Below are 72,089 nucleotides of genomic sequence, written 5' to 3'. Positions count from 1 at the left end.
AGTTATACAACAATAATTATTTAATAAACTAGAACATAATAAAATTACAACATTATCACTTACCTTTGAAAGAAAACTTTACTTAAAAATAAATTTAACCTACCAAAATAATTTCTGTTAAAAAAGGAAAACTTAGAGTTTACAAATATATATTAAAAGTTTAAAATACAATAATGCAACTTGTAACTCAAAGGTAATAACATAATTTTATCTACTTAGAAAACCAACTATGCAATTGCTTTTGTAATACCTTATCATTTGAAAACATGGTGAAGGGCATAACAGTAATAATTCCTATTCTAATAGGTTACAAAATTACCCAATATATATATATAACTATTTAAGTCAGCAAACATGAGAAACAAATGAATTGAAGTGCGGCGGCGTGAACTTACAACTGAAACCGAGATATGCGTGGAGGGGCAAGGTGCGATGGGCTAGGCTGGAGGAACTGTGGTGGCGCAGCTGGAGTGCATAGAAGGGCGTGCTGCGGCGAGGCTGCCACGCTGGGCGGCAAAAGCTAGAGAGGCAGAGAGAGAGATGAGCTGGAGGAAGGGAGCTCGGCATGAGGTTGGAAGAGGTAGCTCACCGTGGGGGATAAAGCGGCGTGCGGCGGACTAGGGGGTGACGGAAAGCTTTTCGCTAGCGATTTCTGTGTAACCCTGCCGTGGCTGGTGGTACCGAGAAGGAGTTGAGTGACTGTAAAGGGGTGGCTCTTTTTCAGGTGTGGGAAAACAGGGGAAAAAATGGCTAGGTTTACAGTGGAAGGTGGCGCGCGGTGGTGTTGACAGTGCTGGTTTTCGTGAGGTGGGGTGGTGGCGCACGGCCAGGTGGGCTTTGGTGATGCTAGTGCTCAGTTTGCATGATGGTACGGGAAAAGCCTGCAACATGTTTGGGCGTCGTTGCTCTGATTCTGGTCTGATGGTTCACGGCAACCGTGGCCACGTCGTGTTGCTGCCATTGGATCGTGCATGAGTTCCTCGTGTGATGCAAGTGATTCTCTCCAAGTTTGGTTTTCTAGCCGGCAGTGAGGGGTGGCACTCGTAGAGATTCACTGAGAAGAAAAGAGAGGGAGAGGGAAAGGGAGAGAGAGAGTTTGAGAGGATGGAAAAAAGAAATAGAAATGCACTGCAAGTAGAAGACAATAAAAATAGGTGGGAGAGACTCGAGTGCTGGACGGAAATGAAAAATAAAAGGAGAGAACTCAAAAAGGGGAAGGAAGTTCAAACTTCAAACTGCCTAGATCACGTGGAGATAATGGAGATTGGGTGGAGAAATCTTCGGAAGTACAGAAACTAAAATTGAAAAACGGTTTAGAAGATAAAATGAGATAAGCTCATTGCAAACAACGTCGTGGGGTAGGAGAGGTTAGTCAGTTGTGTGAAAACAAGAGAGAAAAAAAAACAAGAGACTCCAATGGAATGGCCTTGGGTTTAATTGGTCCAGGTGCTACACAAACCTTATTAATTAAGTGTTTAACTTCCTCTCATGACACGATTCATAAGTAAGAATTTAATTCTATCTTCCTCTTCCCTCTCATAACTGTATCATGGATAAGAATTTAACTCCCTTTCACAACTAGATCGTGGGTAAGAGTTTAATCTCTCAAGTTTATTACTTCGTATAATAAGATAGTTCATTTGACAAATTATGAAAATACCATTTTGCTCTTGCATTATCTTTTTTTTTATTATTATTATCTGTAACACCCCACTTCCCGAAAAGACATTTTAGAATTTTCAGGGAGCCAGTATGGTACTACTAACTTGAACTTAAAAACTTTTCTTTTTAACAACGTGCCAGATGCGAAAGATTTCCATAAATAAACCAAACTTAATAAATACTTGAAATCCAAAAAAGAGTCTGCGGAAACACTTACAAAAAATACAGAAGTCTCATGTGCTTATCAAAATAATTTATTTAAACCTTAAACCATAAAACTAATCATAGCATAATTTGTCTAGGCTTATGCCTTATCTCTCGTGGTCTAGTCCTGTCCTGCAGTCTTATCCTCATATATGTCATCACCTGGGGTGGTTAAAAAACTTAAAAATATACAAAAAATGAGTTGAATTCTCAATCAGTAACATATCATACAGTAAACATAATAAACATAAGGTTTCTTAGCAAACGTGGATACTCATAATACATACATAAATAACATGAACATGAACTTATCATTCACTTATCATAGGCTGTTACTCACTATTGACCCCCGTGAGTTAGGGTTAGCGAATCTAAATAGATTCTGATTCCGCCTGTGGTCGTGAGTGGTGGAATCCATACGTAAGGAAGACATACTGAATGCACTACCAACATGTACGACCTGACAATGTAATATGCCCATAACATAGGTACCATCTTCATATCATAACATAGGCCGTTACATATATTATCGTAATCATACTTGCATACTTGTTATTTCATAGATTTCAAAAGAAATCGCATACATACTTGTCATATTATAGATTTAAAAAGAAATCACATACATACTTGCCATATCATATAATAGATTTCAAATGAAATCGCATTCCTTCATAAATGTAGTAATACATGTTTCTCACATAAATTCATGACTTTTCATAAGTATTTTAATGCATAATACTCACATAAAATCATGACTCTTTTATAAATAATTTTAATCCATAATTCTCACATAAAATCATGACCATTCATAAATAATTTTATGCATAACTCTCACATAAAATCATGCATGACTTTCCATAATTATTTTAATGCATAAATTATCACATGAGATCAAGAATTTTCATAAACCCTCACATAAAATCATGACTTTCATAAAAGACTTTAATGCTCAAATCTTCACATAAAATCATGATTTAGGTACGTAAAAAGGAGCTTCCAATGGAGGGCATACATGCATAATATTTTTATAAAAGACATGCCATTTATTGTACATATGTATAAGGGTATGATCATGCTACTTACCTTGTAGTGCTAATCCCAAATTTTCGGGGCATGGCCGATTACCTATAGAATACACGTAACTTAAGTTAATTTGTACTTAAACAAGTACCTCGTAATTAAACCTGAAATTCCAACTTAATCTATATTTCCATAAACTTTGGTCCGTCATAACTCTAAAATCACATTGACTTCATAATATTGAAATCAGTTCTGTATATCTAGAATTTATATGCCCAACTTAAAATACAACTTTATCACCATGATACATGTCAAAAACATCCTCAAGCCTAGCCCTCTATTAACCTAAGAATACACTAGCCGTATGGCTTGGGGCCCAAGGGCTTGTTATGAATCAAAGGGTCTGGAGATAAAAACACACGAAACAAAAATAATGAAGGAAATACTGTGCATAAAGAAAACAGAGGGCTCGGGAGAGAGAAAGATGTGTGATACTCATTAAGAGGAAGAAGTTGCACGACACAGCGGCTGGGAGTCAAGGCGGCTCAACTGGGTCCCTCTGGGTAGAAGGGTAGTGTGACACTGAGAAAGGGAGCGAGAGGGAGAGAAACAGAGAACACAATGTGCAAAAAAGGACGGAGAAGCAATGGGATCGTTCGGCGATAGCTCACCATAAGGTACAAGGCGGGTCTGAGGTGATGGTGGCATTGGGGTAGCACGACTGAGCTGTGGTCATGACGTGGGTGGCTGGCTTGTGGTTCATGGTGGGGAAGAATACTTCCTCTGTTTCGGTGCTGTAAAACAGAGTATTTTGTTGGTAGTTTTTCAACTGTTGGGCGACAGTGGTATAGGATTGTTGACAGTTTCTGCAAGGTGGTGGTTGTGACTTGTTGGGTGGCTATTCTGGTGGCTGGTTATGTAGAACGGAGGCTATCTTAATATGGTTTGCAGCGGTGTGGATTTACATTTGATGAGGTGGTGGGCGGTATCGTATGGCAAATGGACAAATCGCTCACGCAGGTCTGGGTAGTGGGCTGGTGGTTTCGGGCGTACGTGGTCTCTCGGTGGTGCTAGGTAGAGGCTAGGGTGCAACTGGCTAGTGTTTGGACGTACTATGTGGTGGATTCCAACAAGGTGGTGGTCTGATATGGAGAGAAATTGCTACAGAGTTTCTGTTTTTGAAGTGGGGCTTGCTGTGAATGTGAGTTTTCCTTCTCTGCTAATGTGTATTGTGTGTATTATTAGAGGGTCTCGAGGTAGTTTTTTGGTAGGGGGAAGTGAGGTATCGTAGATCATAGAAGGGTGGATATAGTTTGGAGTTGAGAGGCATACGTGCATGTGCATGTGAGTGGATAAATAAATTAGAGACGTGCATAACCTGGAGTTTATAGAGGAAATCAGTTAGAGATTTTATTATGAATGTCAATAGTGTTTGGAGTCTAACACTAAGGAGTTTGGAGTTTTAAACAAAATGATAATAATAATGGAGCCTTAACTCTAGGTTCAATTCAAAATAATATATCCGATAAATCTTTTATGGGCTTTAACTCATTTATTGAACCTAATAAAATTATCCATCATTTATCCCTAATAATATAAGATTGGATTGTTACATTATCTATCCTCCAATCTTGTTGAAGTTATTCATAATACCAACATTTTCTTTTCTTGGCCAAAATCATTCAATTTTTCTTGTCTTGTAACATATTTAACAACGACAACCTAACACTCTATTATCAACTCATTAATTTCCCATATGTACCAATTGTATTATTAAAAGTAGTTGTCCAATACTAATAAATGAATATGAAACCAAAAACTTAAAATTAATTAGAATCCAACAAAATTAAAAAACTGAACCAACATCATCAGTCCACCCAATATATTGTCAACCCAACCACTAGATTTCAAATTACAATGGAGAGCTGATTCTCTATTCCTTTACAATTTATAAACTAAACAAGTGATTTGAAAGAAAATGCTAAAGATGATAGGGCTCACCATCAAGTAGGAAGTGTAAGCCAACAAAATTGAACCATAACAAGAAGGGGTAGCCTATCATTGTTTGAGATTTATTGGCATCAAAACCATCTCATTTCATATAAATAATTATTCATCTTCTTCTCCTCCTCCTCCTCCTCTTCTTCCTCCTCACTCTCTCTCTCTGGGAAGATTATCTTCTGCAAGGCAATGCCCTATATGCTAGTTACTACACCATTGATTAGGAGGAATGAACCAACAAGATAGAGTCGAGAGAGGAAGCTTGGAAAAGGGGGTTGGGGCATTTGGTTTGGAGAATCTAATATTTTCTTGGACACTTACATTCTAAAGATGTGATATTTGATAATTAGATATCCAAGAGCCTAACAGAATCTTAAAAGATTCTTGGAAATACAAAACTGTCTTTCATATTTGGGTTAGAGAACATCTTCGTATAGTCCTCTTTAGGGGCCTGAACGTGAACGAAATGGATCTTTTTGTAATTTTTCCTACAATTTTTGTTAAATGACATAAATGCCATTGAGTCCAATATCCCTTTCTCTAGCAATTCTCTTTTGTTCATCTCCCTCCTTCTCTTCAACAAAACTCTCTCCAGTGTCTCTCTTGTCTAGCACTGTCTGCCAATCTTCAATCTCTGTCCTCCACCACCGTTGGTCACCTCCACCACCGTCGGCCTCCTCCACCATTGGCTTCCTCTTGTATCACTCGGCAAGCAACAAGTTTCGTATTTCTTCTCGACTCTATTCGATTCGAGCTCTATCTGCTAGAGTCGACGTGATCTTTTCCACCACCACCGTCGGTTGCCAACCACGTAAAACCTTTAAAACTTCATTGTTTTGTTAATTTTTTTTTTCATTTCTTTTATTTGGCAGATAAATATATATATATATATATATATATATATAGGATATAATGAACATTCTTTGGTAAATTTATATGGGCATTGTCATTTTATACGGACACAAAAGTGGTTGGGTGAAGTGAATCCAAGTGAGGTGAACCTTCATTTTTTTTGTTTATCTTTTTTACATTTCTTTTGGTTCAATAGATTTATTTATATATATAGGATATAATGAATATTATTTGGTAAATTTATATGGATATTGTGATTTCATACAGACACAAAAGTTGTTTGGTGAAGCTTGAATCCAACTCTGGTGAACCTTCATTTTTCTGTTATTTATTTATTTTTTATTTTTTGCATTTCGTTTGGTTCGGCATATTTATATATATAGGATAAGGCACGGTAAATGTATATGGTCATTGGTGTATAATACAGACACAAAAGTGGTAGGATGAAGCGTGAATCCAAGTGTTTTATTCCCATGACATGATTAACAATCTCATTTCAATACTTACGCATATGAAATTAGATAGATATTTTGTAAATTTTGTTTTCAATACCTACTTGTCTCTCTAGTCCAACATTCTTTCTATGGCCATCAAATCTCACATTAGTTTTTCTCCTCTTTATTATTACAAAGAGACTGTGTGTGAAAGAACTTGAACCCACGAATCTTTTTGTTATGAATAGGGGTGTAAATTCAGACTGAAAAACCGGTCCGGACCGGACCGGTTCTTAGAATGTGAAAACCGGCCTGTTCCGGTCCGGTTCCGGTTTTAGGATTTTTCGGATTGGACCGGACTGTTTGATAAAAATTATATATATAAAATAATATTTGTATTATTGTATATATAAGTTTTATACAAAATATTATAGATATTAATATATATAAGTTTTATATATTATGTATAATCATAAATTTTTATGTGAATTTTTTATATATAATATATATATTTATATATGAAATAATTTATTATTATAATTTATAAATTATTACATAAAATGTTAATAATAAATCACTAAAATTTTATAACTAATACTAATACATAACTTATAACTATAACAATAGTCTAATATTAATATTATTATATAGTCTAATATATTAATAAAAGTATAAAATAGTTTTTTTTAAATCAAATTTTTTTTTATATATAAACAAATTTTTAATGACAAAATATGAAACTTACAATTTAAAAAACTGGAAAATCGGACCGGACTGGACCGGAAACCGGTAAAACCGGAAGTACCAGTTTAGGAGGCTAACCGGTGCGTAATCGGTTTTGAAAAATACAAAACTGGTACATACCGGTTCGATCCTAGATTTTGTCCAAAACCGGACCGAACCGGACCGGTTACACCCCTTGTTATGAACAAGATGGAAAGAAATAGCAAGAGTAATCAAATGAACGAGGTGGCTGAACCCACCTCATCTACTAGAGGATCGTTGTTTTTTTCTTAAAGCAGTACTTATCCAAATATCCCAAATGTGTGAGAGAGAAACACGTAGATGAGTAGGTATTAGAGCCACGCTGAGGAATGCTAATGAGGAGATATTAGAGCCAACGCCAAGGAATGGTGATGAGGAGGTTTTAAAGCCAACGCTGGGCTCTAATGCTGATAAGGAGGTGTTAGAGTCAACACCAAGGAATGATGATGAGGAGGTATCAGAGCCAATGACTGGGATGTCTTTTAAAATTGAGTAGGAACTCATTGAGTACTATAAGAAATATGAGATTTGCATAATGACACAACAAGATAAAATGGATCATGATGGGAGTGTTAGATATGTAATACTTGGTTGTGCTCGTGGTGGCAAGGAATCATACAACCAACCTCGCTAAACCACGCCCAACAATGAAGACTGATTGTAAGGTGAAGATTAATACAATCTTGGTTGGTAAGATGTTACACATAAGTATTGTTAAGAATGTACACAACCATGACCTAAGTCCAAGAAAAACAAGATTCTTTAGATGTAATCAAGATATTGATGATTCTGTCAAGAGGTAGCTAGACATTAATGAAACGACAGGCATAGGTATGGCTAAAAGCTTCATCGCTAAAAGTAGAGGCCCACATCCCACTACCCCGCCCTCGCATGGTGGGGCACGCAACCTCGTCCCCCCATGAGGGGGAGGGGCCCCTGCCCTGCAAGGAGGAATCCTTGTGGGGGGCGTGGACAGGCTGGCCCTAGCGGCTCCACCCCACCCCAATCCCCACCCCGTATACATTAAAATATTTTATATAAACATAAATAAATAAATATTTATAAATGTATATTAGTAGTTTTACTATATATAAATATAATAATATGTATTAAGTATAGTTTTACTTAGTATTTTGTGTAAATTGTAGTGTAGTAGGTGTGACGTTTATATAGGAGGCCAAGGCAATACAAGTGTGTCGCTTAAGCAATATGAGACTCTTCGGGTGGCCTATTACGAAGCATCTCTATTTAAAAAAAAAAAAAGAAATTAATATTTTTTAAATATCATATATTTGAAAATGATACTTGCAGTGTGCAAGTCCTGCACACTTTTTTTTTTTTTTTAAATGGATAAATTTGGGATCCATATAATTTATTTCTTAATGATGAACCTCACTTTGTTTTAAGAGTAATGCGCGAGACTTACACATTTTAAGATTGTATCTATCGACCATTACTCTTTATATTTACCTTCAGGCTAGGATTATCCTTAAAGTATCTAGCAATACTCTTTATATTTACTCTTTATACACACTTAAATCGGATTTCACACATTAATATCTTAAATTAAAAATTAAAAATTAAAAATTAAAAAATGGCTATCAAACCACCCCATTTGAGGTGGCATGCCGCCATCTTAGGTCCTACAGCCGAAATGGCTACAGACCAACCCAACTCTAGGATGTCAGAGATCCATCCTGGTTGGGGTGGCGCCAATCTACATTTTCTTTTTGGTTGCTTCACTCATCTATTAGTATTCAATAACTTAACACTATGCCTATATATATTATGAAGACATTTTAATCTAATTTAGGGGTCACTTCCTCTATGACTTGAACTTGTGATGTGATTTTTGCTATGATACCAATTGTTAACACTTTTTAAGTATTTGATCAAATACACTGAGGATCGCTCACTTTGAGGGAATAAGAAAGCTGAAGTTTCTAGATCGCTCACTTACATATTGATATCCCCAAACTGGGCTTACCTAGACAATAAGAAAATTAAATGCAAATAGTTCAAATGTTACTGGCCAAAGCCCAATCTCTGTTACAATCCAAAGCAACATAAAAGCAACTAATAACATAACATAAAAATAAAAGTTAGCCCATGGCCTATGTCCTTCTCGCCCAAATCTCAGTTCTACCTTGGGCTGTGACATCCTCAAGTATATGTTGCAGCAATCAGTACCTAGGTTTCAATGCTGAACAAGAAAAGTAAGGTTTCTTCTTTTTATATTCTTTACTGTACGGAAATTGTCAATCATATACAATTATTTGAGATTTTGTACTATTCATTATCAAACAAGAGATTAGATTCTAACTAGTCAATCTTGTTGTCCATATGATTAAGTGAAGAGGAAATGAATTGGGTACAGTAAACAAACTTCACAAATATAAATCATATATGTAATATGATAAAAATATGAACACAAAATACTAAGCACCAATAAATGTAATGAGTATGGATAAGAGAGATATAAACTCAATATTTTATGAAGATTGAGTTCTATTACCTACATCTTAGCCTCAAAACATTTAGTTCTATTACCTACGTCTCAGCCTCAAGCTACCCCTTCAAGCTACCTCTCGACCTCAAAACATTTGGGTGGCGGCAATGTAAAGCATATTCTTTAATAACGTAACGTTTTTAATATGATATTATTTCACTAGAGATATTAAATTCACGTAATAAATACTTTTCTTGGATGATTCAATGGATGATCAACATCTTAGACTTCAATATGATCTAGTAGAGTTAAGTAATATTAATACAAGTCTCAAATGTAAAAGTTTTGCAATAGCCTTTTATTAAAAAAAAAAAAAAAAAAAAACCCCACAATGGAAAAGTGTGAAAAAAATCACTTTTTTTTTTTAATGAGACCCACATTTTTATATAAGGATTGTACATTTGAGACTTTTACCTTGCATTACGGTCTAAGAACAGTACACTTGGCATACTGTTCTTGTAGGAAACGAGGCTCATGGTACGGGAGTTCGAAAACTGTAAGTACAAATTTGGCTTTTTAAATTGTTTACCGATTGGTTCTATTGGAAGGAAAGGGGGTTTAGCAATGCTTTGGGGAAGGGATATCGGTTTATATATTATCAATTACTCTAATTCACATATTGATGCTGTGATAAAATGTGATTATGGAAGAAATAGCTGCTGGTTTTTAACAAGAATATATGGCAGTCCAAATTGTAATTTTTGTCACAGAACATGGGATTTGATTAGATCCCTAAGCCGTGATAATGGGAATCCGTTGTTAATACTAAAGGATTTTAATGAGATTCTACACCATCATGAGAAGAGGGGTGGGCGACCTCGCCTCGAGAGGCAAATTACAGCTTTTCGAGTGGTGGTGGAAGAGTGTGGGTTGAGGGATTTGGGGTTTAATGGGTATCCTTTTACATGATGTAATCGCATAGAATGGGTTCAGTGTATCAGTGAGAGGCTAGATAGGGGCCTGGCAAATTCTGATTGGTGGCACCAATTCCCTAATGCACTATTACTCACGGATTGGTGGCATATTCAAATCATGTCCCTATATGGGTTGATGTGGAAGGGGTCAGGGAGTGTTACAAAAGGAGGATAATGTTTCAGTTTGAGGCTATGAGGGTAGGTGAGCTATCATGTGAGGAAATTATCAAAAATACATGGGGAAGATGTGCAAGTCAAACAAAAATGGATGAGGTGATGAAGCTTATAAAGTCGTGTGGTAATCAGTTGGCTGTATGGAATAGACATTCATTTGGTCATGTGCAAAAAATCCTTTATCAAGCAAAACAGAACCTGTTAAGGCTTCATGAAAATGGCCATTTGGGGAACAATAGAGAGGAATCTGAGATAGCAAGGGCTGAGGTACATAAATGGCTTGAAAGGGATGAGGTTATGTGGAGACAAAGATCAAAGGCTTTGTGGCTCAAAGAAGGCAACCGAAACACCGAGTACTTTCACATGAAGGCTTCACAAAGGCGAAAGAAGAATAAGATAGGAAAACTACAAGATGAAAATTGGGTGTGGTAAGAGTTAGAAGGAAGGGATATGCTTGTCATTGACTATTTCAGAAATATGTTCACAACTTCAAGTCTGAGGGGCTCATTGAATTTTCTGGAGTCTCTAGTTGGTAGGGTGGATAACAGTATGAATGAGGAGCTGAGCAAGGTTTATTCTGCTAAAGAGGTGAAGGTAGCTCTACAACAAATGAACCCCACAAAAGCCCCGGGCCCAGATGGTATGTCCCCAGTATTTTTCCAAAAATACTGGAATATGGTGGGTGAGCCCGTGATTTCAGCAGTCTTGGATGCATTAAATACAGGTTCTTTTCCAGCCTCTTTAAATCACACATACGTCACTCTTATCCCAAAAAAGAAGTCCTCTTCAAAAGTTTGTGATTATAAACCTATTAGTCTATGTAATATGGTCTATAAATTGATTGCAAAGGTGCTATCAAACAGATTGAAGTCTGTTACATCCAGTGTTATTGGGGAGAGTCAAAGTGCATTTGTTCCCGGTCGTTTAATAACTGATAATATTTTGATAGCTTATGAGCTAGTCCATTATCTAAAACAAAAAAAGAGAGGGAAAAAGAGATTTATGTCGTTGAAACTAGATATGAATAAGGTCTATGATAGAGTGGAGTGGAGTTTTATAAAATCAGTGATGGAGGTTATGGGTTTTAATCAAAATTTTATTAACATGATTATGGTTTGCATCAGTTCAGTTTCTTTTTCTATGTTGATAAATGGTGATCCAAAAGGGCCTATAGTTCCAAGTAGAGGATTGAGACAAGGGAACCCTTTGTCCCCTTATATGTTTCTTATCTGCATTGAAGGCTTGACTACACTTCTAAAAGAAGCTGGCTAAAAGGGGAGATTTCTAGGCTAAAGATTTATAGGGGTGCTCCAAATATCAATCATATGTTGTTTGCAAAGCTGAGGTAAGGGAGAATAGAAGGGAGCAAGAAGTTCTAGAGAGATATGAAGCAGTGTATGGTCAAAAAATAAATATGGAAAAAAGAGCCTTGGTTTTTAGTGGAAATGTAAGTAGAGAGGCTAAAGAAGAGATAAGATTGCTATGGGGGAATAGTGAAATACAACAGCACAAAAAGTATCTAGGCCTCCCACCTATTGTGGGTAGGTCAAGAAATCGAGCTTTTCATTCCATAAAATAGAAAGTTTGGCAAAAGCTCCAATATTATAAAGCGAAACTGCTATCACAATTGGGGAAGGAAGTGCTACTAAAAGCAGTGTCACTTTCTATTCCAACTTTTTCGATGAGCTGTTTTCTATTGCCATCAAGTCTTTATTTTGAGTTACAGAGTCTTATGTCAAAGTTTTGGTGGGGACAAAGGGGAAATGAGAGGAAAATTCATTGGTTTAGCTGGTCAAAAATGTGTCAGATGAAGTCATGTGGAGGAATGGGGTTTAAAGATCTTGCGGTCTTTAATTTGGTTCTATTGGCTAAACAAGGATAGAGGCTAATGAATAAGGAAAATTCTCTAATTTTCAGATTGTTAAAAGCTAGATATTTTCCACATTCTAGTTTTCAGCAAGCTGGCTAGGGAAATATTCTATCTTACACTTGGAGACGTATATGTGAAGCAAAAAAATGGATGTTTGCAGGTTGTAGATGAAGAATTGGAGATGGAAGAGTGGTAAGAATTTGGAGTGATCAGTGGATACCAGGGCACACTAAGATTGTTTCAGAAGGGGTGTCTAGACCAGAAAATACACAAGAAGAGGTGGTGGCTACACTTATTGATAACCATGCAAGAAAGTGGAATGTAAGTAAGCTTAGAGCTCTCTTCAATCCAAGTGTGGTGACTGACATTCTTAAAGTTGTGATTTCTCCAGGAGTTACAATGGATAGCAAAGTCTGGGCACATGAGAGAAGTGGATCCTTTAGTGTAAGGAGTTGTTACAGATTTATAAAGGCAAGAATGGGTTCTGGTATTGCATAATCATCTATGGCTGGGACACATCAGGTTTTATGTAAATAACTATGGAAGATGAAGTTACCAAGTAAGATAAAGATCTTTGCTTGGCATGCATGTAAAGAGGGGCTTCCTACTACAGAGAATTTGTTAAGATGATATGTTTTAATTCAAAGGAAGTGCTATTTCTGTGGGTTTGAGGTGGAGGATACTCATCATGCTTTGATAAGCTGTGTTTGTCTTCAGGGTGTTTGGAAAGAACTGCTGCCAAATTTGTGACAGATGTTAGAATGAATTTTCATGAGGTTGCTTTGAAGATTTGTGGGGGTGTATTAAAAGAGAAGTTGCCACTGTTTTTTTGTTTGACATGGAGTTTTTGGTATAGAAGAAACAAGATGGTACATGACCAGTTGTTGTTGAATCCAAAGATAGTTGCAGAAAATGTTGTTGCGTTGACAGAAATTTTAAAGAGGTTAGATTAAAATCAAATGTTCAGATGAAGAACCACTATCGGTGGAAGCCCCCTGTAACACCCGGACCCAAAGTTGGTATAGTTGGACTATGGATTTTATTTATTTATTTATTTGAGCTTGATATTTTAGGTTTTTATATTACGGACTTGAGTAGTGATTTTTTTTTTATTTGGAGATCTTGTCTGTTTATTTTTTGGTTTTCTTCTCTTTCCGTCTATATTTTTTTCACACGGCTTATTTTCGTTGCCCACAGCATGCATGCACACACACGGCTTACCCTTCCATCCGCATACACGTCTCTTTTATCTCTAGGGTTTTCGCATTATATTTATAGACACTTGTTATTCCATGCTAGTAAAACTACAGCCGAAACACAAGCTGCCGCACCACTTTGAATCGTAAGATAGCCCTCCATCATCCATACTATTGCCACCAGCAACCTCCATGCCCTACTCAAACGAAACTGACGCAACCCGTGCACTGCATCTCCACGGATCGTGGCTCTTCTGCCGTACACCACAGTCACCATCTTTAACCTGTCTTTCCCTCAGACTCCATGCATGAAGCCGCCAAGGTCATTACAGTGAACCCGTACCCCACACAGTCTCATTGTCCCCTGTTTTAGCCACCCAAAAACAGAGTAAGAAAATCGCCTTGCTCCCTCAGTTGTTCAGCCTCGTTAGACGATGGGGAACCACCCAGCCAACCTCAAATCAGTGGCTAAATACTCTTCGTCAGCCCTGTTCAGCCGTACGTTCATCATCAGCACACCACCCAGCTGCCAGAATATCCACCGAAGCCACTCAGCTCCGATCGGATCCCTAGTGTAGCCTCCTTCCTCGGTGAGCCTCGTCGCTTCCTCTTTCTTTTCACACTTGAAAACTATTTCCGATTTTAGTGAGCTTTCGTCGCATGTATTTGTGGTTCCAGTGACTTGTTGCCCTGCATTTTGAGGTGTTTTGCTCTTACGTAAGGTTAGGGAAGATTAGATCTAAGGTATTACGTTTTCACCCTTGAGTTACAAGCCAAATCACTAGGTGGTTTGTATTTTTATATTTTTTTCCGTTGGGTTGTCTTTTACGAAGGGTTTCTTTTTTTTTATTATTAAAGATATTTCTTATATTATGTTAGTCAAAAATGTTTCTTAAAGTGCTTTAAATTTGTTATTTCTTTCAAAAGAATAATCGATAATATTGTATTTTTACTATGACTTAGTTTATTATATGGTTGCTGTATAATTTAAAATATTTTGGTATAATTATATTATCTAGTATTAGATTTTATAATTACACTTCAATAGTAAATAAGTTAGACTTTTAAATGCTTTTAGTCGAAGTTATTAAATGGACATTGCCAATTTTAGAAAGGGATGATATATTTTGGGCTTTTGAGGGCTTTAGGTTTTCAGGAATTAAAATAGGTTATTTTATAAGCCTCGGCTTAAATACCAAAATACGTGATTGATTGGAAATTTATGGGAATTACATGATTATTTGATAGGTGATGATTGTTAATTGTTCGACATTTTAAGGAAAATTCTGAAAAGCTAAGAAGTTCAGGTAAGCAAAGTTCCTATACTAGACTTTGCATTAAAATAAAATGACCTGAGGTTATTTTTGGAAAATATACATATCTGATTATGAAAAGAAATTTGAACTACCCCGGGTTATAATAGTGGATACAGCCCAACCACGGGTAATAATAGTGGATACGGCCCTGCCACGGGTTATAGTAGTTGTCTCTGTTTTGAGTGCACACCTTGGTGACAGAGTGTTTTATGTTCTGCTTGGCTATCCGCATATGCACAATACTACCACAGGGGTTATACATGGCCTCTGTTCTGATATAATGTTCTGATGATGATGATGATCATTTATGCTATGCCAAAGAATATTTTGAATGAAATTATTTCTAAATCTTCGCTCTGATATTTTGATAACATGTTTTGCTTCAGCACTCTGAAAATGAAAATGTTTTGTTCTGCATTCTGATTTATGTAAATGCTTATGTTTATACACTGATATATGTTCTCTACTTATTGAGTTGTTGATAACTCACCCTTTATCTCCATATATTTTTTAGATAATTTTGATGGTTCAGTTGGAGAACAAGAGTAGAAAGTTTAGCAAGGTGTGATGATCGTAGTGAAATAAGTGTCTGAGGGTACAAATGCTTATTTGAGAGTCGTAGTTAGTAAACTGATTTATTTTTCGGGTATTTGATTTGATGAGTTGAGGATGTTTTCCAGTTTTTGGAGAATTTCTAATTTATGTTATTGGGGATTTCTTTATTCTCGCCATGGAGAAACTTAAATTTTTGGTTTGATTAAGTAGATTAATATTTTATGGGATTTTCTGGATTTTATAGTTGTGTTATTTAAGTTAATTTTAAGTATTAAGAGCTAACTCTCCGGACCTCTGAGAACGGGACGTTACACCCCCTCCAGTATGTGTGCTAAAGCTGAATGTCGATGGTGCCATTTTCAAAGATCAATATAAATCTGGTTTGGCTACAGTTTTGAGGGATGATCAAGGCAATGTCTTAATGGCAGCTAGCAAGGCTGAGAATGAGGTGGAGGAAGCCGAAGCAATTGAGTTAACTACTATATTTAGAGGCCTTCAGTTGTGCATGAGTATGGGAATCTCAAAGCTTTTAGTGGAATCTGATTGTTTGTTGGTGGTGGAGGCTTTAAAGCAAAACAATATGGAGTGATCACTACTTGGGCTATTATACAGAGAAATAAATTCTCTTTCATTCTGGTTTGCTGCATGTCATTTTGTGTATGTGCACAGGGAGGGTAATATGGCTGCACATAGGTTAGTTAGAAATGCAAAAAATGTGGAAAGCATTGAAATGTGGTGGGATAGTATTCCTGATTTTCTTTCTGAAGCCCTATGGCTTGACAAAAGTCTGTAATCTCTTTTAATGAAGTTTTCTTATTAAATAAATAAAAAAAAAATAAAAAAAATAAAAAAAAAAAGAAGAAGAAGAAGATAGATTTACATCTTAATTTAAATAGTCTTAAGAGTTTGAAAATCTCATATTTATAAACGTTGTTCTTATTACGTGCTTTCTAAGTGAAATAAACTCAACCCACTTCACCTATGCATGGGCTCTACATACTTGTTTATTTTTATTCATATGGTTCAAACAAAACAAATATTTCTTTGAGTTCAATAAACAAAAGAAAATAAATAAGATTTAGATCCCATATAGTTATCTGTCCTAAATATTTTCTATAATGACGAGGAAAATCAACAATGCATCCCCATATATAGCTTTAACGGGAGACAGTTAAACCATCTTTTGTCCCCAAAATTAAACAATACATCCGAAAATATACTGAAAAAAATACGTTTAGATGTTGAGATGAATATTTGAGTTGACTTGTGAATAATATTATTTTGTGGGTATCATTGAGATGAGTTTAACTTTTTAGGTTTAGATGTATGAAGTGGGTTGAGATGAGTTTAACAGTTTTATGAGAAGTTGAAAAAATAGTGGGTCACATCAATGATTAGTTTCAGATGGGTAGAATTTGGTTCAACAACCAAACATAGTAGTTTCATTTGAAGTTTTAAGAAAGTTTACTTGTCTTACTTTCAAAACCATCACATTATTTTAGTTTAAGGATGTCTTGATCTTTTGTCAATTAACCTTGTAAAATAAATTTGGGCGTTTGAAGCCAATATATATATGTTAGGAATAAGCCACCAAATTCTGAATATCGACCAGTTATTATAGAAGTTATACAGTTTAGATGGAATATTAGTTTTGAGGCTTCAATATGCTCATGGTAAGGTGGAAGTTCAAAGCTTTTAGAATGATGTTGACAAGATACGACAATAGATAAATCAGCTCCAAGTGTTTTAGTGTATTAAATAATTGTCATATACACATCGTTTATCCAACGTCGTTGTGTCTACTTGTGTTCCAACTTTTCTTTCATATACAAATGAAACGTTGCGGTGAGACCATTTTGGATTGATTTGACAGGGGAAAGCCCCAAGCACATGATATCCCTTAATTTATGATTTGACCCAGATAAATATAGATCAATATAATCATAAAGAGACGAGTGTACGTGTAACAAGAAACTCCAAAATGGCAAATGAAAATAAACAAATTAGATAGTTTTATAGATCTAAATCAAGAAATTCTCTCGAGCACGATGATGAGCAAGTCCTCCTCTAGTGTTACGATAGATTAGTATGCAATTCAAGGAGGATTATTATCTCTATATAAACCTCTTGAGTAGGTATGCCGATAACTCATTCAATTCATCAAATCCCAGCTGCAACAATACAAATCATGGGGCTCATCACTAACCAGTGGCAAATCATTTGTTTGGCTTTGATCCTCACTTTGGGAGCTTTGGCTTCTCAAGCTGACGCTCGCACCCTCCAGGATATAGCAATGCATGAGAAGCATGAGCAGTGGATGGCTCGTTATGGGCGTATATATGAGGACACTTACGAGAAAGAGAAGCGTTTCAAAATATTCAAAGAAAATGCGGCATACATAGAATCATTTAATGGTGCAGCAAACAAGCCATACAAGTTAGGAATCAACCAATTTGCAGATCTTACAAATGAAGAGTTCGTAGCCACGCGAAATAGATTCATGGGGCATGAATGCTCGACACAAGCTTCTTCTTTCAAATATGAAAATGTAACTGTGTTGCCTTCTGTAATGGACTGGAGAAAGAAAGGAGCAGTAACACCCATCAAAGACCAAGGCCAATGTGGTAAGTGCCTAGTTTAGAAATGATCTATACTCATTGTAAGATTGTTAACTCTTTCTTGTGATGAAATGTAGGATGTTGCTGGGCATTTTCAGCAGTGGCAGCCATGGAAGGAATTACCAAGCTATCAACTGGTAAATTAATCTCTTTGTCTGAGCAAGAGTTGGTAGACTGTGACATTAAAGGAATTGACCAAGGGTGTGGTGGCGGTTTGATGGATAATGCATTCCAATTCATCGAACATAATCAAGGCCTAACTACAGAAGCCAACTATCCTTACAAGGGTGTTGATGGAACCTGCAACACAAAGGAAGAATCCAACCATGCAGCCAAGATAAATGGCTATGAAGATGTGCCAGCAAATAGCGAAAAAGCACTTCTTAAAGCTGTAGCTAATCAACCAGTTTCTGTTGCCATAGATGCTGAAGGTTCTGATTTCCAATTCTATTCAAGTGGTATTTTTACAGGAGAGTGTGGCACTAGCCTAGACCATGGTGTTACCGCTGTTGGTTACGGGATCACCAATGACGGGACCAAGTATTGGCTAGTGAAGAACTCATGGGGTACAGAATGGGGTGAACAAGGGTACATAAGGATGCAAAGAGATATTGATGCAAAGGAAGGCCTATGTGGTATAGCAATGCAAGCCTCTTATCCAACCGCATAAGTTTAGAAACTAATCACATACAAATACAATGCGCTGCTCATTTTAAATCCTCTCAATTTCTACTGTTCAGAGTCTATATATGTATGTATTCTCTGGTTTGCTTATAGTTTCTACTGTTCAGAGTCTATGAATACTATTGTGGACAACATCTTTTGTTACGTTTATGAAAATCACATCCACTCAATTTCAGAATGCATACTATTGCTTATGTATTCGTGGTGGAGGAATATTATATCACAAAAAAAACATATAGGGGGATTAAAAAAATCGAAAAACCAAGGCTTGGAAGAACCAAACTGTAACGCTCCGGTCCCGGATGGGTCGGAGAGTTACCTCTTAACACTTAAAATCATATCTCATTGTACAAATGTAAACTCCAATTCCTCATTTACTCATAGCCCTCATTGCTTTAAAGCATCTACTCCAAAATAAATAACTAAGATTACGACGAAATCTCAACATAAAAGTCAACTTCCCAAAGTACTAAGTCAACAGAGCAAAACAAAACTATTCAATGAAATTCGCCAATAATAAGTACCCTATTTGTATTTAATAGACTATACTCACAAAGCCTTGCCCATGCTTCCTATTCTTGAACCTTCGCTGAAGTATCCAACATATCTGAAAAAAATATTATGGAGATAAGTGGTGAGTTATCAACAACTCAGTAAGCAGAGGGCATATGCTAGCGTGCAAACATGAGCATTTACAAAGTACAGTATGCAGAACAAAATATTTTATAGAGTTATCATGCAGAACAAAACATGTTTTCAAAAGTAACAGAGCGATGATTTTAAGACAAGTAAAACCAAGAGTACTTTGGCATAACATAACCTGAGTATCATCATCACATCAAACAGAGCATCCCACAGAGCAGAGACCATGTTTCACCCCCGTGGTAGGGTTGTGCTAACCCTAGTGGCCAAACAGGGCAGAGACAGAGGTGAAATCTTTCTTTTATTCTTCTCGGAGACCCGAGTGTGCACACAGGAAAGACCACAATAAAACCAATTTGTTTCCAAAGTGGGTGCACTGAGAGACAGAAAAGTTGGTACCAACCCAAACAGAGCAGAGCATAACAGAGCAGAGACAGAGTCAGAGTCAGATACAAAATCAGTACACCATGCCAAAGGTTCTCAGATGTCATATCAAAATAAAACAGAGTACCAAAACAAAATTAGATCATTCTCACATACTGAAAATAAAAGTCGAAGCATCTTTCTAAATAAATGCACAATTTTTCAGATTCTCAATATGGCTCTTTTTCAGATTTCAGAGACAACATGACAAAATTTAGCTCATGTCTACACAATGCATGTCAAAAAATATTTTCTCTTTTTTCATATAGATTTCATGAGTAATACAAATAAGCGATCGAGGTTGGTTTTTCCCAAGTTCTCACTTCATCACAAAAATATGTAAAGTTTTCAGAAAGTCAACCTCAGTCTCAATAATTCGTGTAAGGTCTAGCATAGGAACCCTGCTTACCTGAACTTCTTAACTTTTCAGAATTTCTCCACAACAGTACTGAACGAAAATCAATCGTCACCTATAAAATAGTCTTGTACTCCCATAAATATCTGAATTTAACACAATTTTTCAATACTTACAACTGAAACGCTAAGTAATCTATTTTCCTAAAAAGCTAAATTTTGCAAAACCCTAAAAAAAATCATAAATTTAATACTTGACTAAAGTATTAAATTCTAACTCATCTACTATTGAAAAATCAAACTATCAAATTTAATACTAAATAACATAATTATACCAAAAATTCCTTTTTAAGTTATACAACAATAATTATTTAATAAACTAGAACATAATAAAATTACAACATTATCACTTACCTTTGAAAGAAAACTTTACTTAAAAATAAATTTAACCTACCAAAATAATTTCTGTAAAAAAAGGAAAACTTAGAGTTTACAAATATATATTAAAAGTTTAAAACACAATAATGCAACTTGAAACTCAAAGGTAATAACATAATTTTATCTACTTAGAAAACCAACTATGCAATTGCTTTTGTAATACCTTATCATTTGAAAACATGGTAAAGGGCATAACAGTAATAATTCCTATTCTAATAGGTTACAAAATTACCCATATATATATATATATATATATATATATATTTATATATATAACTCTTTAACTCAGCAAACATGAGAAACAAATGAATTGAAGTGCGGCGGCGTGAACTTACAACTGAAACCGAGATATGCGTGGAGGGGCAAGGTGCGATGGGCTAGGCTGGAGGAACTGTGGTGGCGCAGCTGGAGTGCAGAGAAGGGCGTGCTGCGGCGAGGCTGCCACGCTGGGCGGCAAAAGCTAGAGAGGCAGAGAGAGAGATGAGCTGGAGGAAGGGAGCTCGGCATGAGGTTGGAAGAGGTAGCTCACCATGGGGGATAAAACCGCGTGCGGTGGACTAGGGGGTGACGGAAAGCTTTTCGCTGGCGATTTCTGTGTAACCCTGCAATGGCTGGTGGTACCGAGAAGGAGTTGAGTGACTGTAAAGGGGTGGCTCTGTTTCAGGTGTGGGAAAACAGGGGAAAAAATGGCTAGGTTTACAGTGGGAAGCTGGCACGCGGTGGTGTTGACAGTGGTGGTTTTCGTGAGGTGGGGTGGTGGCGCACGGCCAGGTGGGCTTTGGTGATGCTAGTGCTCAGTTTGCATGATGGTACGGGAAAAGCCTGCAACATGTTTGGGCGGCATTGCTCTGATTCTGGTCTGCTGGTTCACGACAACCGTGGCCACGTCGTGTTGCTGCCATTGGATCGTGCATGAGTTCCTCGTGTGATGCAAGTGATTCTCTCCAAGTTTGGTTTTCTAGCCGGCAGTGAGGGGTGGCACTCGTAGAGATACACTGAGAAGAAAAGAGAGGGAGAGGGAAAGGGAGAGAGAGAGTTTGAGAGGATGGAAAAAAGAAATAGAAATGCACTGCAAGTAGAAGACAATAAAAATAGGTGGGAGAGTCTCAAGTGCTGGACGGAAATGAAAAATAAAAGGAGAGAACTCAAAAAGGGGAAGGAAGTTCAAACTTCAAACTGCCTAGATCACGTGGAGATAATGGAGATTGGGTGGAGAAATCTTCGGAAGTACAGAAACTAAAATTGAAAAACGGTTTAGAAGATAAAATGAGATAAGCTCATTGCAAACAACGTCGTGGGGTAGGAGAGGTTAGTCAGCTGTGTGAAAACAAGAGAGAGAAAAAAAAAACAAGAGACTCCAATGGAATGGCCTTGGGTTTAATTGGCTCGGGTGCTACACAAACCTTATTAATGTGTTAACTTCCTCTCATGACACGATTCATAAGTAAGAATTTAATTCTATCTTCCTCTTCCCTCTCATAACTGTATCATGGATAAGAATTTAACTCCCTTTCACAACTAGATTGTGGGTAAGAGTTTAATCTCTCAAGTTTATTACTTCGTATAATAAGATAGTTCATTTGACAAATTATGAAAATACCATTTTGCTCTTGCATTATCTTTTTTTTATTATTATTATTATCTGTAACACCCCACTTCCCGAAAAGACATTTTAGAATTTTCAGGGAGCCAGTATGGTACTACTAACTTGAACTTAAAAACTTTTCTTTTTAACAACGTGCCAGATGCGAAAGATTTCCATAAATAAAACAAACTTAATAAATACTTGAAATCCAAAAAATAGTCTGCGGAAACACTTACAAAAAATACAGAAGTCTCATGTGCTTAAAAAATATACAAATATACAAAAAATGAGTTGAATACTCAATCAGTAACATATCATACAGTAAACATAATAAACATAAGGTTTCTTAGCAAACGTGTATACTCATAATACATACATAAATAACATGAATATGAACTTATCCTTCACTTATCATAGGCTGTTACTCATTATTGACCCCCGTGAGTTAGGGTTAGCGAATCTAAATAGATTCTGATTCTGCCTGTGGTCGTGAGTGGTGGAATTCATACGTAAGGAAGACATACTGGATGCACTACCAACATGTACGACCTGACAATGCAATATGCCCATAACATAGGTACCATCTTCATATCATAACATAGGCCGTTACATATATTATCGTAATCATACTTGCATACTTGTTATTTCATAGATTTCAAAAGAAATCGCATACATACTTGTCATATTATAGATTTTCATCGCTAAAAGTGGAGGCCCACATCCCACTACCCCGCCCTGGCATGGTGGGGCACGCAACCTCGTCCCCCCATGAGGGGGAGGGGCCCCAGCCCAGCAATGAGGAATCCTTGTGGGGGGCATGGACAGGCTGGCCCTAGCGGCTCCACCCCACCCCACCCCCCACCCCGTATACATTAAAATATTTTATATAAACATAAATAAATAAATATTTATAAATGTATATTAGTAGTTTTACTATATATAAATATAATAATATGTATTAAGTACAGTTTTACTTAGTATTTCGTGTAAGTTGTAGTGTAGTAGGTGTGACGTTTATATAGGAGGCCAAGGCAATACAAGTGTGTCGCTTAAGCAATATGAGACTCTTGAATTGTCTAGCAAGACAGAATAATTTTTGGGCCTAATCGGCCATAGACATTATTAGAGTGGGCGAGAGGCGGGGTGCATGAGGGTTCCACCCTCTCCCCCCGACACTAGGGCAGGGGACCTTGCTCTTGCATCCTGGGGGTGGGTTGTGGGGGTGAAAAGCCCACCTCCTGCATGGGCGGGGGCGAGGAGTAGGGAAGGGTCGACCCCACCCCCGACCATGCAAGTATCACCCCTAGTATGTTAAAACAACATCCATTTCACGTCTCTCGGGTGGCCTATTACGAAGCATCTCTATTTAAAAAAAAAAGGAAATTAATATTTTTTAAATATCATATATTTGAGAAATGATACTTGCAGTGTGCAAGTCCTGCACACTTTTTTTTTTTTTTAAATGAATAAATTTGGGATCCATATAATTTATTTCTTAATGATGAACCTCACTTTGTTTTAAGAGTAATGCGCGAGACTTGCACATTTTAAGATTGTATCTATCTACCATACTCTTTATATTTACCTTCAGGCTAGGATTATCCTTAAAGTATCTAGCAATACTCTTTATATTTACTCTTTATACACACTTAAATCGGATTTCACACATTAATATCTTAAATTCAAAATTCAAAATTCAAAAATGGCTATCAAACCACCCCATTTGAGGTGGCATGCCGCCATCTTAGGTCCTACTGCCGAAATGGCTACAGACCAACCCAACTCTAGGATGTCAGAGATCCATCCTGGTTGGGGTGGCGCCAATATACATTTTCTTTTTAGTTGCTTCACTCATCTATTAGTATTCAATAACTTAACACTATGCCCATATATATTATGAAGGCATTTTAATCTAATTTAGAGGTCACTCCCTCTGTGACTTGAACTTGTGATGTGATTTTTGCTATGATACCAATTGTTAACACTTTTTAAGTATTTGATCAAATACACAGAGGATCGCTCGCTTTGAGGGAATAAGAAAGCTGAAGTTTCTAGATCGCTCACTTACATATTGATATCCCCAAACTGGGCTTACCTAGACAATAAGAAAATTAAATGCAAATAGTTCAAATGTTACTGGCCAAAGCCCAATCTCTGTTACAATCCAAAGCAACATAAAAGCAACTAATAACATAACATAAAAATAAAAGTTAGCCCATGGCCTATGTCCTTCTCGCCCAAATCTCAGTTCTACCTTGGGCTGTGACATCCTCAAGTATATGTTGCAGCAATCAGTACCTAGGTTTCAATGCTGAACAAGAAAAGTAAGGTTTCTTCTTTTTATATTCTTTACTGTACGGAAATTGTCAATCATATACAATTATTTGAGATTTTGTACTATTCATTATCAAACAAGAGATTAGATTCTAACTAGTCAATCTTGTTGTCCATATGATTAAGTGGAGAGGAAATGAATTGGGTACGGTAAACAAACTTCACAAATATAAATCAAATAAGTAATATGATAAAAATATGAACACAAACTACTAAGCACCAATAAATGTAATGAGTATGGGTAAGAGAGATATAAACTCAATATTTTATGAAGATTCAGTTCTATTACCTACATCTCAGCCTCAAGCTACCCCTTCAAGCTACCTCTCGACCTCAAAACATTTGCGTGGCGGCAATGTAAAGCATATTCTTTAATAACGTAACGTTTTTAATATGATATTATTTCACTAGAGATATTAAATTCACGTAATAAATACTTTTCTTGGATGATTCAATGGATGATCAACATCTTAGACTTCAATATGATCTAGTAGAGTTAAGTAATATTAATACAAGTCTCAAATGTAAAAGTTTTGCAATAGCCTTTTATTAAAAAAAAAAAAAAACCCCACAATGGAAAAGTGTGAAAAAAATCACATTTTTTTTTTTTTTAATGAGACCCACATTTTTATATAAGGATTGTACATTTGAGACTTTTACCTTGCATTACCATCTAAGAACAGTACACTTGGCGTACTGTTCTTGTAGGAAACTAGGTCCATGGTACAGGAGTTCGAAAACTGTAAGTACAAATTTGACTTTTTAAATTGTTTACCGATTGGTTCTATTAGAAGGAAAGGGGGTTTAGCAATGCTTTGGGGAAGGGATATCGGTTTATTTATTATCAATTACTCTAATTCACATATTGATGCAGTGATAAAATGTGATTATGGAAGAAATAGCTGCTGGGTTTTAACAAGAATATATGGCAGTCCAAATTGTAATTTTTGTCACAGAACAAGGGATTTGATTAGATCCCTAAGCCGTAATAATGGGGATCCGTGGTTAATACTAAGGGATTTTAATGAGATTCTACACCATCATGAGAAGAGGGGTGGGCGACCTCGCCTCGAGAGGCAAATTACAGCTTTTCGAGTGGTGGTGAAAGAGTGTGAGTTGAGGGATTTGGGGTTTAATGGGTATCCTTTTACATGATGTAATCGCAGAGAATGGGTTCAGTGTATCAGTGAGAGGCTAGATAGGGGCCTGGCAAATTCTGATTGGTGGCACCAATTCCCTAATGCTACTATTACTCACGGATTGGTGGCATATTCAGATCATGTCCCTATATGGGTTGATGTGGAAGGGGTCAGGGAGTGTTACAAAAGGAGGATAATGTTTCAGTTTGAGGCTATGAGGGTAGGTGAGCTAGCATGTGAGGAAATTATCAAAAATACATGGGGAAGATGTGCAGGTCAAACAAAAATGGATGAGGTGATGAAGCTTATAAAGTCGTGTGGTAATCAGTTGGCTGTATGGAATAGACATTCATTTGATCATGTGCAAAAAATCATTTTTCAAGCAAAACAGAACCTGTTAAGGCTTCATGAAAATGGCCATTTGGGGAACAATAGAGAGGAATCTGAGATAGCATGGGCTGAGGTACATAAATGGCTTGAAAGGGATGAGGTTATGTGGATACAAAGATCAAAGGCTTTGTGGCTCAAAGAAGGCAACCGAAACTCCAAGTACTTTCACATGAAGGCTTCACAAAGGCGAAAGAAGAATAAGATAGGAAAACTCCAAGATGAAAATTGGGTGTGGCAAGAGTTAGAAGGAAGGGATATGCTTGTCATTGACTATTTCAGAAATATGTTCACAACTTCAAGTCTGAGGGGCTCATTGAATTTTTTGGAGTCTCTAGTTGGTAGGGTGGATAACAGTATGAATGAGGAGCTGAGCAAGGTTTATTCTGCTAAAGAGGTGAAGGTAGCTCTACAACAAATGAACCCCACAAAAGCCCCGGGCCCAGATGGTATGTCCCCAGTATTTTTCCAAAAATACTGGAATATGGTGGGTGAGCCCGTGATTTCAGCAATGTTGGATGCATTAAATACAGGTTCTTTTCCAGCCTCTTTAAATCACACATACATCACTCTTATCCCAAAAAAGAAGTCATCTTCAAAGGCTTGTGATTATAAACCTATTAGTCTATGTAATATGGTCTATAAATTGATTGCAAAGGTGCTATCAAACAGATTGAAATCTGTTATGTCCAGGTTATTGGGGAGAGTCAAAGTGCATTTGTTCCCGGTCGTTTAATAACTGATAATATTTTGATAGCTTATGAGCTAGTCCATTATCTAAAACAAAAAAAGAGAGGGAAAAAGAGATTTATGTCGTTGAAACTAGATATGTATAAGGTCTATGATAGAGTGGAATGGAGTTTTATAAAATCAGTGATGGAGGTTATGGGTTTTAATCAAAATTTTATTAACGTGATTATGGTTTGCATTAGTTCAGTTTCTTTTTCTGTGTTGTTAAATGGTGATCCAAAAGGGCCTATAGTTCCAAGTAGAGGATTGAGACAAGGGGACCCTTTGTCCCCTTATATGTTTCTTATCTGCATTGAAGGCTTGACTACACTTCTAAAAGAAGCTGGCTAAAAGGGGAGATTTCTAGGCTAAAGATTTATAGGGGTGCTCCAAATATCAATCATATGTTGTTTGCAAAGCTGAGGTAAGGGAGAATAGAAGGGAGCAAGAAGTTCTAGAGAGATATGAAGCAGTGCATGGTCAAAAAATAAATATGGAAAAAAGAGCCATGGTTTTTAGTGGAAATGTAAGTAGAGAGGTTAGAGAAGAGATAAGATTGCCATGGGGGAATAGTGAAATACAACAGTACGAAAAGTATCTAGGCCTCCCACCTATTGTGGGTAGGTCAAGAAATCGAGCTTTTCATTCCATAAAATAGAAAGTTTGGCGAAAGCTCCAATATTATAAAGCGAAACTACTATCACAATTGGGGAAGGAAGTGCTACTAAAAGCAGTGGCACTTTCTATTCCAATTTATTCGATGAGTTGTTTTCTATTGCCATCAAGTCTTTATTTTGAGTTAGAGAGTCTTATGTCAAAGTTTTGGTGGGGACAAAGGGGAAAGGAGAGGAAAATTCATTGGTTTAGCTGGTCAAAAATGTGTCAGATGAAGTCATGTGGAGGGATGGGGTTTAAAGATCTTGGGGTCTTTAATTTGGTACTATTGGCTAAACAAGGATAGAGGCTAATGAATAAGGAAAATTCTCTAATTTTCAGATTGTTAAAAGCTAGATATTTTCCACATTCTAGTTTTCAACAAGCTGGCTAGGGAAATATTCTATCTTACACTTGGAGAGGTATATGTGAAGCAAAAAAATGGATGTTTGCAGGTTGTAGATGAAGAATTGGAGATGGAAGAGTGGTAAGAATTTGGAGTGATCAGTGGATACCAGGGCACACTAAGATTGTTTCAAAAGGGGTGTCTAGACCAGAAAATACACAAGAAGAGGTGGTGGCCACACTTATTGATAACAATACAAGAAAGTGGAATGTAAGTAAGCTTAGAGCTCTCTTCAATCCAAGTGTAGTGACTAACATTCTTAAAGTTGTGATTTCTCTAGGAGTTACAATGGATAGCAGAGTCTGGGCACATGAGAGAAGTGGATCATTTAGTGTAAGGAGTTGTTACAGATTTATAAACTGGTATTGCAAAATCATCTACGGCTAGGACACATCAGGTTTTATGTAAATAACTATGGAAGATGAAGTTACCAAGTAAGATAAAGATCTTTGCTTGGCATGCGTGTACAGAGGGGCTTCCTACAACAGAGAATTTATTAAGATGACATGTTTTAATTGAAAGGAAGTGCTATTTCTGTGGGTTTGAGGTGGAGGATACTCATCATGCTTTGATAAGCTGTGTTTGTCTTCAGGGTGTTTGGAAAGAACTGCTGCCAAATTTGTGACAGATGTTAGAATGAATTTTCATGACGTTGCTTTGAAGATTTGTGCGAGTGTATTAAAAGAGAAGTTGCCACTGTTTTTTTGTTTGACATGGAGTTTTTGGTATAGAAGAAACAAGATGGTACATGACCAGTTGCTGTTGAATCCAAAGATAGTTGCAGAAAATGTTGTTGCGTTGACAGAAATTTTAAAGAGGCTAGATTAAAACTAAATGTTCAGATGAAGAACCACTATCGGTGGAAGCCCCCTGTAACACCCGGACCCAAAGTTGGTATAGTTGGACTATGGATTTTATTTATTTATTTATTTGAGCTTGATATTTTAGGTTTTTATATTACGGACTTGAGTAGTGATTTTTTTTTTATTTGGAGATCTTGTTCGTTTATTTTTTGGTTTTCTTCTCTTTCCGTCTATATTTTTTTTACACGGCTTATTTTCGTTGCCCACAGCATGCATGCACACACACGGCTTACCCTTCCATCCGCACACACGTCTCTTTTATCTCTAGGGTTTTCGCTTTATATTTATAGACACTTGTTATTCCATGCTAGTAAAACTACTGCCCAAACACAAGCCGCCGCACCACTTTGAATCGTAAGCCAGCCCTCCATCGTCCATACTGCTGCCACCAACAACCTCTGTGCCCTACTCAAACGAAACTGACGCAACCCGTGCACTGCATCTCCACGGATCGTGGCTCTTCCGCCGTACACCACAGTCACCATCTTTAACCTGTCTTTCCCTCAGACTCCCTGCATGAAGCCGCCAATGTCATTACAGTGAACCCGTACCCCACACGGTCTCATTGTCCCCTGTTTTAGCCACCCAAAAACAGAGTAGGAAAATCGCCTCGCTCCCTCAGTTGTTCAGCCTCATTAGACGACGGGGAACCACCCAGCCAACCTCAAACCGGTGGCTAAATACTCTTCGTCAGCCCTGTTCAGCCGTACGTTCATCATCAGCATGCCACCCAACTGCCAGCATATCCACCAAAGCCACTCAGCTCCGATCGGATCCCTGGTGTAGCCTCCTTCCTCGGTGAGCCTCGTCGCTACCTCTTTCTTTTCACACTTGAAAACTGTTTCCGGTTTTAGTGAGCTTCCGTCGCATGTATTTGTGGTTCCAGTGACTTGTTGCCCTGCATTTTGAGGTGTTTTGCTCTTACGTAAGGTTAGGGAAGATTAGATCTAGGGTATTACAGATTTACCCTTGAGTTACAAGCCAAATCACTAGGTGGTTTGTATTTTTATATTTTTTTCTGTTGGGTTGTCTTTTACGAAGGGTTTTTTTTTTTTTTATTAAAGATATTTCTTATATTATGTTAGTCAAAAATGTTTCTTAAAGTGCTTTAAATTTGTTATTTCTTTCAAAAGAATAATCGATAATATTGTATTTTTACTATGACTTAGTTTATTATATGGTTGCTGTATAATTTAAAATATTTTGGTATAATTATATTATCTAGTATTAGATTTTATAATTACACTTCAATAGTAAATAAGTTAGACTTTTAAATGCTTTTAGTCGAAGTTATTAAATGGACATTGCCAATTTTAGAAAGGGATGATATATTTTGGGCTTTTGAGGGTTTTAGGTTTTCAAGAATTAAAATTGGTTATTTTATAAGCCTAGGTTTAAATACCGAAATACGTGATTGATTGGAAATTTATGGGAATTACTTGATTATTTGATAGGTGATGATTGTTAATTGTTCGACATTTTAAGAAAAATTCTGAAAAGCTAAGAAGTTCAAGTAAGCAAAGTTCCTATGCTAGACTTTGCATTAAAATAAAATGAGCTGAGGTTATTTTTGGAAAATATACATATCTGATTATGAAAAGAAATTTGAACTACCCCAGTTATTTGTTCTGCATTACTCATGAGATTCTGTTTAAGAAGAAAATATTTTCTGTCTTGACTGGTGTAGACATGAGTTTATTTTTAACATTCTATTTCTGAACTTTGAAGACAAAGAGCGAATATGAAATTTTTGCATAAATTATGTTGTGATATGATTTTGTTCTGTTCTGAAGATTTTGTTCAATACCCTGTTTGGATAAGATGTGATTTCTGAAAACCTTTGGCATGACTCTCTGATTCTAAATTTGATTTTGTTCCCACTCTGTTCAGTTACGGCCCTGCCAAGGGTGATAATAGTGGCATACAGCCCAACCACGGGTTACAATAGTGGATACGGCCCAACCACAGGTTATAATAGTGGATACGGCCCAACCACGGATAATAATAGTGGATATGGCCCTGCCACGGGTTATAGTAGTTGTCTCTGTTTTGAGTGCACACCTTGGTGACAGAGTGTTTTATGTTCTGCTTGGCCACCCGCAGATGCACAATCCTACCACTAGGGTTATACATGGCCTCTGTTCTGATATGATGATGATGATCATTTATGCTATGCCAAAGAATATTTTGAATGAAATTATTTCTAAATCTTCGCTCTGATATTTTGATAACATGTTTTGCTTCCGCACTATGAAAATGAAAATGTTTTGTTCTGCATTATGATTTCTGTAAATGCTTATGTTTATATACTGATATATGTTCTCTACTTATTGAGTTGTTGATAACTCACCCTTTATCTCCATATATTTTTTAGATAATTTTGATGGTTCAGTTGGAGAACAAGAGTAGAAAGTTTAGCAAGGTGTGATGATCGTAGTGAAATAAGTGTCTGAGGGTACAAATACTTATTTGAGAGTCGTAGTTAGTAAACTGATTTATTTTTCGGGTATTTGATTCGATGAGTTGAATATGTTTTCGAGTTTTTGGAGAATTTCTAATTTATGTTATTGGGGATTTCTTTATTGTCGCCATGGAGAAACTTAAATTTTTTGTTTGATTAAGTAGATTAATATTTTATGGGATTTTCTGGATATTATAGTTGTGTTATTTAAGTTAATTTTAAGTATTAAGAGCTAACTCTCCGGATCTCCGAGAACGGAGCGTTACACCCCCTCCAGTAGGTGTGCTAAAGCTGAATGTCGATGGTGCCATTTTCAAAGATCAATATAAATCTGGTTTGGCTACAGTTTTGAGGGATGATCAAGGCAATGTCTTAATGGCAGCTAGCAAGGTTGAGAATGTGGTGGAGGAAGCCGAAGCAATTGAGTTAACTACTATATTTAGAGGCCTTCAGTTGTGCATGAGTATGGGAATCTCAAAGCTTTTAGTGGAATCTGATTGCTTGTTAGTGGTGGAGGCTTTAAAGCAAAACAATATGGAGTGATCACTACTTGGGCTATTATACAGAGAAATAAATGCTCTTTCATTCTGGTTTGCTGCATGTCATTTTGTGTATGTGCACAGGGAGGGTAATATGGCTGCACATAGGTTAGTTAGAAATGCAAAAAATGTGGAAAGCATTGAAATGTGGTGGGATAGTATTCCTGATTTTCTTTCTGAAGCCCTATGGCTTGACAAAAGTCTGTAATCTCTTTTAATGAAGTTTTCTTATTAAATAATTAAAAAAAATTAAATAAAAATAAATAAATAAAAAAGAAGAAGAAGAAGAAGAATAAGAAGATGGATTTACATCTTAATTTAAATAGTCTTAGAGTTTGAAAATCTCATATTTATAAACGTTGTTCTTATTACGTGCTTTCTAAATGAAATAAACTCAACCCACTTCACCTATGCATGGGCTCTACATACTTGTTTACTTTTATTCATAAGGTTCAAACAAAACAAATATTTCTTTGAGTTCAATAAACAAAAGAAAATAAATAAGATTTAGATCCCATATAGTTATCTGTCCTAAATATATATTTTCGGATGCATTGTTGATTTTCCTCTTCATTATAGAAAATATATTTTCTATAATGAAGAGGAAAATCAACAATGCATCCCCATATATAGCTTTAACGGGAGACAATTAAACCATCTTTTGTCCCCAAAATTAAACAATACATCCGAAAATATACTGAAAAAAATACGTTTAGATGTTGAGATGAATATTTGAGTTGACTTGTGAATAATAATATTTTGTGGGTCTCATTGAGATGAGTTTAACTTTTTAGGTTTAGATGTATGAAGTGGGTTGAGATGAGTTTAACAGTTTTATAAGAAGTTGAAAAAATAGTAGGTCACATCAATGATTAGTTTCAGATGAGTAGAATTTGGTTCAACAACCAAACATAGTAGTTTCATTTGAAGTTTTAAGAAAGTTTACTTGTCTTACTTTCAAAACCATCACATTATTTTAGTTTAAGGATGTCTTGATCTTTTGTCAATTAACCTTGTAAAATAAATTTGGGCGTTTGAAGCCAATATATATATGTTAGGAATAAGCCACCAAATTCTGAATATCGACCAGTTATTATAGAAGTTATACAGTTTAGATGGAATATTAGTTTTGAGGCTTCAATATGCTCATGGTAAGGAGGAAGTTCAAAGCTTTTAGAATGATGTTGACAAGATACGACAATAGATAAATCAGCTCCAAGTGTTTTAGTGTATTAAATAATTGTCATATATACATCGTTTATCCAACGTCGTTGTGTCTACTTGTGTTCCAACTTTTCTTTCATATACAAATGAAACGTTGCGGTGAGACCATTTTGGATTGATTTGACAGGGGAAAGCCCCAAGCACATGATATCCCTTAATTTATGATTTGACCCAGATAAATATAGATCAATATAATCATAAAGAGACGAGTGTACGTGTAACAAGAAACTCCAAAATGGCAAATGAAAATAAACAAATTAGATAGTTTTATAGATCTAAATCAAGAAATTCTCTCGAGCACGATGATGAGCAAGCCCTCCCCTAGTGTTACGATAGATTAGTATGCAATTCAAGGAGGATTATTATCTCTATATAAACCTCTTGGAGTAGGTATGCCGATAACTCATTCAATTCATCAAATCCCAGCTGCAACAATACTAATCATGGGGCTCATCACTAACCAGTGGCAAATCATTTGTTTGGCTTTGATCCTCACTTTGGGTGCTTTGGCTTCTCAAGCTGCCGCTCGCACCCTCCAGGATATAGCAATGCATGAGAAGCATGAGCAGTGGATGGCTCGTTATGGGCGTATATATGAGGACACTTACGAGAAAGAGAAGCGTTTCAAAATATTCAAAGAAAATGTGGCATACATAGAATCATTTAATGGTGTAGCAAACAAGCCATACAAGTTAGGAATCAACCAATTTGCAGATCTTACAAATGAAGAGTTCGTAGCCACGCGAAATAGATTCATGGGGCATGAATGCTCGACACAAGCTTCTTCTTTCAAATATGAAAATGTAACTGTGTTGCCTTCTGTAATGGACTGGAGAAAGAAAGGAGCAGTAACACCCATCAAAGACCAAGGCCAATGTGGTAAGTGCCTAGTTTAGAAATGATCTATACTCATTGTAAGATTGTTAACTCTTTCTTGTGATGAAATGTAGGATGTTGCTGGGCATTTTCAGCAGTGGCAGCCATGGAAGGAATTACCAAGCTATCAACTGGTAAATTAATCTCTTTGTCTGAGCAAGAGTTGGTAGACTGTGACATTAAAGGAATTGACCAAGGGTGTGGTGGCGGTTTGATGGATAATGCATTCCAATTCATCGAACATAATCAAGGCCTAACTACAGAAGCCAACTATCCTTACAAGGGTGTTGATGGAACCTGCAACACAAAGGAAGAATCCAACCATGCAGCCAAGATAAATGGCTATGAAGATGTGCCAGCAAATAGCGAAAAAGCACTTCTTAAAGCTGTAGCTAATCAACCAGTTTCTGTTGCCTTAGATGCTGAAGGTTCTGATTTCCAATTCTATTCAAGTGGTATTTTTACAGGAGAGTGTGGCACTAGCCTAGACCATGGTGTTACCGCTGTTGGTTACGGGATCACCAATGACGGGACCAAGTATTGGCTAGTGAAGAACTCATGGGGTACAGAATGGGGTGAACAAGGGTACATAAGGATGCAAAGAGATATTGATGCAAAGGAAGGCCTATGTGGTATAGCAATGCAAGCCTCTTATCCAACCGCATAAGTTTAGAAACTAATCACATACAAATGCAATGCGCTGCTCATTTTAAATCCTCTCAATTTCTACTGTTCAGAGTCTATATATGTATGTATTCTCTGGTTTGCTTATAGTTTCTACTGTTCAGAGTCTATGAATACTATTGTGGACAACATCTTTTGTTACGTTTATGAAAATCACATCCACTCAATTTCAGAATGCATACTATTGCTTATGTATTCGTGGTGGAGGAATATTATATCACGAAAAAAACATATATGGGGATTAAAAAAATCGAAAAACCATGGCTTGGAAAAACCAAACCTTATTAAGAGTTTAACTTCCTCTCATGACTCGATTCATAAGTAAGAATTTAATTCTATCTTCCTCTTCCCTCTCATAACTGGATCATGGATAAGAACTTAACTCCCTTTCACAACTAGATCATGGGTAAGAGTTTAATCTCTCAAGTTTATTAGATCATATTATAGATAGTTCATTTGACAAATTATGAAAATACCATTTTGCTCTAGCATTAGCTTTATTTATTTATTTTTTATTTTATTTTATTATTATTATTATTATTTGTAACACCCTGCTTCCTAAAAAGACATTTTATAATTTTCAGGGAGCCAATATGGTACTACTAACTTGAACTTAAAAACTTTTCTTTTTAACAATGTGCCAGATGCGAAAGATTTCTATAAATAAAACAAACTTAATGAATACTTAAAATCCAAAATAGAGTCTGCAAAAGCACTTATTTAAAAAAATACAGAAGTCTCATGTTCTTATCAAAATAATTTATTTAAACCTTAAACTATAAAACTAATCATCGCATAATTTGTTTAGGCTTCTGCCTCACCTTCCGGGGTCTAGTCCTGTCCTGCAGTCTCATTCTCATACATGTCATCACCTAGGGTGGTTTAAAAACATAAAAATATACAAAAAATGAGTCGAATACTCAATAGGCACCATATCATGCAGTAAACATAATAAACATAAGGTTTCTTATAAAACGTGCATACTCATAATACATACATAAATAACACGAATATGAATTTATCTTTCACTTATCATAGGTTGTTACCCACTGTTGACCCAAATCTTAGAAATCCATTTGTCAACCCAAATCTTTAGGGGGATTAGGCTTTAAAAATATGTCTCTTTTCAATAGAGCCCTGATTTCAAAATTTGCTTGGAACTTTAGAAGCAATTCCAGTGGTCTTTAAAAAACTTTTTTGGTTAACAAATATATGAGAAATACTCTTTTCTTTGAAGTGAACTCCAAACCTATTGACTCCTGGTTTTGGAAAGGGCTCCTAAAACAAAGAGACTTCATCAAATCAAGTTGTTGCTTCTAGATTAATAATGGCATCACAGCTAGAGCCTAGTCTAACCCGTGGATCCCTTCTTTGCAAAATTTCTCACCACAACTGAATCAAAACATTCCTCCCATTGACCCCACTATAGAAGTCTTGGAATTAATGTTGGAAGAACCAAGGAGATGGACCACTATTCTCCTCCAAGCCCTCTTTACTGAGATGAAACTTCTTAGTCAAATTAGCCTATGCAGCTCTGATAAATAATTTTCATAATGATCTCATTTCTCAACCTAATGAAATCTGGAAAAAACTTTGGAAGTTAAAGATGCAAGATAGACTAAAACTCATTCTCTGGAAAATACTTCATAACATCTTGCCAACTAGATCTCTTCTAAAAAGAATTCTTTCTCTGGAAGATGAGCAAACTCTCTGTCCTCTGTGAAATGTTGGGGAGGAAAGTCTCACACATCTCTTTCTTAGTTGCCCTTTCTCTAGGATTCTTTGGAGATATTCAAAATGGCCCATAACATTGCCCAGATTGCTTCATCTAATATCTCTTGTTGGATCAAAACAATTCTCAACCTAGAAATAGAACTAGCCATTCCTGAAAATGAAGTTCAAGAATTCCAACTCTTTGCTACATTAGCCATGGACATCCTCTGGTTTACTAGGAACCAGGTCATTCGTAACTTTTTTCCCCAACCATTGATCAATACATTTCAAGAGTTTTCAAGTCCTGTAAAGAACACAAGCAAGAATGGATTTTGAAACAGCATCATGAAGAGACAATCTCCCTGCATGGACGGCTTCCCGAAGGTTTCTTTTTGTTGTCCTTTGATGTTGCAGTCAGAAGCTATGGTAGCAAACTGAAACAGGAACCCCAATTTTGCTTTTTTGCACAACACAAATCCAAACAAAGGTGAAGCTATAGAGGCCATGTTAGCAATTTAAGAAGTATATGACAGAGATCTAGAGAAAATTTTCATTCAAGGAGACTCAAAACAGGTTGTTCAAGCCACAAACAATGCAAAGCAACCTACAGACTAGAAAATGCAATCCATTATCAAGGACATCAAGCACCTTTTGAGCAAATGCAATCCATTATCAAGGACATCAAGCACCTTTTGAGCAGTTTTGAAGATTGGAAAATTGTAAAAAATACATCGATCTCAAAATCATGTGTGCATAACATTGCGCAATAGGCTGCTTCCAACCATCTACATGGAAGCATACCCCTCATTTCTATTCCTCAATATCTTTTAAGTTTTCATAGTGGAAATGACTCTCATTCCTTATTTGTATGATTACCTAGAACATATTGTACTTCAGGTTTTTATAATATCAATAAATGAATCTTGCTTAGAAAAAGAAAAAGAAAAAGAAAAAATCTGGTGATATAAGTGGAGTGCTGGATCACGAGTCGGAAAGAGTCACAACGATGTCCATCACTTTTCCAGCCTGTGGCTATCTGTGTCTAATGGCAGCATGAATCAATCAGTTCGCCAATTCAACGGTATAATAATAAAGTAATATTATATATAGTCATAGAGTGCACAAACACCACATAATAATTTTGAAAAAAAATAGAATACACTATTAAATTAATTAATTTTTTTATTTTATTTATGTAAATCTCATATTTCCTCATTTTTTTAAAAGAGATTGAACCCAAAAGTTTGGTAACCTGAAATTCAAAGATTCACACGGACTCAAATAAACTTACTCTAACCCATGTGTGATAAATCTCAGGTCATTGGCTTCAAGGTTTCTCTGCACTACTTACATACATTGCTGAGCTACAATTTAATACAAAATGGCCAAGATGTACACACAGGCAAAAGCTCGTGCGCAGAACAGACATGGTAACTGGAATCAGCTCCTGTGACAATGCTCTTAACCAGTTCTTTTCAGATTCAAAAGAAAGAGGGTTCGCTTTGAATTTCCAAATTAAAATTACATGCTCTGAAAGAGATTTTACTGCTCTTTAGCCTTTTTCCGTGCCAAAAACCGTTCTTTAGCTGCAGCTACCGCATCTTCATTCCTCTTATGATGGTCCCGCTTTGGCTGTTCTGCTGATGGTTGTTCACCTACAGTTTCTTCTGGAGCTGATGAAGTGTCGGTGGCTGGCGTTACATCTGGGGACAAGAACTGTCTCTCAGGCAGAGTGGAAGCTGAACCTTGATGCTTTTCCTCTATGCCTGAAACCTCCAAAGGTGAATTTAAGTTATCTGATGGCCCAACTTTATCTGATACACCTGCAGAGCTTTTTTCTCCAAGCTTCTCTAGCTCTCGTAACTCAGGCTGTCTTTCTGCCTTCCTTGAGTCGGCCTGTTTCTCTGGTTTCCTCAACTCAGCATCATTTGCACCAAAAGCAACATTTTTTCCAAGGTTGAAGTAAAAATCGCTCAAGTCACTCTTCTTTGTAACCTTAAAAAAACCGTGCAATACATAAATATATCAGTATGGGTTCAAAGAATTTAAGAAAAGGCAAGAAATTACTCCCTAGAAAAAAAGACAAACATTTAATTCAGTATGGTCTGTAGGAAAATACAAATATGTATATATGCAGAAACCGACCAAAGCCCTCATAAACTGATCCAATTTAAGGTTGACATGCCAATAGGTCTCAATCCGCAAAACGTCCAATCTGTCACATTAGTCAAATTACCAACAGGCACCGCACCACCCTTACTCCTCATGCTTCCTGTCAGGCACCTCCTCCACTGATTCTAAACTCAGTCTAGGCTCTCTAAACCATGGATACCCTACTCAATCAAAAAAGAATCCTGAAATACATATATACCTGTGGATAACTTTAACGCCTAGGATTAAGATCTCCACCAGAAATTACACTAAAAAATACAAATGTGAAATCGAACCAGTAGAATAGAAGTTGTTTAAAATATAGCATAAAACCACCAATAAACTGGCTCATTTCTTTTTAGCTTTTTCCCGTATGTTTTTCAAAAGATGCACAGAAAAACTCTAAGATGCTTTTCTTCGAATGAATAATGGGAAATTAAGTTTAACAACCCCTGCGACTTGGGTCAGTGAGATTCTAAGATCATAGCTTTGAACTTTCTGAGATCAAGAACCAAATTTCGGTCTTGTTCAAATCAAAGAACCATGTCCACTTTTCACTAAAATAAATAACAAAAAATCATATAAAACAGAAATTAAGCCCCCAAGATTTAAAAACTTGAGAAAACAGTTCTAAGAAATAAAAAAGCAGAATCTTTAAGGAGTTTACTGGTTGTCTGGTGTTAACACAGTCAATTGCAGGATAGAAAGAAAACAATCAGTCTAACAAATCACACCCAAGAAAGGAAAACAATCAAACCATGGGAAACTACTGGAACATAACATAACAAAAAGGTCCATATTTAAAATAAGAGTCAGAGCCTATGGTACACTCCATTCAAGAAAATTTAAAACTAGCAGACTTCCCCCTACTTGACTATGACTTAATTTGCACTGAACCAGCAATTTTATAACCTAAAAGAAAAAAACATAGGGCAGAGTTGTAAGTTAAGTAGCCTAAGAGTAGACCAATTAAGTAATCGAATTACACCATATTTTCCAAATAACTTTGATCTCAATTTTGAGAGAGCTGTTTTCCATAGCATCAGTCAATCTCCCCTAGCTGAAGAAAACTCTAACCTTGAGTTTTGATGCTATTATGTACTAAAATGCCTGGCTTCCTAAGGAGTATCCCTGCCATGGGATAAAAAACTTGAGCTTGAGTTTTCTTCCTTTTCTTTGTTGGTGGGAACCATGATCTGGGATTGCAAGATTGAAAATCCAGACCATGATTGCATTAGACACTTTCTTAGTTAGATACTTTTTTTGACTAGTACTTTCTTATTCGGATACAAAGGTAGAATTGTTGGAATAAGATTCTCTGTCTTTCTTATTTTCATTGTTTCCATGCTGCAGTCTCTTAATTATTTATGAGAAATCTTTGTTCACAAGTGTAAAGGATTCCGTATCTTTTAAGTTTTCACTCAAAAATTTCTGCCTTTATACACCTGTTACTTCTTATAGAAAAATTATCGAACTCTGCAAAGGCGTAGTAGCTTTAGTATCTTTTGTTTAAAGCTTCTGATCTTATCTTTTCAGCAAGCAGTATTGACTTTTCTGTATGTGCTTTGCACAATTCAGCTAGCAGTTTAAGCTCTACTACCAGCCTGCCCTTGCGTTTGGATTTCCTGCATTCTTTTCTGACTCACTGACATGCTGCTCTACCTAGCCAGTGTTCTGTTGTGGCTGCTTGGTGCATATTTTAGGCTTTTCTGCCGGCTACACACCTAATACCAGCCCTAAAACCAACCGCAAATAGAGGAAGTTCATGCCAGGTGTCCTTAATACTTCACATCTAGTCACCAAAATTTTGTTTATACTCGACAATTGGCCCGCTGCCTTGCTTTTGATTTAAAAAGAAAAACTCAATCAAACTTATCATGGCACTTCAGATACATATACCTCTCAAGAAGCTTGGTCTTCATATCTTGTCTTATGCTTAGTGGTGGTGCTTACCACCTTCTTACATCTATTTCAACATGACACCAACAATCCCAGGCCTAGATTATCAGGTTTTATCTATGCAAAGCTCACTCTTTGATCATCACTCATCTCAAAATAACTTCTCTAATGAAGCAACAAGCAAGCCAACTGATAAACACCACAGGATCAGCCTTTCCCTCAAAATCTGGAATATCCACCAACACACCATGTCACACAAACAAGAAGTTGGGTGCTTCAACTCAAAGTTCTAATTTGGGAATTTTGAAGCCTTCATACAAATTGCAACAGAAGATAACATATGAAAGCATTACATGCAGTGGGATAGCTGCAGGGAAAGTACATTACAGATGTTCTTCCAATTGCAACCAAGACCTTAGTGTATATCTACCAGGGAACAGATAAACGCAAACAGTGATGTTATGTAGCATTAAATATCATCAGTCTCCCCACTCATTATAGGATAAGGATCCTCTCCATTCCAAATGAAACGTAAAGTATCTATTCAGTGTAAAAAATTGAGTATTTTGATTATTTCACCGATTAACATAATGTGAAATGACCTAAATACTCCATGTTCTACACCAAATGGATACCATCCACTTTCAAGTTATCACATTTAAATCCAATTATTAAAATGCCCATATGCTGTCAGCCTCAATGACATGCCAAATACAAACAGAAAAGGCATAAAAAAAATAGTCTCATGCAGAACATAGAATAGCAAAGAATTAACATCTCAAACATGAGCATGCAAGAATGTAAACTGGGTTTACTTGTTTCAATAAAATTTTATTTTACTTACTAAAAAAGAGAATGTAAACTAGGAATCTTCAATTAGGCATAATTTAACCATATATAGTTTTTTTTAATTTCTTTGCCAAAAAAAGCAATATAAAGCAAGCAAAATGATAGTAGTGAGTAAATTATACTGAAGCTAGATTACAAGAAGACCAGGCAAAAGTTAGACATACATCCTCCTTTGCCTCTCGCAATTCACGCTTACGTTCTTCCTCCATCCATTTTGCCTGCTCTGCAAGTTTCCTTTTGTAAGCACCTGTGACAAATTTGTCCTTGTCTGCATAGAGGTGGTCATCTTTGCTTCTCTCTTTAGCAATTTTTCTCTCAAACACAACCTCGCGGTATTGCTCACGTTCTTTTGTTTTTTCTTTCAATAGCTGAATATATCTTGACTGAAATAGAAACACAATTAATCAGTTACAAATCACTATTTAACTACTTTTTTTGGCAAGTATAACCACTATCTAACCACATCCATGAAGAATGCAAAACCAAAAAAATGGTCCCATTTCTGTTCTTTATTTAGTTAAAAATAAATAATCCAGTTTCTTATAGAATAAAGCCTGCCTTAGGCTCTCTATTTTTTTATTTCAAAGGTTTGGGAGGAACTGTAACAGATCAATTGAATCCCTACCCCTTTATTGCAACTGGAAAATTTTTAAAAAACTAATGCTTAAAGCTTCAAACTGAGGTGAAAACAAAATAATAGAAACTGATAGAATGAACGAACAAATCTCCCTTTCTTAAAAGGGGTCCTGAGGGTCTGATCCACAACTCCAAGACAAAATCTGGTAGAGTACAAGAGATTAAAAAATCCTGTTAAGCCTTCAACTTCTCAATTATGAGCCACTCTTAAAATCTAAAATTCCACTAAGGGAAGCCACTTGAAAATTCCAATAATTCATCCACTAAAGCCACACACGCAAAACTATGCACCCTGGGGAAGTAAATTGAATGTAGTGGTATGATGGATGGCTCTTTCGTGCTTAATGTGAAGCATATGGTTGGAAGAAAAATGCCCGCAAAATATAAACATTGTGAGAGAGCATTAAAAGAGCCGAATAACTCACTCAAATTGTTGTATCATTGGATAACCACCAGCAACATCCCTAGAGAGGAAATACAGTTTGGTTGGCAGATTCATATGACAAATCACATCCATGGAGTCACCCCCACTCCCATACCAAAATTAGGAATAAATATAGGCCAATGATATTACAATGGATTAAAACTTCCGCTTTTTGAAAAAACTCATCATTTTGTTCTTTGATATTTAAGAAGCTACGGTAATTTAACCACTTGATTGATAATCAAAACTTCTATTTTTGTTGTAAATTATTCAATTATGCTCCATTAAAGCACTTGGAAAAAGGGAGAAATGAACAAGATTTACTTTTCTCTCTTCCTGATCTTGCACTCGAGGTAGAACAGCCTTCTGTTTCATTTCATCATAAACTCCATCATAATCAAATACAGTGGGATCCTCTTCCAGGGCTTTCTTCTGCTGTTCCTCAATCTTAACAAACATAATTTTATAAACAAGTCAGACCCATAAGAAATGATATGAAGAAGAAATTAAACCCAAAAGAAAGAGCATATTTCCCTGCAACGGCCTTTACTCACATCCTTGAGTGACTTGTTCTTGCTAGCCTGCCGAGAAATCTCTCTTTCGACATTGTCTTCATCCTCATCATTAAAGCCAAATGGAGGCGGACGGGGTGGTTTTGACGACTGTTGCTTCTTCTTCTGTTGCGCCGACAGCCTCAGGTTCAACCCATATCCTAACTTGTTCATTTTACTTTCTCTTCTTACTCTTTCTCTAAAATAAGGAGCCAAAAAGCAGCAAGATCATTGTCACAAACCAATTTTCTTATTTTTATCAATCTAATAACTCAATTAAAATCACATTAAACAGCTTTATTCTCTAAAATGCTTCAACAATAAACAATTAACGACTCGAAGTGTTTGTTGTCATATGTGAGAGAGAGGGAGAGAGAGAGAGGCTAAACTGGGGAATAGATCCAACTATTGATAACTACGGAGTAGTATTTCTCCTATATCGCCAAGTGAATCCTTCAAATGATAGTGAAATCCCAATTAGAAGCTATGAAACCCAAAAGGAAGGAAAAAAAAATCATCTCAGGATCAATAAATCTCAAAATCTGTACAATAACTTCATCGGAAAGAAAAAAAAAGAAAAAAAGCCTGATAAAATTTCACAAATCTTAGAAAACTCACCACGTAAAAGTGAAAAATTTTGGTTTATACATTTGAAGGTACCAGAGAAAGATGATGCACTTTCAAAGAGAAGTATCTTTGACAAAGCTAAAAGGGCAACAGAAAATAAATGCTCAGAGCACGATACGTTGACATTCACAGATGCTATTGGCTAACCTTCATTGTAATGAAGAACTCGTAGAATGAGACTGACCATCTCGGCTACTGGCACCAAATTCTAGGAATCGAGAATCTAAGAACCCGGCGGAAAAAAAATTAACAAAGGCTACAAATAAGTTGCAGAAGGTTGCATCAAAGCTTCAATTCCAGGAGATTTAAGTTGATCGTTTGATGCATGTGAAGAAAGAAAGTATGAGATTAGGAATGACAGAATTACGAACAGCTTCCACAATAATGGCAATCCGTTGGGGAATTGAGGCAAATACAATGGTTATATTGATATACCCATTTTTCAAGCAAGTTTTCACATCTCTATCGGGGCAGCATTGAACTAGCCAGAATGCCACAGAAACTAAACTAGTTAAAATTGAGCCCTGCATACCAGTATTTATTTAGAATTGCAAGAGAAATTATACACGCCCATTAACTAGCCTAACATGATCAATAAATCCTTTTCCATCCAAATAGAAAAGCAAAAAAAAAAAAAATGAGAATACTCAAAACACACTCCATGTAGAAATCCTATATGTTAGTCCTAGTTTGATATTATCAAAGAACAGAGCAGGTATGCAAATTCGAGCAATAAATGTTGGCAAAAACTTAACTTTCAACCAACCTCAGTTTATCATTAACCCAAATCCACGGGAACCATTTTACACGAAAGCTGTCCCTTTTTTGTAATGGTTTTGCTTCCTACCATTTTTCAGTTAGCAAATAGAAGAGTGGGATCAACAAAACCGCGATTACCATAAAAAGAACTGTAGACAGCAATCAAAATTAGCTTTTAATAAATCAGACTACGTCAACGGTTAAACTACAATAATCAGTAATAAACTTATTATTTCAGTCCCAGATGCCCAGCTTAATCATGAGTCCCAAAATACAAAAAGGCTTCCTTCCTTGCGGAGAAACCAAGGAGAAAAAACTGAAAATCAAAAGAAAGAAAGAAAAGTAAACAAAGACGATGACGGAGATCTCGACTCAAAAAGGGCTGATAGGAACAGTTTCATGGGTAGATGAAGGAGCACTAACCTTCCCAGCAAATCAAAGAGTCTTGTTTCGTTTTCTCTTTACCCTTTCCCGGCAACCAAACAGACAAAGTGTTAAGGGCTTGTGATGGTTGTTCGGCGTCGTGTAGGAAGAAGAGACGAAGCAGGAAGAAGATAAGCGCTGCCCTTGAATAGTGGGCCAGACTTGAATTGTGAATCGTGGCATCATGGGCTGGCTTGCTATGGGCTGCCCTTTTATTTCGGTATTGTTTGGTTTTGTTAGTCTGTTTATGTTATTATGTCCAGCCCATGGAGGGCTTATCTGTCATTTAGTTTACTTTCTATTTTATCTTTCTGTTAAATTGTCAGAAGAATTTGTAGTGGGGCATCATTCATCAATACAAGGGTTTTATCCTTCTGGAGGTGCTGATTTCCTAAAAAAATTAGAGTTTGTTCTACTTTTATATTTCATCACACACACACGCATTAGGATTCTTAACAATTTCTGGCATCAGAGCTGAAGTTTTTAGAACCTGAAAGCAATCATCCATAGCTAAGGGTACTCAATTCAAGGAGTTGGAGAAGCTGGTTTTGGGGATGAAATAGCATCAAGACCTGCAAGAACAAATAGTAGAGGGCCATTAAAAATCTCTTGATGATTTATCAAAGAAAATGGATCTTCTTCTGGAAACTTTATATGGGGGTCATTCACACTTAAAATCTGTCCATAACTCACGCCAAGAGGAGGAGGTTCTTGGAGAAGGTTCGGGTATTAATGGGGGTATGCATTTTCATTCAGTGAAGCTAGATTTTTCAAGGTTTGAAGGAGAGAACCCAACTGGGTAGATTTACAAAGTGAATCATTACTTTGCTCTACACCCAATACTAGATCACCAGAAAATTCTTATGTGTTCATTTCACATGGAGGGAGATGCCTTGGTCTGGTTACAGGATGCTGAGGAGACATGGTGTTTGCAAACTTGGGATTCCTTTATACAAGCATTGCAGATTAGGTTTGAGAGCTCTTCATATGATGACCCCATGGAGGCCATTACCAGATTAAGACAAACCACTACTGTTTTAGCCTACATGACACAATTTGAGGTACTTTCTAATTGTCTTAGAGGGTTGTCTAAAAATTATAAGCTCAGTTATTTTCTTAGTGGGTTTAAGGATGAGGTTAGACTCTCTATTAGAATGCTTAAACCTCATAATCTGAACTTGGCCTTTGGGTTAGCTAAAATCCAAGAGGAGTACATAAATAGTTCAAGAAGGAATGTTAGATTTGGAAATTTTTATAGTAACCCTTCACAAGGGGTTCATGGTGGGGGTGGTAATCAAGGGTTTTCATCTCAGTTCACTAAAAGGGAAAATGTCCCTTCAAAGGGTTTTACTCCTAAGGGAACTCTTCCTATCCAAATGGTGAGTCCTACTAAAATGAAGGAGAGAAGAGAGAAGAGACTGTGTTACTTTTGTAATGACAAATGGAATCTTAACCATAGGTGTAGGAAGTCAAAACTCTTTGTTATAGAAGGGATGGAATTACTAGAGGAAGATGAGGGAGTTGAGGAGGAAAATGGAAAGAGTGATAGGGAAGAAGAAGAGTTGATGTTGCCAAAAGTGAAGGGAGAGAACCTTGAGATATCTCTCCATGCCATTGCAGGGTCCATTAATCCAAAAACCATGCAGGTGTTGGGAAAAATGAAGGGATAATTTGTAGTGATATTACTTGACACAAGAAGTACCCATAACTTCCTTGACCCTATTGTAGCTACTAAGGCTAATTGGAATGTGGATTTAGAAAAACAAATGGAGGTTAGGATGGCTAATGGTGAGAGAATTAGAAGTAAAGGCAAGCTAACTGATGCTAAATTTATGGTGCAGGGGTAGAAATTCTCCACTGATTTTTTTTATTACCCTTAGGGGGTGTGATATAGTGTTGGTTATGCACTGGTTGAGGACCTTGGGACCAATATTATAGGATTTTTCATCCCTAACTATGACCTTTACAATGGAGAAGATTCATGTCACTCTTAAGGGTCTGAATCCTAGCCCAACTGAATGGATGAAAGGGATAGAATTATCTCAGCTCATTAAAGTAGAAAAGGGGGGGCTATTTTTACAGATTATTGAAATTAAAAAGATGGTGGAAGAATCAGAGGTACCTATGGATCTAAGAAGAGTTTTAGATAAATTTAGCAAGGTTTTTTCTAAACCTAAGGGGTTGCCATCTAAGAGAAGTTATGACCATGCCATTAATCTCAAAGAGGGTACTGCTCCTATTTCAGTAAGGCCCTACAGGTACCCATTTTATCAAAATAATAAAATTGAAAAAATAGTACAAGAACTGTTGGCAGCTGGTGTGATTAGACTTAGCCAATCCCCATTTTCTTCCCTTGTTTTACTAGTTAGAAATGTTGATGGGAGTTGGAGGATTTGTGTGGACTATTGCGCACTAAACAAGGAAACAATCAATGATAAGTTCCCTATTCCGGTGATTGATGAACTACTAGACGAGTTACAAGGGGCTACTATTTTTTCCGAACTGGATCTGGGATTTGAGTATCATCAGATAAGGGTCAATGAAAGAGATGTGCCTAAAACAACCTTTAGGACCCACCAAGGCCACTATAAATTCTTGAAAATGTCATTTGGGCTAACCAAAGCCTCAGCTACGTTTCAGAGCTTAATGAATGAAGTGTTCCAGCCCTACTTGAGAAAGTTTATGATCGTCTTCTTTGATGATATTTTGGTTTATAGAAAAACCAGAGAAGAGCACTTGAGGCATTTAACATTGGTGCTAAAAACCTTAGTTGAACATTCATTGTTTGCTAAGAGGAGCAAATGTAAGTTTGGGTGTAGGAAGATGGAGTATTTGGGTCGCGTAGTGTCAGCTGAAGGGGTTAAGGTTGATTCCTCCAAAATACACTCTATGATATAGTGGCCGCAACCTAAATCCTTAAAGTCATTGAGATGATTTTTGGGACTTACAGAATGCTACAGAAAATTCATTCAACATTATGGAATATTGGCTGCCCCCCTTACTGTCTAACTCAAGAAGAATTCCACTGGACTGAATAAGCTTCTAAGGCCTTTGAGAGGCTGAAAATTACTATGAACAAACCCCCGGTGTTAGCCTTACTAAACTTTTCTAAGCCATTTCTTATAGACTGTGATGCTTCAAGTGTGGGCATAAGTGCTGTCCTAATGTAGGAGGGAAGACCCTTAGCCTACCTTAGCCATGCTCTTAAGGGAAAGGCTTTGGAACTGTCAACTTATGAAATGGAGCTTCTAGCCCTAGTGTATGCATTGAAGAAATGGAGACCTTACTTGGTGGGTAGGTCATTTGTAATCAGGACTAACCAGCAGAGTTTGGAGTTCCTTTTGGTGCAGAAAATTGGTACTCCTTCCCAACAAAAATGGATTAGTAAGCTGTTGGGATATGATTTCTTAATAGAATATAAAAAGAGAAGAGAAAACAAGGTTGTTGATGCCTTATCAAGACAACCTGAGGTAATTGAAGAAGGGTTTTTGGCTGGGATCACAGTTCTAGATCCTATATGGTTGCAGGGACTAAAAGACTCTTATAAGGGTGACATGGAGCTTCGGGAGTTATGTTAAAAATTAAAGAAGGGACAGCTAGCTGAAAGGGGTTTTTCCTTGGTGAATGGGTTGTTTTTGAAGAAGGGAAGGATTTACTTAACTAAAAATTCTCCTTTTAAGGCCCAAGTGTTGCATTATATTCATGACAACCCCTATGGAGGACATGCAGGGTATAAAAAATCCTTACATAAGGCCAAGGTTGATTTTTTCTGGCCTGGTATGAAAAAATATCTTAAAACCTATGTAAGGGAGTGCAACTTGCCAAAGGTGCAAATCCGAGAACTTGGACCCTGTTGGTCTTCTCCAACCACTACAAATTCCTACCAGAAGTTGGACTGACATCTCAATGGATTTCTTTGAGGCACTGCCCATGTCAAAAGGGTTCTCAATAATCCTAATGGTAGTAGACAGATTTACAAAGTATGGTCACTTCCTTCCCTTGTCACATCCCTATGCTGCCTCTACAGTGGCCAAGCTGTTCTTTTCACAGATATTTAAGTTGCATGGGATGCCTTCTACTATAGTCTCAGACCGAGATGTGATCTTCACTAGCTCCTTTTGGAAGGAGATGTTCAGGTTGCAGGGCACTAAACTATCCTATTCCTCAGCTTACCATCCACAATCCGATGGCCAAATGAGATGGTGAACCACTGCATACAACAGTATTTGAGGTGTGTTGTGCACTACAGGCCAAAAGAGTGGTCCAGTTGGTTACCGTGGGGGGAATGGTGGTACAACACGAACCTTCATTCCTCCACTAAGGTTACCCCCTTTGAGGCCTTGTATGGGGTCTCTCCCCCTACCCTAGTGTAGTACGTCTCAGAAACTACTCAAAATCAAGAAGTAGATTCTCAACTTAAGTCTAGGGAACAAATCATGACAATACTTAAGAAGAATTTACAAGCAGCCCAAGAGTTTATGAAGAAACAATACGATAAGCACCATATTAACATAGAATTTGAGGTTGGGGATTTGGTTTACCTCAAGTTGCAGAAGCACCAAAAGCAAAGTGTAGCCACACGACAAAGTTCCAAGCTTTGCCCCTGCTTTTTCAGACCCTTCAAGGTTTTGGAAAAAATTGGGGGAGTTTCTTAAAGATTGGAGTTGCCTCCTGACTCCTTGATTCACCCCGTATTTCATGTTTCCCTCCTCAAGAAACACGTCGGTTTGAGCATTCAACCCTCACTAGAGCTGCCATTTGTCGATCCGCATGGATCCCTGAGTATTGAACTAAAAAGGGTGTTAGATCACCGAATGATAAAGCACAAAAACCATGCTTTAATCGAACTCTTAATCAAATGGAGTGGCTCACCAGAAGAAGACGAGTCGTGGGTCGCTGTGGAGGAGCTTTGTAGGCAGTTTCCCGACCTTGTGGGCAAGGTCTTTTGAGGGGAAGGTGTTGCCAAGGGCTTGTGATGGTGGTTCGACATTGTGTAGGAAGAAGAGATAAAGCAGAAAGAAGGTAAGGGTACGAGCTAAATAATTGATTGTGGGCCAGACTTGAATTGTGGATCATGGCATCGTGGGCTAACTTGCTATGGACCTGCTCTTTTATTTCAGTATTGTTTAGTTTTGTTAGTCTATTTATGTTATTCTGTCCAGCCCAAAGAGGGCTTATCTGTCATTTACTTTACTTTCTATTTTACCTTTCCATTAAATTGTCAGAAGAATATGTAGTGGGGCATCATTCATCAATACAAAGGTTTTATCCTTCTAGAGAAGCTGATTTCCTCGAAAAATCAGATTCTGCTCTACTTTTTACATTTCATTACACACACGCATTTGGGTCCTCAACACAAAGGGCAATCGATCACTTAGAATCGGGGAGTTTCAGAAATGCAATTGATTAAGATGACGTCTATTCTGGACCTCACAGCTGGTCGGCCGCAGGGTGGAAAATCGTTCTCAATTTTGGGATGTTCGGGAGAACAAAAGAAGATAATAATTTTTGTAATACTAATCAAATAATTTGAAAGTAATAAAAATATAATTTGAGCTAAGATTTTATTAAATTTTAGAAAAGAGAAAAAAAATTAAATACAAAAATTATAAATTAAAATAATGTTAAAATATAAATTTTATCTTAGAATTTGGAAAAGTTAAATTATTTTTGGTGTTTTGTTTAGAAGTTTGAGAAAATTATAATGATTATGTAATGAATAGATGGAAAGTTGAAAATTAAAAATTAAAAAGTGTTTGTATTTGAGTGATATTTGGAAAAAAAAATATTTATGATAAATTTTGAAATGAGATGAGTTATGTTTTCCAAACAATAATTTAGTTTAATATCTTAAATGACTTTTATTTATCTAGTTTTATGCTTTTTAAGCATTTTAAATTTTTTTATTTTTTAGAATTTTTTATTCTTAATTTTTTTTTATTATGTTCTAATATTTTTAACATTTTGAAGCTAGTTTATATATTTTTTACATAATTTGTTGTTTTCGTCCTTTATTAGAGTTATATGCACAAATAAAAAGTTGATTTTGTATAAAAAAAAAGGTTGCTTCATTTAGGGTTGAATGATCAAGGCCTATGATTTTTTCAACTCAGATTTCGATATAGAAAGATCTCCTTATTTCTTCACCATGGATTCTTGCGTCATTTTCTTGAAAAGATATTAGATCATCGTGGGACACTTTCCAATGAGTAATGCTTACCATTCCATTATTCACACAAACCCTTCGATGGCTTATCGCTTGCCTTGCTTGAGGAATAGTTTTACAAAAATGAAGACGAACCGGAATAACGTCCAATCTAGTTTTTGGATTGAGTAGAAAAAGGATATATGAAGTTCGTTCTTTTCCTCCGTGCATCTCTGTGATAGGTAAATCCCCATGAAAAAGGGGCAACTTTCGTGTAGTTTGTGATTGGATGTAACTGTTAAGATTTTCTCTCGAATAAATATTTCTCTTAATAGATCTCTGTCTAGTCCGGTCCGATTGGTCCCTAGAGGATTTTTGGGGCCGAACTGAATCCCTTTGGTCTAGGATTTTTCCACCCTGAACCGGACCGAATTCACATAAGAACTAGACCGTTGACTCTCGGTCCTGTCAGTCCGTTCAATACAACCATTATCAAATGGGCCAGTTTTTCACATTCGGCCCATTTGGCCCAAGTCCTGACTTTTATTCCCTTTTCAGCCTAAATTATTATTAACATACAAAAAATAGGAAAAAAAAACATGAAAAAATATGCAATATGCCAATAACATCCAAACTCTAAATAAAAGAAAAAAAAATTCATATCCATCCAAAAAAGGTTATCAATCATACTAATAAAATTAAAAACAAAAAATAGAGAAAAATAAATTTAAAAACATCCCTAATCATCCATCCAAACTCCAAATAAAAGAAAAAAAAAGGTTAATTTTTTTTTTAATAAAAAAGAGGTAAAGTAAATGACACATAAAAATTATTACAATTTACAATTCATGCATCTAGCTATAATCCACCTACTTAAAAAGTGATATTACAAATTACAAATGACTGAATAATAATAAAAGAAAAAGAAATGCCATATCACTCTCCAATTCCAAAACTCCAAGTTTCCACAATTTTAGTCTCTACTGCAAAAACATAGCCAACAAATAATAAATGTCTTAGTTTAAAATTTTGTTTTATGCTTACGAAAATAACTAGTATAGTAATATATTCTATTCACCTCATTCATCTGCATTGGGCGTAAACATTGTATTCGACGCCTCCATAGAATTTTCAAACCACCCAACAAATACTATACATAAAAGATAAAACAAAATAAATTATATAAATTAACATAACATATAAATCAATGAATCTTTACAAGATATAAAAGGAAATAAATTTGTTACATACACATATCCAATTGCTTCTCAAAATCATCCACCTCATCCATTAAATTCCTAAGGCTAATTGGAGTAGAAGAATAACAAAGTCAATTATGTGCACAAATGAGACCATCTACCATCATTGGGGATAAACTACTTCGTAAAGGATCAAGTACACGACCCGTCGTGCTAAATGCAGATTCAGAGGCAATTCTAGATATCGGTATTGCAAAAATATCATTTGCAACTTTTGAAAGTACACAATATCTAACAGAATTAACTTTCCACCAATTTAGAGTGTCAAAACTTGCATCTTGATCCTCACAACTTTTAGCTAGGTATTTATCAACTTCTGACTTTCTATCCAAAAAGTTTTCTGACTGTAACCGTTGCTTAAATATGGCTAATATCTATGCCTTCCTATTCTCAAGTCTACTAACTGTAGGACTTACATCTTCATGTAAGGGACTTATGCGTTATTGTTGTTGACCAGAATTGTTCCCTTCTTCATTTTCAATGTATGCATTATACATATGAGTTAAAACGTTTTTTATGGGTGCAACCCTCACCATACGGTGCAGGGTAGCCCCCCACCCCACCCCACATGGGGCGGTAGGGGGGAGGGGTGGGGTTTTCGATTCTCAATCCGTCCCGCCTCTTGTTTACTTAAAAAATAGACTACATTCCACTAGATTTAAAAATTATTCCTAAGTCCAAAAGTGATTAAAAATTCATTTTTAAACCCAAATTGTAAATTTAAATTTTGTAACTATGACTATAATTTAAAATTTATGCAGTTTTTAAATTTGCTAGTGTATATTTTGTGTAAGTTGTAGTGTATTAGATTTTAAACTATGTAGTTTTTAAATTTGCTAGTGCATACTTTGTGAATAAGTCTAATAAATTGTAATACATATATTTATATATACACAATTTGAAAAATATAAATATAAATATTTATGTTTATATATATACTAGCAATGGTAAACGTGCAAAGCACGTTTGCCACATCTGCCAAATTGAAGAAAAAAATAAAATGTAATTTCGAATATTAAAATAGTCTAATGTATAAGAATAAAATTATTATTTATTTATATTCGTAATTTATTATGAAATTTAAATTATATTAAAAATTCAAATTAATTAGATAATTTTTTTCTCTTAAAAATGTACAGTAAAATTTCATCATTTATTTAATAATGAAAAATTAGTATTTTATAAATTAAAGTTGATTTTTAGTGTATGATATAATATTATTCTCTTAAAAATATTCAGTAAAACTTTATCTTTTATTTAATGATGAAAAATTAGTATTTTATAAATTGAAGTTAATTTTAAGTGTATGATAGAATATTTATATTTTAATTATGTATTTATGTTAGTTTAAATCAATATTTAACTTTTTACCGTTAGATTAAATCTAAATATTAAAGATAAATGGTTGGAATTTAAAACCCAAAAACTAACATTTTTTCCCACTTTTCCTTTCTCCCTCTCTCTCATTCCTCACACACGTTTGCCTAATTTAGTTAAATAAGAATATTATCATATTTAAATTATGTTAAAATTCTACTTATTTATATGATTTTAATTTCTTAAAAATATTTAATAAAATTTAATCATTTATTTAATGATGGAAGATTAGTATTTTATAAATTAAATTTGATAGTTTATGTATGATATGTTATTTGTTTAGTTAATTAATGATATTATCATACTTAAATTATGTTAAAATTCTAATTATTTATACGGTTTTAATTTCTTAAAAATATTTAATAAAATTTCATCATTTATTTAATGATGAAAGATTAGTATTTTATAAATTAAATTTGATAGTTTATATATGATATGCTATTTATATATTAATTATTTAAATTTTAAATTAGTTTAAATCAATATTTAAATTTCTATTGTTAGATCAAATCTAAGGACTTAAAATGAAGGGTTGAGATTAATTTATTAAAAATATTTAATAAAATTTCATCATCTATTTAATTTATTTCAATGTTTTTAATTAAGTTAATGTTTATGTATATTCAAATCAGTATTTTAATCTTTTATAATTAGATCATTTTGAAGACCCCAAGACAAAGGGACTGGATAAATACCCAGACCCTCTTCATTTTCCCTCACTTTTTCCTCCCCTCTCTCTCTCTCTCTCCTCCCTCAGCTCATGCGTACGCGGTACACTGCCCCTCTCCCAGCCGAATCTTCCTCTGCCTAGCCCGGAGCCACCGTGCACCAGTGAGCCTCACCGCCCCTTCCACCGGCACCACCTCACTCTGGCGAGTCCCCTCACACCGGTCTCCCTCTCTCATGCTCTCTCTTCCTCTCTTTCGGTTGTGCACAACCCTAATGGGCTTGATGTTGCTGCGCCACCATGTGCCATCCTCCAGCGCCACCACCTCCACTGTAGCCTCCTCTTCCACCGACTATTCCCCTCCAGCAAGCTCGGCCTCCATCTCCCTGCTGTTTGCTCCCATGAAGTCCACCTCCCTCACGCACGGGTTCTCCCACTTCCACCGCCATGCGCCACGACCCACGGTGTCCAGCCACCGTTATAAGCCTCCTCTGGCCACCATCGACCTACCCCAACCACCCATGGCCCCTATCTACCCCTCATGCATGCCCACTCTCTCTCACTCTCTCACGGACTCTCCCTTCTTCCCAAGCTCCAGTCGATGACCATGATTTGTGATTTGCGATTTGTGTAAAAACCTGTGTGTTGATTTGGTGAGTTGTGTGATGATTTTTTTTATTTTGTGGTGATTTTGTTGTGATTTTGCCGTGGTTTTGTTGTGATGATGTAGAGAGGGACGCGGATTGTGGTATTACGTTGCACACTGGCATTCACACGGACGAACCCAAAAAGAAACAGAAAAACTAAACAAACATGCGGAAAAAAACGCCTCTTTACTGTTCATTACTGTTGATGAACGGTAATAGGAAGATACATTCACACGGACAAACCCAAAAAGAAACAGAAAAACCAAACAAACATGCAAAAAAACAAAAAAACCTCTTTATAATTCATTTCTGAATATTAATGAACAGTAATAAAAAGATAGTCTCTTTTAAGTTATAGGAAGATATATAAACATGTAAGTAGGGGCGGGGTGGGGCCGTCCCCACACCCCGCCCCTGCTAGGGGCGCTAGATGCGGGGTGGGCGCCCCCGCCCCCGCATGGACAGAGCGGGGTTGCCCACCCCACCATGCGGGGGGCGGGCAGTGGGGTGAGGGGCTCCGCTGCCCAGCCCTAGCACTTTTCACCTTCCAACTCAAATAAACCACTTTTGTTGAATTATGGACATACATTGATTTCGATGAAAGCTCAAAATATTGCATTTTGTACCAATGATCAATAATAAACCCAACATACAAAAACATACTCTTATTATCCATGTTGCCCCAATATTTATCAAGTTTTTTCCAAATATTTGTTGTCATTAATTATAACACCCCACTTAAAAATACCTTCGGACTTGATATTAGCTTCCACGATCCTAGTTAATTAGGAATTAGACTATTTGAGAGTAAGAATATTTTTGGAACTTGAGTTGGCAAATAGGGTCATGTACTTTGGGTTTAATGGAATTATTAGAAGACAATTTTAGTGCTTTATTAATTTTGAGGATAAATGCTAAAAGGCCAGTAGAAGAGTGATACATGGCATATTGAGAATTTTCCACATTAATGGGAAAAGTAATTTGGGTTAATTACTATATGGTTTTAGAAAGGCAATTGAGATTGGTTTACTAAAAGCCTAAGTATTTTTAATATAAAGGCTTAGGAGAGACACTACGGACTTATGCCCAACTTGGGAAACATAAGACTTTAGGCATCACTTGAGGGACACAAGACTATGGGTCTAAATTATTGGACATGAGAAATTAGGCACAACATAGAAAGCATAAGGCTATTGGGCCCAACTTAATAAGATTCAAGACTTTGGCCCAATTGAGGAAAGATCCAAAAATTGGGGCCCAAGTTATTGGACCATTGAGACCAAGGATAGGCCCAATAAATATGGACATAAGAACCATGGATAAGCCCACTCCTAAGCCCATAACCAAGGCTTGTTCATATGACTCAATAAAAGCCCAATCCATGAAGCCCAAAACTTTGTATTTCATTTCATTCTTCTAAATGGGACCCACATATACCATACCATTGGTTTCCCTTCTTCCACAACTCGACCACACATCCCTAGGATTCCCATTCAACCTTGGTTAAGCTTTTAACTTGAGTTAAATATTACTATTCATCTCACCCATGAATAGTATCCCTAACATAATGATTTTTCATAGTTTTCTTGAAACCTTTCCTTCTTATTTTTTTAAAATTTGAAATTCTTGTCTTTTGCACTTGTTTTGCATCACTCCTAGAAAACCCTTGAAGGTTAGAATTAACCCAATCCATGTCACTTGAGGTAAAGACATGTCAATGCCACCACAACCCACCAATCGGCTACTTTGGTGCAAAACCATGCAACCCTTAAACAAGCCACCAAAAACCATGCCCCTTCCACAAATTTTTCAAGGGTTTTTCTGCACCATTCAAACCTCATGATGTCCCCTAAAATAAGACCTAACATTTGGCCAAAAAAAATTCCAAGAGCCAAGCCAAAAATCACAACTATTCACCTAGAAACTTGAAGAATGCACTCAACCGAATCCCCTTGTGTTTTCAAGAATTTTCTGCACTTAGTTTGGCCACCTCCACATGCCAATACCCTTGCCCTTTAGCTCTGAAAATTTTCTTCCGAACACTCCATTGCATGCTTGGCCAATCCCATTCTATGAACATCAAAACTGATTGGGAAATGGATAAGTGTAGTTGATCATGGTGACTGAAAACCCTTGCACATTCAAGCTTCCTTTTCATTTTCTGCTCAAGCTCAAACAATTGGCACTCAACCCCACCTCTTTACCCACCTAAGAAAGCCATTCAATGGTGGTCATTATGCCCTCAAATCAGACCAAAAAGAAGGGACAAAAATGGAATCAAAATCTAGACAGTTTTGATTTAAAACCATTGGCCTCCATTGTGTATTTCTCATTTGATTTTTTTTGTTTTATTTTTTTGCACCAATGCAGCCCACCGCACCTATGGGATTCTCCTAACACTTGAAGAAGGTTTAATCATGAAGATTTAGGTCACTATTCAGCTGACCAAGCCATGACAAATCTGAAAAATGCACTCAAGCACTCCACCACCCACACACGCGAATCACAACACTTCCCTTCAACCAAAACCAACACCCCCTTGCCTCTCACCCTCCATTGAGTCCTATAAATACCTCCCTTCACCATTCACTTCCACACACACCTCCCTCAAGCATTCCCTTAGCATTCTTGAGAGCAAAGTACTCCTAGTGTGAAACCGAGTGGGTTGAGAGTGAGTTCTTAGAGTAAGTTTATTTTTGGAGCTTCAAAACCACGGTTTGGGTAAGAAATCTTACTCTATCTTTTGTTGGGTGTTAGATTGACATGTTAGGCTTTGAATCATGGCAAAAGAATGAAGTTTTGATTGAGTTACATGAGGTTTAACTTGAAGAGATGCATTTCGGTTCAAATTTGGACTTTTGATTGAATAAATTATTTTGGAATACAATTTTAGCCAAGACATGTAAGACCCAGCCCATTTTCAGGCCCAAGCCCATGAAACACCTCCAGTTTTGATGTCGCGTAGAATCCCGTCCACCTTCCTTTTTCATGCATGCCTTCAGCCCTCTTCTCTCTAGGTTTTTCTCTTTACTTCTTATAGCTTACTTATATATGTTATCCTTCTTGACCTAGTTTCAGTGCCGCTACATTATCTTCATGCTCGCAGCTGCTCAACTATCTGTGTCTCCACCTCTCACCGTGAACCTCAGCCAGACCGCATCACGCGCACCAGCCATCACTCCCCCGTATGCTCCAAACCAGTGAACTGTCACCTTCTAGCCGAGACACGTTCTGAAGCCACACCAGACGAAACTCACGCCGGTTCCTAGGTCGTTCGGAGTCCATCACCCCAGCCGCACGCCACCTCAGTCTCACGGTGCTGCCACCCAACGCACGTAGCCCCGGTTTCAAGCTCCGAAATACTCTGTTTTTGTTGTAAAAAATAGAGCATTGTCCAAACCGCGGTGATCCCCCTCCATTGTGAACTCACTCCGTGCTGTGCCTCCACAGAAACCGCCAGCGAGGACATTCCTTCACCCAGGTCCGCCGCACACTGCCTCCACCCACGGTGAGCTCGCACCACTTCCAATGGTGCTCCTTGCTTTCCTTCTCTCCCTCGTCCTCTCACCGTGTGTCTCTCTCTCATTTCTTTCTCTTGCCTCGCAGCTAGGCGCCACCCTCGTCCGCCGTAGCAGCCCCAGCTCCACGCCGTCGTGCTCCCCCACCTCTCCGTAAGTGCTTCCGCCGCACCGTGTGAAGTAAAAAATTTTCTGTGTACTTACATATATATATATATATATATATATATATATAAGTGTGTGGATGTATACGTAAACTTGTTTTTCTGGTGTATATATATATGCGGATTTTCTGGTGTAAATATATATATATGTATATATACGGATGTATACGTAAATTATGTTAACTTAATAGTAGGAAATAATATTGTTTTGTTTCATTTTATTTTATTTTATTTTCTATCCTCTTATAGTACGCCTCCAAAGTTAGTGTTGGGGTGTTAGCCTAATTAAGTTTATGTTATGTACTTCGGATTTGAAATCATGAGTATATTACGTGGATTGTAAAGTATGTTTTATTTAGGCGTAGACGCATGAATTTATTTTGTTAAATGGGTATTTTTTTATAGGGCTCATATTCTATAGGAATAGTTAGTAAGTAGACTGATAAGTAACACTTAAAAACAATATTTTAACGTATCCTTTTAAAAGAATATCTTTGAATTATTATTATTTAAACAAAAATATGAATTTCTAATTATAATGAATTTATTATAGTTATGTTACTTTGTATTATAAATTATTGTAAGATCTCTTTCGTAAATAAGTTAGAATTAAATGTTTAGTCGAAGTCGGATATTGATGAGTTTAGAAAGTGATGTTGAGAATAATGAGAATTTTGAGATTGAGGAATTAAAAATGGACTATTTTATAAGTTGTAGGCTTGAATATCAAAATACGAGATTGATTGGAGACTTATGGAAATTTATGTGATTATCTTATAGGTGACGATTAATTTTGGTTCTGCATTATTGAGGAAATTTTTGAAAAGTTAAAAAGTCCAGGTAAGCGGGGTTCCTATGCTAGATTTGCATAAAAAGAAATGAACTGAGGTTGGTTTGTAAAAATGTGCATGTTGTTTTAAAAAGAAAAAGTGAAAAACAACCTCAGTATATGTTTTGCATTCCCTCATGAGATACGTATGAAAGAGAAAAGAAATGTTTTTGACATGAAATGTATAGACATGAGCAATATTTGACATGTTTATGAAATATGCAAAAGAGCGAATATAATATCATTGAAATTTTTATGCATGTGATATGAAATGATTTGGATCTGTTTTTGATCAAATAAAAATTATATGAATATGTTTCGCACGTGTTTTGATATGATATGGATATGATAAAACTTTGGCATACTTATCTGTTCTGAATATGGTTCTGATATGATGATACTGTTCACGTGATATGGTTGGTACCACCATGATATGATATGAGTGCACCCACTTTGGAAACAAAGTGGTCTTTTTACGTGTTCTTTCCTGTGTGCACACTCGGGGCTCCGAGATTGAAAAAGGGGAAGTTCACCACATGATACTGCCTGGTTTGGCCACCAGGGGATAGCACAACCCTACCACGGGGGTTAAACATGGTATATGATATGATATGATAAGATGAATATGTTCAGTTATGTTATGCCAAAGCGTTTTTGAATATGAAATGGATCCTCAAATATGAATTGTTGACTTGAGTATGATATGCTTGAAAAGTCGCTCTGATTTTCTGATAACACGTTTTCTGAGATCTGCATAAAAAAAAAAAATGTTTTGTTTCTGCATATTGAACTTTCTGAAAAGGCTCATGTTTACATGCTAGTATATGTTCTCTACTTACTGAGTTGTTGATAACTCACCCCCCTTATCTTCATATATTTTCAAATGATATTGATTTTCCAGCTGGGGGTCAGGAATAGAATTGAAGCTGGCTAGATATGGATGGAAGGATTGGGTACTTTAGAGTACCATTGTTAGTAGATGGATTTAACTTGAGTATTTGAAGTACTTTATGTTGTTTGGACCTATTGAGACCTAAAGATGTACTATTATATTTTTGAGGTTATTGGGAGATTGTGGACCCCTTTTGGTTTATGTTTTGTAATGATAACTTATGGAGTTTTATTATGGTTATTTGGAAAAATATGAGTTGTGTGCTAATCATGAAGTCCTTGGAGTTTTGAGTGCTTGGAGAGACAGGTTTGTTAGTGACAGGTAGTAATTCTCCGGCCCTTCCGGGTGCGGGGCGTTACAAGACATGTCTTAATATGATCTTATATTTTTTACTAATATCTTGGGAGATTTATTGAAGGTTTAAATTTGAGGAAAATAACACGTCATCATAGGTTTATAAATTCATATATTGTGTTGATCATCTAAGTGTTCGGTTTGCACTTGTATGAAAGTAATCTTGGCATACCATGATCTATTTCCTCAAGGATGGCCTTATAAACCTTTATAAATCAATTATCATCATGTTAGGCATTGAAATGCATAACTCATTTAGACTTTAAAACTTGCATTGACAAAGAGAAGATAGAAACATCATGCATGCACACGATTTGAAGTTTTTGGATGATTTGGTGTTATGCAATGCCTAAGTATTAGGATCAACTTGTGAGGAATTATTCTAAGTTGTAAACATGTTCCAAGATTAGTTTTATGGATTGATATTTGATGGAATTTGATCACACATGCATGCAAAGAAGCTATGGGCTTGAAATCACAAAAATGGTCACCAAATTGCATGCCACAGATTGGATGATTTTGACATAGTAGTTGTTTTATTTTTTAAATTCTAGGGTCAGATTTAGATTTAGAACATTTAAAATATAAAATTTTTGAAATGTGGTGAATTTTGGGGTCAAATTGCAAATTATGAAAGTTAAGGGCCTTCGTGGCAATTTTGTAAATATTATTCGTTGAACCTTTTAATTATGAACATCTTTCTTAGTTATGCAATTCCTAACTTAGAATAACTTTCATTTCAGCCGCACCAAATTCCTAGTAACAGGAAAGTTTGTAAGTTAGTTTCTAACTTACTCTTAAATAATTTATTTATGATTTTTGTATAAACACTACATTCATATTATAAATGTCATTTTAATATGAAATATTACATAATACTTTGAGTATTTGATTATTTTCTTATATGACATGTGAAATTTTCACCATTTTTAACAAATTGCATATAAATATAATTTTTTTTTTTCATGAAATTTGCTACATATGCACATGTCATGAAATACATTTTTTAAATATAGTATGAAAATGAATTTTTTCACGATCCCAAAGGCTAGGATAGAGAATTATCGTAATGGAACGCCTCTATCCACTTTGGAGTGAGTAAAAATAGAGTGGTAAGCCTTGAATTGAAGAAGAACAATCAACAAACATCAATTGGGTCCTCTTTAAAGGATTCCAGGGCGTTGTTGTATGAATATGGTGCTAAATGTTGGTGGATACCGTTATGAATGAATAATCTTGCTATGGTTAATTCGGACAGCTTGAGTATATAAGTATGATGAAATGTTATGATACCAATGCATTGGGTTACGATGTCTGCAGATGAAGATGTAGTGTCAACATAAGTTGTGCTATGGTTACTGACAAGTGCTCACGCTACATATGCGGAACCGTATTGCTGCCATACGTTATGTTAATGATGTTCTAAGAAGAAAATATGTTATGTTTTTAGAAGGAAGAGGTATAAAATGTTCTCTTCGAAATATCATGTTTTTTAAAGGATGAAGTTAAAAATATTCTTTGAAAGAAAATATGCATCAAAGTTTGTCTTGAAGATGTTGAGGAGCCTGAATGAGAGACAAATACAAATTTTTCTGTATGCATCTCATGTTTATCATTAATCATGCATACCTTATCTCAATGCAAGTTAGTTGTTTAACTTACTGGGATTTTAAAGAATCTCACTATGACAGTCCGACTACCATTCCCCCTGAAATGATAGAAGTTGTGTTAGGACCAGCATCCGACTAGCAAGATGAACTCTTGGCTACTGATGGTTGAGGATGAGCCCGATCCTGAGCGGAGGCTGGATTTGATTTTAGTGTTTATTGAGATGACTCTATACACCATAGAGCAAATGAGAGCATTGATTTGATTGAGAGACTTTGATGTAGTATTTAGTAGATTCTATCTCCCACCTTTTATCTGAACTTATGCCTTATAATTTGGATCTCTTAAGTAAGGTAGTATCTATTGATAGTTAATTGATCTATTGAAATATTTAGTTCATTCTGGTACAATTTTTCTTATAAGTAACCTTTATTCCTTAGTGACTATTTCATACTGCTAGTTGAATACTAGAATGCATTGCATATTAACTGTCATGAACGAGGGTATGTAACCTTGTGTTGCATGTCCCGACGCTCCAAGTCTTTGTCCAATCCCAAGCAGAAGTTGGGGGCATCACATTAATCCCACCAGAGGGCTTCCTTCTTCGCTCTCCATGTCAATCGCTTCTTGAATTGTAACTAACTTAGTAAAAAAAGTGTTGCAAGTTACATATTCACTTCCCGAGAAATGTAAATTTGCATAATGAAATAGTTGAAAAAACCTCACAAACAACCCTACATTCTCCCAATCATTATTGTTGGGAGGCCCTAACTTCTTTGAGGTTCTCCTACTCACCACATCGTCATCGTCGTCGTCGTCGTCGTCATCGTCTCCAACATAAGGAACCCTGAATCATCTTCCTCTAACTATTCAAAAGCTTTTCGAAAATTTTCAGCCCTCTCCAATATAAGATAAGTGGAGTTCCACCTAGTTGGTATATCTAGGCAAACATGGATTTTGCATGTAATCTCTTCTAGTTGTACACATTTCTTAACAAAACCTCTCACATTAGCAATAGACTCATTATATTCTTTCAACCCCTCAATGACAATTAAGTTTAAGGTGTGGGTACAATATCGAATATGCAAGAATTCATCTTCCAAAACAGTGTCCCTCTTAAACTTGGTTTTCTTTTTCAAATAAGAATCAACTTTGTTATTAGAACTTGCATTATCAAGAGTGATTACAAGTATTTTCGGTCGCCCTAATCATGGAAGCACACCTCTAGGGCCTTACTAAGTGTATCGCCCTTGTGATTTTCAATTAAAGCAAAAGAAAGAATTCTCTTATGTAGTTTCCAATCATCAATAAAGTGTGCAGTGACACACATATACTTAAGGTTTTGCACGGATGTCTATGTATCTGTGGCGAGAGAAACCCATTTTCCTTGAAGAGCCCTTTTTAACTTATTTTTCTCCCTCAAATAAGCACTAAAATAATTTTTTTGCAACCGTAATACGAGATGGAATCACTATCCACTTAAGGAAAATAATAAGCATAAATCTTTTGAAACCCTCCCCTTCAACAAATCTAAAGGACAATTCATCAATAATAATAATATCTGCTAATACTTGTCTGCAAGCCTCAACACTAAATGCTATGGGAACAAGTCCTCCTCTACCACTTCCTTCATCCTTGGCCTTCCAGCCCAAATTTGTTTTGAACTTATCGGTCTTATTAAACAGAAATTTCTTATATTATTTTTCAATGTGATACTTCATGGATTTTGTACTGTCGGTCTTAGTATCACATGCATACAAAGCACACAGTAATTACATGCAACCTTAGTTTAGTTGGATCACCTTTTGATATTTTTGTAAAATGATCACAAACTGTTGACCTAGCTCTTACACTACTAGGTCCACTACCACTCAATTTAGTACTTACATTAGGTGGGAGTGGAGGAATACCTTGCCCTTGCCCTTGTGTTGACTTGTTAGCATCATCCATGGTAGGGTCTCCCGGAATCGTTTCTTTTGTATGGTCCATCTCGAAAAATAATAAAACAAAAATTAGATTCATGCCCAAAATAGAGTCTACTGACTTAACAAGTCCAAAACAGATTCATTAGCTTAACAAGCTAATTTAACAAGTCCAAATCTGATTCATTAACTTAACAAGCAAAAGAGGCACTAACTTAAGCATTTATGCCATTCAAATCTGAATTCACTAAGCCAAAACATAACCCATCATATTAACAAGTCCAAAACAAATCAGATTACAACTTACATATTACTGACTTAACATTTATGCAATTAAGCATTTTTAATTACAAAATATAACCCATGATCTATCATAGATTAAGCATAATTAAGTAATTATGTATTTATTCCATCAACATTTATGCAATTATTAATTAAGTATTTTTAATTACAAAAAAAAATTAAGCATTTCAACAATATCACTGACTTCAAAAATGAGACGTAGTCACCGACTCGCCACTGGTAGCTTGCGGAGGGGTTGGGGCATGGGAGGGGGGAGCTGCCGAATGCGATAAAATTTAGGGAGGTAAAAAGAGATATAAATAGAGCTAGACCAAAATTAGGCAAGAACATGGCAAAAAATACATGATTAAATCACTTGAGTGAGGATTTCTATTTCCTCCTAAACAACTTCATTTTTTTTAGGTTATTTTTCTAAGATTGAAGGAACATATGATAGGGATGAGAATCTCGTACCTTAGAACAATAACAGCATGCGATGAAGAGCTGTGAGCTACAGTGGAGGTGGTGGGAGCTATGGCAGGCAAACGATAGCTTCTAGGGTTTCTTATCAAGCTGAGGTAGGGGGACTTGGGAAGGAGAATAGAGTGAGGGAGAATTGAGGGGGAGGGGAGCGAATCGTGATACATGAGAGAACCTGGGTTGAGACGGCACTGTTTGGCTTGAAAATTAAGCTAAACGATGTCGTTTCAACATGGGTAATTTAAAAAACAAAAAACTGAGTTGTATGAAACAACGTCGTTTCATGCAACTCAGCAATCATCCAATGGATCTAAAAGGTGTCGTTTAGATCATATTTCACTTTAAACAACGCCGTTCTTCTTACTATACCTAGCCTCAAAACTCGTTAATGTTTCATCTTTATTTTTTTAGCAAATAAATTCATAAAAAAAATCATTTAAATTACTAATATTAAAACTAAGTTAAGATCCTCATTTGTTTTCACAACCATTATCATCTCATCTAATCATTACAATTTTTTCAAATTCTAAAACAAAAATAATATTAAAAAAATATATTCTAACAATATTTTATTCGATTTTCAACTTTTATCTCAACTAGTCTCATCTCATCTGCGAAAACAAACGAGACGAATAATGTGAATTATGTAATTAAAAAAATATTTAATTATAATTATATTTATGATGTTGATAGTTATAACTTAGACTTTAGTATTCATAATCATTAATAATGGCCTATACTAAAATTTAAAGTTCTAACCTTTTATCATTTTATATATCATATATGGTTAATGAATATTAGATAACTTCATTGTCCATAGATTATTAAATATAAATGCTTACTTACAACTTAGGTATCTTTAAAAAATTACCTAATTACTTTAATTAAGTGTAAATAATAGAGTATATATGTAACGCCCGTCCTTGTGGTGGGACTTTTTCTAAAATATTTTTATAAAAAGGACGACGGGAATTACCATCCTATTTAAAACTTTTCACTTGCATCCCCAGGGTGCGAGACTCTACGTTTATAAATAAAATGTGCTTTGATCATAAAAGAGGGTTACAGCGGAAAACATAAATCTCATAATAAAAAGGCCTCGTACGTTTAAAACTCGTGTCTAGACTTCCGTGCTCTTCCCCATGGGCCGTGTCCGTCCTGATCGTGCAGTTCTTGTGGGGGGGAGGGACATGCATAAAAACTAAAATGAGTCGAAGACTCGTAAGCATTACTTCATACGGTTAGAATATAACAACATAGGTTTTCATTCATGCATTCATCAATCGTACATACTATTACGTGCGTGCCTACGTGCCTTGTGTGCGTTCGTTTGAAAACGTCACTGGACGGGGCTTTTCTTTTAAAAGGCTTTCCTCTATTTAAATCGTGTCCCCCGTCACTACCTTCATTTCTTCAAGAGTCGGTGTACGGGGTTTTACTTTAAAAAGGGCTTTCTCGCCGTAAAACGTTTCCCCCGTCAGTGCCTTCATTTCTTAAAGAGCCCGTGCTCTTGTGCTCTTGTGCATACATGTGCGTTCGTGCGTTCGTGCGTGCGTGCGTACATCCATTCTTTCTTATCACTTTCATAGGCTAGTACACACAATTACGCCCTGTGTGTTTGGGGTTAGCGGTCTTCCTTTGGACCCGGATTCCGCCCGTGGCCACGGGTTGGGAACCCCTTTTCATAGGGGGCAGCACTGGGTGCACTTCCATTCGTTACCCGGCATTGCAATCTGCCCATTCGTCGGTACCCTTTCGTTCATGTCATGTGGCCGTTACGTGTCTTCATACATTCATGCTTTCGTTTCTTTCTTTCTTTCTTTTCATTCGTTCGTTCATGTCAGCTCGAAGGAGCTGAAGCTTTCATTCAGTTCGTTCTTTCATTTAACAGTCATTTCTTTTCATGAGAAAATATTTCTTTTCGAGAGAAAATATCGTTTGGGGCGTAAGCCCGAAAATGGTCTTTCCGTTTTCTTTTTCAATTTCATTTCAGTTCTATCTTCTCTTTAACAAAGAACATACATGGGCTTAAGCGTCAGCTTCCGTGGCATCTTATAAGTGTCACCTTGAACGTCGTCAATCATGGCATCCGCGAGTATCACCTCGTGGTGCACATGAGAGCGTCGGTTCGTAGGATTCACAAAAGCATCTGCTTTCATGCCTATCATGCATCTTCATCAGTTTATGGGTTTTTTCTTAGAAAATACATACAATACATACAGCATATAGTCATCCATTCACATGCGTACAATTAATACTTTGGGGTGCGTAAAAAGGGGCTGCCAATGAGGGGCCGTACATACTTATGCTTTTGAACATTTAGCATTTTCTTTCTTAAAACGTCTTTAGTCTTTTCGTGAGCATTTTAAAAGGAAAAGCGTTTCTTGTATCTTTGATAACTCTAGAAGAGTATGAACGTAACACTTACCTGGACTCCATGCTACTTGCATGTCATTCAGTCCATTCACGTGCTTGTCAGATGGCAACCTACATGCATACACATAACCTTAGCATCATTCTCTATCTAATGCATAAGTAACTTAAACTATAAATAGAACTACGCTATACTTAGAACACTCTCCTTCTATCCCATGCACTTACGTGCCCTTCACTATGTTAGACCCTTCGGGGACCACTTATGGTCACCACAACTTCCAAATCAAAGTCTTGCCTCGAGTGCTCATCCACTAAAGTGAACCCCTTATTCACCTTAGGATTAAGACACTAGGACATTCGTCTTATTCTTCTTACAACCACATTCGACGCATGATTCCGACCGATGGAATCACACATCTCAATCCTAACGATGCATCCGTCACTATCTTCATGCATCTTGGCCCACACTAAATCCTCATTCCCATCCAGCAAGACACATGGCTCTAAGCCAACTCTGAGGCTTAGTACCGTGCAACTATGCTCATGACAGATTACCCATTACATATGGTAAATCCGTCCGGCACGTGTCTCTCACCATGTTACACAGGTACCTTACCCCTTTATCACCTAAGATCAACGTATATAATACGTTGATCACCTGTTCGTAGGGACAAGGGCCATATTCCGATACCAATCTTCTCTTGACCCGGCTAGCATGACACTTCACGCTACCTGTCCCTTTTGACAGTTCATCCCAACACTTAACACGACAAGACTCCATCTATAACTACGTTTCATGTCACGTTATATAGCCCAAGATTGCTCCAGTGCTACACTGTGACCTTGTCGTGTTACCTAGCATTCTACTTCATCACTCCTGACTCATTACGAGTACGGTTCCTCACGTACTCCCGTCACATCGTGACATCTCGTCACGTTCCCATTACGCCATTTCTACACTTTAACACTTCACCCATCATAAGTATGACTTCCAATAACCACGTCACTTCGTGACGTTGCCCAGTCATGCTTCCGCTGCGCATCACAAGCACGACTACTCATGTCACTTCGTGACTCCCAGTCATGCTTCCGCTGCGCACTCTTATACTTGTTCTACTACTTTGCGCATACTCCTGGCCATAAGTCCATCACAGTGACACCTGTCACTTCAGACTACAGGCTACGCCATAACTACTTCGGGACACTGTTTCACAGTTCCCGACACTATCCATCACGTTCCACGCCCATCAATCACATAACCATCCTTATCTCTACGACACGCCACACGGAGTGTCGCTGCCACGTGGAGTACACTCCACGTATACTCCCTTCATACACAACACATTACCATTATGGCATACCTACCATATGGTACATCACTCCATCACAGGGAGTACGTTCCACTCGTACTCCCTTTACATAAGCTCCATCACCACTATGGCCTACACGCCATATGGTGCATCCCCAATCATATGGAGTACATTCCACATGCACTCCATCCATACACACCATATCACCACTATGGCATACCCGCCATATGGTACATCATTACATCACATGGAGTACACTCCTCGTATACTCCCTTCATACACACTACGACACATCACCATTATGGCGTCCTGCCATATGGTGAATCACCCATCATATGGAGTACATTTCACATGTACTCCATCCATACACACCATATCACCACTATGGCATACCTGCCATATGGTGCATCCCCCGATCACATGGAGTACACTCCTCGTATACTCCCATCATACACACTACGACACATCACCATTATGGCATCCTTGCCATATGGTGTATCACTCCACCACATAGAGTACATTCCATATGTATTCTCCACATACATACCACATCACCAATATGGCATACACCCCATATGGTGCATCGTCCACCACATAGAGTACATTCTATATGTACTCCTCTTACACGCATTACGCCACTGAGTACACTCCACTTGTACTCATCTCGTTCCACCATATGCCAGGAGGGTACATTTTACATATACTCTCCTTGTCTCACATTACGCCACATATAAAGTACACACAGCGTGTACTATTCCCATCCTATGTGCTACATCACCATTATGGCATATCCGCCACATGGTGCATTACTCCACCACATAGAGTACACTCCACGTATACTCCTCACATATGCTATACCCCACACAGAGTACACCCATCGTGTACTCCCTTCACACACATCACGGCATGTCACCATTATGGCGTACCCGCCATATGGTGCATCTCACCATCACATGGAGTACATTCCATTTGTACTCCCTACATACATAACACGCCACATGCACACAGAGTACACTCAGTGTGCACTGTACCCGTTCCACATATACTGTGCCACCATTACAGCACATATTCCCAATCACACTACACAACACACTTCCCAATTGCGCCCAACACATTACAGTACACTACACGGCACAATGCACCTCCATCCAATACAGATAGGCCCAACACTTCACTACACAAAATGCCCAACACTTCATCACAATGCCTCAACTCCACAAATACTAACAGCACAGTCCACAACCTAGTCAACTAATCAATATCCAACATAATTAATAAGGGATAGAGGGTTATACCATCGACGGGATAACCCGTGCGTTGCTTGCAGATCGTCATAGCCGATGATGTCGCAAGAGTCGTACGTGGCGGCTAACTCACGTATGGTGACTGTTTAGGCATTTAGATAGCTAAGTGTGGTCTTGGAAAGGCTCGTGATAGCCTTGTGATGATGGTAAAGAGCATAACATGGCGGATCTAGCCATGTACAGTGGCGGTCAATCACACGCAGTGACTGTCCATCACGTGCAGTGATTACCCATCACATAAAGTGATGGTTTAGACCTAGGGCTTGGCTAAAGGAGGTGTGGTGAATCTCGTGGTGGCGTCGAGGTGGCGCCACGGTGGCTCACGGTGGCAGATCTGGCCATTCCATGGAGGAGAAGCCGTGGGAGAGTGAGAGAGAGTGTGCTCTCGTGGGTGGCAGATCGGGGCCAATGGAGGTCGGGTTGGCTTGGTGGCGGCCTGAGGAGGCTGGACATGGCGGTCATCAGCCATGGGTGGCGGTGCACGGTGGTGCACGGCGTGCAACCCGTGCGTGCGTGAGTGAGGAGCCGTGAGGTGGAGGAGGGGGTTTCTGGCCATGGGTCACATGGAGGAGCTCGGGGAAAGGGAGAGGAGGTCCATGGCGTCGCATGGTGGTCGTGGGTGGCCGCGTACGGCGGCGCACGGTGGGAAATGGGCTAGAGACCCATTTCGGGTACTTGCCGTGGAAGGAGGGGGAGGACTGCTTCATAGGGGTTGGCTTCGGTGGAGGATGATGGCCGGTGGGAGAGGAGCTCGCCGTGGGAGCGGTGGAGCCATTGGGCGGCGCACGGCGGCGCTACGCGCACTAAGCCCATACGGGCTGTGTAGTCCCGAAATGGAGAAAGGGAGAGCGTGAGGGGGAGAGGTCGGCATGGATGGACTCGCCGGCGTGAGGAGCAGCCGATGGTGTCGGCGGTGTGGCCTGGCGACGCACGGCGGCGCCGGGCTGAGGCCTTAAGCCGTTCGGCGTGAGGTGATCTGCGTACAGCGTACGCCGAAGGAGAGAGGGAGGAGAGAGAGGGTTACGGGGAAATGAGAGGGAAAAGAGAGGGGTCTGGGTATTTAACCCAGTCCTTTCGTCTGGGGGTCTACACGACGATCTAACGACGAATAATTAAAACACTGATTTGAAGATGCGTAAAACATTAACTTAATTAAAAGCACTTAGAGGAATTAGGGTAGATATTATTTTAAACTAACTTTAGTTTATAAAATAGTATTCTTCATCATTAATAAAATGATGAAGTCTCACTTAACATATTTAAAAGGGTTAAACCATTTAATTAATAAAAGTTCTCAACATAATTTAAATATCATGATATCTTAAATAATTGAAATCATTATAATAATAATATTAAAATGATTTCCGGCAATTATAATATTTTTGGAGCTCTTCAATAATATTATGATTGTCGTATTTAAGATCAAATCTTAATTCAACAATGATGGAAATACTCCTTATAAATATTTCCAGCATATTTAAAACACTGGACGTGCCCTAGAAGTCACACGATATCTTTCGAGACACGCTATCATGGTTCGACACGCATAACGTGACTCGCAGTCGGTAGTGAGAAAGGCAGATGATCACATAATCTCTGCCTTTAGGGTTTGCTTATGTCATCAAGACGAAACATACGTTAGAAAGAGAGAAGCGTACGTAAGAAGAAGGAACTGGGTATTACAATATATGAATGTATGATGTACTTACTATTTACATATAATGATATAAATTATCATATGATTTATGATATATTATTAATTGATAGCATATATTATTTAACATTTTATATGGTCAATAAAAATAGATTAGATGAAAATTATATAATTAACTTATATAATTACTTTATAAAAATAATATATTATATTACTAAAAAATATTTTAAAAATATATATTTCAATCGGTTGGTTTCAGTTCCCAGGACCATACCGAACCCCTTTGGTCCCATAAATTGTGTACCGAAACCAACCACACCAGTTTTCGGTCCAGTTTGAACCGAACAATTCAATCTAATCGGTTTTTTCAGTCCTAACCAAAAGCTTTGCACCCTAGCTTCATTATGTTAAATTTTGTGAGTGTTCCTTTTTTAATGCTACTTTTTATTTTATTGTGACCAATCACAAAATATTTATATAAAAGAATGAAGTATTTAATTAACAAAAGGTAAATAAATATGTTTTATTCGATTGGAAATAAAAATAAAGATTTCAAATATATAAAACTTGACATTTCAAAGAACAAAAGAAAAAACACAATTATATAGTTTGAGTAATATTCAAGATACAGTCCTATGGTATGCAAAATCTATGCATTTCCTTTGAAAATAAGCAGGGTCTACCATGTGGGTCCTAGATTTACCCACTATTTTCAAAGGGAGTGTGCGAGTCTTGTATACCCTAGGACTGTAACCAT

The 72,089-nt window shown here is 36.9% G+C and overlaps 4 protein-coding genes and 1 pseudogene across 7 annotated transcripts; 3 read left to right on the top strand and 2 right to left on the bottom strand.

The window, feature by feature from the left end:
• The first annotated feature begins 17,660 nt into the window (after window positions 1-17,660).
• LOC118348510 (senescence-specific cysteine protease SAG39-like) lies at window positions 17,661-18,760 on the top strand. Its single transcript, XM_035690366.1, has 2 exons — window positions 17,661-18,096; window positions 18,168-18,760. The coding sequence occupies exons 1-2, from the start codon at window positions 17,661-17,663 to the stop codon at window positions 18,758-18,760; spliced, it is 1,029 nt and encodes a 342-aa protein (XP_035546259.1).
• A 7,215-nt stretch (window positions 18,761-25,975) lies between these two features.
• LOC118348444 lies at window positions 25,976-31,732 on the top strand. Its single transcript, XM_035690068.1, has 2 exons — window positions 25,976-26,609; window positions 31,413-31,732. The coding sequence occupies exons 1-2, from the start codon at window positions 25,976-25,978 to the stop codon at window positions 31,730-31,732; spliced, it is 954 nt and encodes a 317-aa protein (XP_035545961.1).
• Window positions 31,733-33,485: 1,753 nt separating this feature from the next.
• Window positions 33,486-34,495, top strand: LOC108997822 (senescence-specific cysteine protease SAG39-like). Its single transcript, XM_018974200.2, has 2 exons — window positions 33,486-33,831; window positions 33,903-34,495. The coding sequence occupies exons 1-2, from the start codon at window positions 33,501-33,503 to the stop codon at window positions 34,493-34,495; spliced, it is 924 nt and encodes a 307-aa protein (XP_018829745.2). The 5' UTR covers window positions 33,486-33,500.
• A 3,007-nt stretch (window positions 34,496-37,502) lies between these two features.
• On the bottom strand, window positions 37,503-44,730 carry LOC108997821 (nuclear speckle splicing regulatory protein 1-like). 4 transcript variants are annotated; one of them, XM_035690189.1, is made up of 6 exons: window positions 44,545-44,698; window positions 44,129-44,437; window positions 42,739-42,934; window positions 42,509-42,631; window positions 41,289-41,507; window positions 37,503-38,220 (listed from the first exon to the last, which is right to left on the bottom strand). In XM_035690189.1, the coding sequence occupies exons 3-6, from the start codon at window positions 42,907-42,909 to the stop codon at window positions 37,768-37,770; spliced, it is 966 nt and encodes a 321-aa protein (XP_035546082.1). In that variant the 5' UTR covers window positions 42,910-42,934; window positions 44,129-44,437; window positions 44,545-44,698; the 3' UTR covers window positions 37,503-37,767. The 4 variants fall into 4 exon arrangements, with proteins under 4 accessions (XP_035546082.1, XP_018829743.1, XP_018829742.1 ...); XM_018974198.2 differs by having other exon boundaries at window positions 44,129-44,205; XM_018974197.2 differs by lacking the exon at window positions 44,129-44,437 and having other exon boundaries at window positions 44,545-44,730.
• Window positions 44,731-45,586: 856 nt separating this feature from the next.
• LOC118348443 lies at window positions 45,587-55,290 on the bottom strand (annotated as a pseudogene).
• Window positions 55,291-72,089: the final 16,799 nt, after the last annotated feature.

This window comes from Juglans regia, chromosome 5 (assembly GCF_001411555.2).
Source record: "Juglans regia cultivar Chandler chromosome 5, Walnut 2.0, whole genome shotgun sequence".
In the NCBI taxonomy this organism is placed as follows: Eukaryota; Viridiplantae; Streptophyta; class Magnoliopsida; order Fagales; family Juglandaceae; genus Juglans; species Juglans regia.
The sequence above is the reverse complement of the archived record's forward strand: the minus strand, read 5'-3'. Positions and strand labels throughout refer to the sequence as shown.

Coding starts and splice junctions, on each gene's coding strand:
- LOC108997821 (XM_018974197.2), bottom strand. CDS start 42,909: ATGAACAAGTTAGGATATGGGTTGAACCTGAGGCTGTCGGCGCAACAG. Junction 42,632..42,738: donor AGAACAAGTCACTCAAGGAT/GTGAGTAAAGGC, acceptor ATGTTTGTTAAG/ATTGAGGAACAGCAGAAGAA. Junction 41,508..42,508: donor AAGATCAGGAAGAGAGAAAA/GTAAATCTTGTT, acceptor TTTCTATTTCAG/TCAAGATATATTCAGCTATT.
- LOC108997822 (XM_018974200.2), top strand. CDS start 33,501: ATGCATGAGAAGCATGAGCAGTGGATGGCTCGTTATGGGCGTATATAT. Junction 33,832..33,902: donor CAAAGACCAAGGCCAATGTG/GTAAGTGCCTAG, acceptor GATGAAATGTAG/GATGTTGCTGGGCATTTTCA.
- LOC118348510 (XM_035690366.1), top strand. CDS start 17,661: ATGGGGCTCATCACTAACCAGTGGCAAATCATTTGTTTGGCTTTGATC. Junction 18,097..18,167: donor CAAAGACCAAGGCCAATGTG/GTAAGTGCCTAG, acceptor GATGAAATGTAG/GATGTTGCTGGGCATTTTCA.
- LOC118348444 (XM_035690068.1), top strand. CDS start 25,976: ATGGATGAGGTGATGAAGCTTATAAAGTCGTGTGGTAATCAGTTGGCT. Junction 26,610..31,412: donor GTTGGATGCATTAAATACAG/GTTCTTTTCCAG, acceptor GTTAATTTTAAG/TATTAAGAGCTAACTCTCCG.